Source organism: Narcine bancroftii, chromosome 4, assembly GCF_036971445.1.
Source record: "Narcine bancroftii isolate sNarBan1 chromosome 4, sNarBan1.hap1, whole genome shotgun sequence".
In the NCBI taxonomy this organism is placed as follows: Eukaryota; Metazoa; Chordata; class Chondrichthyes; order Torpediniformes; family Narcinidae; genus Narcine; species Narcine bancroftii.
This window is the reverse complement of record NC_091472.1, coordinates 115,000,345-115,072,433: the sequence shown is the minus strand read 5'-3', so window position 1 is coordinate 115,072,433 and position 72,089 is coordinate 115,000,345. Positions and strand designations below refer to the sequence as shown.

At 41.2% G+C, this 72,089-nt stretch overlaps 1 protein-coding gene across 2 annotated transcripts; it reads right to left on the bottom strand.

The window, feature by feature from the left end:
• Positions 1 to 18,499: 18,499 nt before the first annotated feature.
• Positions 18,500 to 69,317, bottom strand: iyd (iodotyrosine deiodinase). Of its 2 annotated transcripts, none has more exons than XM_069932488.1 (5): positions 69,110 to 69,317; positions 40,608 to 40,796; positions 34,094 to 34,253; positions 28,776 to 28,929; positions 18,500 to 23,290 (listed from the first exon to the last, which is right to left on the bottom strand). In XM_069932488.1, the coding sequence occupies exons 1-5, from the start codon at positions 69,276 to 69,278 to the stop codon at positions 23,252 to 23,254; spliced, it is 711 nt and encodes a 236-aa protein (XP_069788589.1). In that variant the 5' UTR covers positions 69,279 to 69,317; the 3' UTR covers positions 18,500 to 23,251. The 2 variants fall into 2 exon arrangements, with proteins under 2 accessions (XP_069788589.1, XP_069788588.1); XM_069932487.1 differs by lacking the exon at positions 18,500 to 23,290 and adding an exon at positions 27,914 to 28,227.
• Positions 69,318 to 72,089: the final 2,772 nt, after the last annotated feature.

Here is a 72,089-nt window from a genome sequence, read left to right as displayed (position 1 = left end):
TCAGTAATCAAAACAGTAAAACTAAGTTTATCAAGTTTCTGTAATCATGTCCATTGAGAGTATAAAACCTGTACCAAAATCATGTTCAGGAGATCAGCTTTGACTGGTCTACTGATGTGTGCATCCATTTTAATACATTTCCCATTATTTCAAACATCAACACATGGTATTTCTATTTGCTCCTACACCTACCTTCACAGTAAACACTCTGCTCCAACACTCACCATCACTACGCAAAATCTCACAGACATCTACCTTCACCGCTGGTGCTCCATTACTATACATAAACTCTGACACTCACCTTTTCTATCTGCTCAAAAGGAGAGAAGGCCTTCTAGCTGGATGGTCAAACCTAGAGTAGAATCCTGGACCAATGTTTCTGTGATCACCAGAGTGCAGCTCCCTCTGGTGGTTTAGATGCAGCCACAGATAATCCAGTTTATTTTCTAAAGTTCTCAGGTTGCCAGTAAAGTCATCAGGAGTGCAGATCTTGAGTCCAAACCAAATGCTGACATGCTTACCACACTTCTGCTTCCTCACACAGCATTTCTGACAACCTCCCGTCTATTTCCAGCGACCTCCTTCCCCGGTTCACGTGGCTGGCTGCAACCTGGTCTTAGGACACCTACAGTACTTTATTGTAAACTCTCACTGTTACTACACAGAAACTCAGATGCTCACCTTCATGGTAAACACTCCCCTCCAATTCTCACCACCACAGTTCAGAAACTCAGATTCTCTCTTTTTCGTAAACATTCTGTTCTAACTCTCACCCCTACCTACAGAAACTCGCAGACACCTGCCTTCACTTGAAACCCACCACTCTAATCCTCACTGCTACCAGTTCGTTTATTGACATCTGATACATATACAACCCGACAAAACAGCACATCTCCAGACCACAGTGCACACACGACCAGACACAAAGTACACCATTCACACAAAGGCCATATACATCATGATCCAAAATATATATATAAAAATAATTTCAGTGTTTCCAGATTTGTTCAACAGTCTTGGCGCTTGCGGGAAGAATCTGCAGTCACAGATTTTATGCTTCTGTACCCTTTCCTTGAAGGAGATATCTGAAAGATACTGCGGGCTGGATGCTAAGGGTCCACGATGATTCTCTGTACCCACTCCAAGCACCGCTCCATATTGATATCATCAATAGAGGGAATGGAGGCTTCAGTGATTTTCTCAGCAATTTTAATCACCCTCTTTACTGATCTTAGATCTGATGCTTTGCAGCTATCATACCACATCATGATGCAGTGAGCCAGGATACTCTCTACTGTGTTCCTGTAGAACATAGTTCAGATGATGACTAGTGGCTTTGCTCTCCTCAACCTCCTTAGGAAGCGTAGGCACTGCTGGGCCTTCCAAATGAGGAAGTGTTGTGGGACCAAGATAGGTTGTCCTTTTAATGGACGCCAAGGAACTTTGTACTCCCCACTCTCTCTACGACGCAACCATTGATATGAGATGGGGAGTGGTCTTTCGTCCTCAATCATCTCCTTTGTCTTGTCCACTTTGAGGCTCAGATTGTTGCTCTTGTATTGCTGTTCTAGTCCATCAAACTCCTCTCTGTAAGCCAATTCATCATTGTTACTAATGAGGCCAACTACCGTTCCGGATCATCCGCAAATGTAATGATTCGGTTGGAACTGAACTTGGCAGTACAGTTGTGAGTTAGCTGCATGGACAGTAGCCAGAAGCAGAGGCATCAGTGCTCAGTGTGATGGGGTTTGAGATTTTGCTGCCAACCTGGACAGACTGTGAACTTTCAATCAAGACACCCAAGATCTAGTTGCAGAGAGGGGTACTGAGTCCTAGCAAGGACAGTTTATCCACCAGCCTCAGGGGTATAGTTGTGTTGAATGGTCAATGTACAACAACCAGGCATTGTTCTTTACTAGGATCAGGACAGAGTGGAGGATCAGGGCTATTGAATCATCCGTAGATCGGTTTAGCTGATCAGCAAACTGGAATGGGTCCATTGTCGGTAGTAGGTGTGCTTTAATGCACTCCATTACCTGTTACTCAAAGCACTTCATGATCATGGAGGTCAGAACCATTGGACGGTGGTCATTTAGTCCAGCAACTGTCATACTCTTGAGGATGATGGTGGCTACCTTGAATTTTGCAGGAACAATGGAGTGCTGAAGTTAGATATTGAAGATGTCCATTAGGACCTCAGACAGCTGGTCCACACAGTCCCTCAGACCCGATCAGGTATGTTTTCTAGTCCTACTACTTTGTATGGGTTCACCATGGATAGGATCCTCCTCACCACAGCTGCAGCAATGTAGAGTGCCTGCTTCTCAGATGGGGGGGGGGGGGGGCACAGGGCTTTCTTTGGTGACGTATTTTCCCACATCAAACCGTGCATAGAAGGTGTTCCACAGGTCAGGAAGGCAGACGTGGTTATCACTGACCCGCAAGGCTGACTTGTGATCCGTTATGGTTTTAATACCTTGCCGCATATACCTTGTGTTGCCAGTGTCACACATTTGTCTGTGGACCTTCCATGTGCACCCCTGCTTTGTCTTCCTGATTGCTCAGGAGAGTTCAGCCGTGCTGTTCTTAGTGCCATCTTATCGTCTGAACTGAAAGCAGCATCCCGAGCTCTGATTAATGCACGGATCTCCACATCTAGGTTTCTGGTTTGCCCTGGCTGTGTAGTATTTGGTCACTGTGACATCCTGTACACATTCCCTTACGTAGCTGGTCACTGTGCTTGTATACTCATTAATGTTCAGGTTGCCTCCCTGAATTTCCTCCAGTCCGCAGTTCCAAAGCACTCCTGTAGCTCTGCTGCGGCTTTCTCTGACCAAGTATTGAACTCCCTGCAAATTGGTTTGACTCATCTCACTCGTCTGTATGCAGGGGCTAGCAGAATGGAAATGCGGTCTAAGATTCCAAGAAGGGGGCCAGAAACACCCTTGTATGTTCCAGGAATGTTTTGTACACCCTTTCTCAGGTGCTATCTCCTCTGGTTGGAAAGTTGATATGCTTTTGGATCTTTGTCAGGATTGTTTCAGGACAGTATAGTTGAAGTTACCAGCAACAATCATATCACTATCTGGGTGCATTGCTTGGGCTTCACAGATGGCCCGTTAAGCTCTTTCCTGCTTTCCTATCGTTCGTAGAAGGAAGAACATAAACTGCTGTGATCACGGTGGCAGTGAATTCCCTGGGTAGGTAGAAAGTCCTGCACCTCACCATTAAGAGCTCTTTTCCTGGTGAGCAATGGGCTTTTACTGGGGAGTTATTAGTACACAAGGCCTTATTTATGTAGATGCACAGCCCCACTCCAGGGGTCGTGCCAGAAGCAGATGTATTTCTGCCTGTGTGAAAGGAGACAAGGCCTTCTAGCTGGATGGTCAAATCCAGAGTGGAATCCCAAAGCCATATTTCTGAGATCACCAGAGTGCAGCAGCTCCTCGGTTCTAATGCAGCCGCAGATAATCCAGTTTATTTTCTGAAGATTGGAAGTTGGGAGCAAAATTGTCAGGAGTGCGGTTTTGCCTTGAGTCTGACCCAAAATGCTTCCCGTGGTTCTGCTTCCTTACACAGCATTTCTGATGACCATTAGTGTTACTCGGGATGATGTCACCCAATGCGGTAACTCATAGTGTCACCCCACCCCCTCCCCACCAAGGACTTCCTCCTGTACCAGACCATACAGAATACTTAGTCATAATTTCTTGTACTAATTTTTCTCATAAATCGTAATCCCATACATCACTGAATGTAATGGCAATAGTAGGAAGATAAACAACTAGTAAAACACCAGAAAATTTGACAAAAGCAGGGACTATAAAACACCAGTAGCAACGAAAACAACAGCATGTCCTTGAAGTGTGTGCAGGTAAAACCATGCGAGTCGAAGTGTAATTGTTCTTTTCTTTTCTTTGGCTTGGCTTCGTGGACGAAGATTAATGGAGGGGTAATGTCCACGTCAGCTGCAGGCTCGTTTGTGGCTGACAAGTCCGATGCGGGACAGGCAGACACGGTTGCAGCGGTTGCAAGGGAAAATTGGTTGGTTGGGGTTGGGTGTTGGGTTTTTCCTCCTTTGTCTTTTGACAGTGAGGTGGGCTTTGCGGTCTTCTTCAAAGGAGGTTGCTGCTCGCCGAACTGTGGGGTGCCAAGATGCACGGTTTGAGGCGATATCAGCCCACTGGCGGTGGTCAATGTGGCAGGCACCAAGAGATTTCTTTAGGCAGTCCTTGTACCTCTTCTTTGGTGCATCTCTGTCTCAGTGGCCAGTGGAGAGCTCGCCATATAACACGATCTTGGGAAGGCGATGGTCCTCCATTCTGGAGACGTGACCCACCCAGCGCAGTTTGATCTTCAGCAGCGTGGATTCGTAATTGTAATTGTAATTGTAATTGGGTAATAAATGACATCTTTTACCAGAGTGCATTCATAAAGTAAATAGCATAGAGTTTTAGCTTTGTAGGTATATACCTTGTGTTGCCATATAAGCTGGGCTTACAAAAAATGTTTTTGTTGTTATAACCAACTATAACGCAAGGATATTTTTATAGAAATAAAAACTTACTGCTGAAGCATTGCACAAAAATTTTATAGACAGTCATTTTCATGTCACCCGTTGTGATGGTGTTACCCAGTGCGGTCTGCACCCCCTCACTCCCCCTAGTGACACCAGTGCCCATGACCTCCTTCCTGGGGTTCTTTGGTCATCTGCAGCCTGGTCTCGGGGCTTATGGAGGTTTGGTGTGTCATTGGAAACCTTGACGAACTTCTACAGCTATGCAGTGGAAAGTGTGCTAACCGGCTGCATCATGGGGGGCACTAACACCTCACACTTGCCAGAATTACATTTCATTTGCCACTCCTTGGCCCACCTGCTCAACTGATTTAGATTCTGTTGTAAACTTGGATACCATTCCTCACTGTCCACAGATTGTCATGTTTTTATGCTGTTTGGTTCAAGGCTATCCAGAAGGAGTATGGGATGGTTTACAGTTTACAAGAATGTGTGCAAATGGTGAAGGGAATTAAAGTAGGTCACAAGCAGGAGTTCTGCCTTGGGGCCCAGACAGAGCATAGGTGCTCAAAGTGTTTGTTCTCTCAGGGCAGAGTGTACTCATGCTGGAGGTTAGGTTAGACAATATGCAAGTAAAACTCCACCTTACCTGCAAGGTCTCTTTTCTGGCACTGGATGGAGGCAAAGGAGAAATGTTGGGACAACCTTTCCACCAGATGGAAAGATTAGTATGGAGGAAAGGAAGGACCAAGGAGTCTGAGATTTGGGTGTGGAGGATATGGCTGGTGGTGGGATTACATTGAAGGGTCAGAGGATAATGTGCTGGATGCAAAGACTGGTGGGAAGGGAAGTGAGGACCAAGGATCTCTCTTTGTTCTGCCTGGTGACAAGTGGGGCAAGGGGAGAAGTATGTCCAATGGAGAAGTGGATGAGGATTTTATCAATGACAGGAGGGGGAAACCACATTTTCTGAAGAGGAAATTGTGCAATGTCCTGAAGTGAAAGGTGAAGGAATTGGGAGAAAGGGATTATGTCCTTACAAGGGACCAAGGGGGTAGTGGGGAGAAAGTGTAGTCCAGGTAATGAATCAATGGGTTTGTAACATATGTCCATTGATAATTTGTCTCCTCTGCTTGAGAAAGAGGAACAGAAAGGGGAGAGGCGCTGGAAACCGTCCAAGGAAATGTGATGGTGGGGTTGAACTCAGCAGTGAAGTCTATAAAATTGACAACTGATATGTTCAGGCATATCTGGAGCCTATGTATGTGACAATCTGCATCCTGGATATGACATCTTCCTTGGAGATGAGAAGGCAGTTTTCATACACTTCTTCCATCCTTAGACCAGGACCATATGAAAAGAAAGTTTCCCACCTTTAAAAAATGTCTGGGGTTTGTAGGTTAATTGGAGTATGGGCAGCATGGGTTCGTAGGTCAGAAGGACCTGTTATTGTGCTGTATGTCTAAATTTTAAAAATTAAATTAAAAAAAAATTATTCCTTCTACTGAAGCACATGATCATGCACTTCTCTACACTGTACTCCATTTTCCATTTCCTTACCTAATCTCATCTGTTTAAGCTCTTCTGTAGACTCAGTGCTTCCTCAACACTACCTGCTCCTCCTCTTTGTATTATCCCCAAACCTGCCACAAAGTCATCAATTCCATCATCCAAATCATTGATATACAACGTAAAAAGAATAGGTTATAGCATTGAGCCCCATGGAACACCATTGGTCACCGGCAGCCAACCAGAAAAGACCACTTTTATCCCCACTTTCTGCTTCCTGCTCGTCGGCCAATCTTCTATTTATGCTAATATCTTTCCTGTAATAAAATGGGCTCTTATCTTGCTCAGCAGTCTCATGTAGCACCTTGTCAAAGGCCATCTGAAAATTCAAGTCAACAATACACACTAACTCTCTGAAGTAAAACTCAAAAGTCTGCAGAAACCATGATTGAAGTAAAAACACAATGCTGGAGAAACTCAGTAGGTCAAATAGTGTACTTCATATAGCAAAGATTAAGATACATAACCAACGTTTTGGGCTTAAGCCCATCATCAAGGGTATGAACAAAATGTAGATAGGTGCCCAAACAAAATGGTGGGGGGGGTGGAGCACAGGCCCATAGACTGCAGGTAATGGATAAGGGAGGGAGGGCACACAAGCAAACAAGGGGAGGGGGATGGCTCTATGAATAGAGAGGGAAAGGGGTGGCGAGTAGGCTAGCAAAAACCAGAAAAGTCGATGTTAATGTCATCCGATTGGAGAATGTTTAGACGGAAAATTAGGTGTTGCTCCTCCAATTTACACGTGGTCTTGATTTGACAGTACACGAGGCCATGGATAGACATGTCAGTGCAGGAGTGGAATTGAAATGGTTGGCCACCGGGAAATCTTTGTCACTGACGCGGGCAGAGCAAAAATGCTCCGCAAAACAATCTCCCAGACCGCGTCCCGTCTCTCCGATGTAGAGAACACAGAACCATCTCCCCTCCCCTTATTTGCTGGCATGCCTTCCCTCCCTTACCCACTTATTACCTCCTGACTGTTGGACTATGCTCCTTCATCTGCCCTTCCACTCATCAGTTTGTTCGGCACCTGCCTACATTTTGATGAACAGCTCAAGCCAGAATCTTTACTATACTGTTTGACCTGCTGAGTTTCTCCAGCCAGGGATTGTACTAGGGGTCAAGGCCATCAATCCCCGGTGTGAGATTATATCATCTGACACCAGCTTTGAGCTGATTTTGCTTTCACACAAGACATTTTAAAGGCCGATTGGCTGTTAATTCCTGGGATCATTTGAAAGTGTGAAAGGGGCTTAAGTCTCCTCTCTCCAAGGATTTGATTTCATTTTTTACGTATTCTGTAGCGGCAGCTACACTGCTAACTGAAGGATCACACAACCAGATGGGTTGAGTTCAGTGAGCAAAAACTGATTTATTGCAGGCTGCCTAGCTGGTCTTATACTCCCAGCCCAGACCTGGCTGAGAACTGTAATGGGAAGGCCCCAACGTCACTGGGGCGTCACGTGGGTCCCCAAGCGCAGGCTTCTGAGCCTGGAGCCAAGGTCGGGAGGAAACCCCTGACGGTGCCATTTTGGCCGGTTGCCCTGCTGCATGTGTGACAAGCAGGGCCAGTTCGCCTGCATACCGCCACACAGCACCCCCCCCCAGAACCAACGCCAATGTACTTTTTTTGCCAGGCGGCCTCGCTTCTTGGGTTGGGCCACAACTACTGGTTCGGTGGGGTCGAGGTGGGCTGGCTTTAACTTGTCCACCATAAACAGTGGATCCTGAAAGCTGGACGACTTTGTACGGCCCTTCGTATGGACTTTGTAGAGGTGCTGTGGTCGGGCCCCACCTGATAAAAACGTACTCTACGGAGAACAGCTCGCTGGGGATGTAAGAGACCCGTGTGCCATGTCTGGGCGGCGGTGGGGGTGTGAAGGAGTCCAACTGGGCCCGGAGGCGGGGAAGTAGACCGTGCGGTAATTGCTGGGGGTTGTGAGGTGCGTTGATGAACTCACCGGGTAGGGCGAGTGATGCACCGTAGACCAGCTCGGCTGATGACGCCTGAAGGTCTTCTTTGGGTGTTGAGCGGATCCCCAGGAGCACCCACGGCAGCTCGTCCACCCAGTTGGGGCCAGTGAGGCGGGCCATAAGTGCTGACTTAAGGTGGTGGTGCAATCGCTCGACTAGCCCATTGGTTGATAGGCCTTGATGTGATGAAGCTCGATCCCCAGCCTGTTGGCGAGCTGTATCCAGAGTGCAGAGGTGAACTGGGCACCCCAATCACTGGTGAGGTGGTTCGGAGCGCCGAACTGGGCCACCCAACCATTCAAAAGCGCTCGGGAGCAGGAGTCCATGGAGGCATCGGGATTGCCTCAGGTCAACGAGTGGTGTGGTCTACCTCAGGAAATGGGTAAGAGTCCAACAATGTCCACATGTATGTGGCTGAACTGTTCCCGGACATGTTTGAAATCTTGTTCGGACGGTCTGGTGTGCCTGTGTACCTTGGAAAGCTGGCAATGGGTGCAGGTTCTGGCCCAGTCTGCAATCTGTTTCCGAAACCCGTGCCAGACGAAACATTCTGCCACCGTACGGACTGTAGACCTGATGGAAGGGTGGGAAAGGTCATGGATATGGTGGAAGACTTGCCTACGCCACTGCTGGGGAACCACTGGTCACGGGAACCACTGGTCACGGGGTACCCATGGAGACATCGCACAGGATGGTGCCCTCACCGTGAGGAGTCAGGAGGTCCTCGAACCGCAGGTCCGTGATGGCAGTCCTGAAGGCCCATGTCTTCTCATCGGACTTTTGGTCCCGGGCGAGCTGGTCGAAGTCTAGGCCAGGTGTCAGCGCGCAAATGGCCAGTCGTGAGAGTGTGTCGGCGACCACTTTGTCTTTCCCCGCCTTATGCCAAATGTCGGTGGTGAACTCCAACATGAAGGAGAGGTGACACTGTTGGCGGGCCGACCAGGGATCTCTTGCCATAGCGAGCGCCTGAGTGAGGGGTTTGTGGTCAGCAAAAATGGTGAAAGGCCTCCCCTCCAAGAAATAGCGGAAATGACGCATCGCCAGGTACATGCCCAGCAACTCACGATCAAAAGTGCTATACATGTGCTCTGGCGGGTGAAGAAGTTGGCTAAAGAATGCCAGTGGTTTCCACTGTCCATTCACCTGCTGCTCCAGGATGGCACCGACGGCTGTGGCAGAGGCATCGACGGCGAGCAACATATGCAGGTCGATGTGTGGGTGGACGAGCAGGGTAGCCTTCACGAGGGCATCTTTCGTGGCTTCGAATGCCCTGCTGGCCTCTGGAGTCCAGGTGAGTGTCTTGTCTTTGGCTGTGATGAGGGCGAAGAGCGGCTGCAAGATGCTCGCAGCGCCTGGAATGAAGCAGTTATAGAAATTGACCATACCCGTTAACTTCTGTAGCCCCTTGAGGTTGTCCGGGCATGGGAACTCCCTGATTGCAGTGACCTTCGTAGCGGCAGGTGTGGTTCCTTCTGCCTTGATGGTATGGCCCAGGAACTGCATGGACTCTTTCCCGAACTGGCAGTTGACCAGATTGATCGTTAGGCCAAAATAGGCCAGTCGGGAGAAGAGGAGGTGCAGATGAGACTTGTGTTGTGCCCGGACTCTGTTGGCGACAAGGATGTCGTCCAGGTAAATGAATACGAAATTCAAATCCCTGCCCACTGTGTCCATAAGGCATTGGAAGGTCTGGGCGGCGTTCTTGAGCCCAAATGGCATGCATAGGAACTCGAACAAGCCGAAGGGGGTGATGATGGCCGTTTTGGGTATATCCTCAGGGTGCACTGGGATTTGGTGATACCCGCGCACCAGGTTGACCTTGGAGAATACCCTCGCACCATGCAGGTTGGCCGTAAAGTCCTGGATGTGAGGGATTAGGTAACGGTCAGGTACTGTCGTGTCGTTAAGCCATCGATAATCTCCACAGGGGTGCCAGCTGCTGGAGGATTTCGGGACTAGGTGGAGTGGTGAAGCCCAGGGACTGTCAGAGCATCAAATGATCCCCAGATCCTGCAGATGTGAGAACTCTTCCTTCGCTATCTGGAGCTTAACCAGCGGGAGCCATCGTGCCTTGGCGTGGACCGGCGGGCCTTGGGTGGGGATGTAATGAAACACCCCGTGGCGTGGTGAGGTGGCAGAGAACTGTGGTTTGAGGAGGGACAGGAACACGTCCAGGATACGCTGAAACTCGTCCTTGGGTGTGCTGACCGTGGCCATCTGCAGCTGCTCTGTGCGGGAGGCGTTGAGGCAAACAGATTGGAAGGTACTGGCATCTACCAGTCACCTACCTCGAATGTCGACCAGGAGTCCGTGGGCGAGGAGGAAGTCTACACTCAGGATGGCGGTTTGAAGGGACAAAATGGTGAACTTCCACGAGAACTTCCGCTGGCCAATCTGGAAGTGGACGGTCTTGTCTCCATACATTCGGATCTCCGTTGAATTGGCTGCACGTAGGGGAGAGCCTTGAGGCTGGTTCTGGGACTCGATGGCTGTGGCCGGGATGACGCTGATCTGGGCCCCGGTGTCGATAAGGAAGCGTTAGCCACTGACTGAATCCCGCAGGTAGAGAAAGCTGTGTTCTAAGCCAGCCGCCGCAGCCATAAGCTGTGGCCGGCCTGCTCATTTCCCTGGAACAAGCAGGGCTGATGACACGTCCGCTTAGCTCCCCAGCCCTGGTGGAAGAAGCAGAAGCCTGAAGTGAATGACTTACTTCTGACTATGCAGGGGCCAGATGTTCCACTGCAGCGCTAGAGGAAGGCTTGGCGTGGTCATGTCCATGACTCGTAACCTGCTGGACTGCTGAGCCCTCTGGGAATCGTTCGAGCCATAGCTCCTGAGCCTTTTGAGCGACCTTCCTAGGGTCAACGAAACTCTCCTGGGACAGTAATGGCCGGATGACTTCAGGCAGATGGTCAAGGAAGATGCGCTCGAAGAGTGGGCAGTTGGTGTGATCCCCCATGAGCGCGAGCATCTCGTCCGTCAACTCAATTGGAGTTCTGTTCCCCAAGGCGTCGAGGCGCAGCATCCGAGCGGCACGCTGGCACCTGGAGAGGCCGAGGGAGGCGGTGAGCACCCGCTTGATAGTCCCGTACTTATCTTCCGCGGGTGGGTGTTGAACAAGGTGCAGCACTCATTTGGTAGTGGTCTGGTCCAGGGCAGTGACCACTTGGTAAAACTTGGTTGAATCCGATGAAATCTGCCAGAGGTGAAACTGAGCCTCTGCGTGGCTGAACCAGGTCTCCGGCTCCTGAACCCAGAAGTGAGGAAGCTAGATGGCTATAGCATTTATCGAAGGATTGTTCATGTTGGGTTCAAAGACTTTTGAACCTGTCAGGGTCACCAATTGTAGCGGCGGCTACACTGCTAACTGAAGGATCGCACAACCAGATGGATTGAGTTCAGCGAGCAAAAACTGATTTATTGCAGGCTGCCTGGCTGGTCTTATACTCCCAGCCCGGACCTGGCTGAGAGCCATGTCACTGGGGCGTCACGTGGGTCCCCAAGCACGGGCTTCTGAGCCCGGTGCTGAGGTCGGGTGGAAACCCCTGATGGCGCCATTTTGGCCGGCTGCCCCGCTGTGTGTGTGACAAGCGGGGCCGGTTTGCCTGCCTAATGGCGTACCACCACAATTCAATAAAAGGTAAGTGTATGAAAGAGAGCAATGTAAACAAAGAAAAAACTGCAAACAAACTGACTGTGCAATACAGAAAATAGTTTTCCAAGAATAAATAATGTGCAAAGTAAGAGTCCTTAAATGAATTTCTAATTGAGTCTGTTATTTAGGAGTCTGATGGTGGAGGGGAAGCAACTGTTCCTGACCTGGTGGTATGGTTCTTGTGGCACATAGACCTGATGGCAGCAATGAGAACAGAACATGACCTGGGTGGTGTGGAACCTTGATGGTTGCAGGTTCCCTTCAACAGCAGTGCTCCACATAAATGTTCTCAAAGGTGGGGAAAGTTTTGCCTGTGATGTACTGGGCTGGGTCCTATCAAACTCTGCCTTAAATACACCCAATAGCTTGGCCTCCACATCTCCCTGTGGCAACAAATTCCATAGATTCACCATTCTCTGGCTAAAAAAATTCCTCCACCTCTCTGTTCTAAGCAGGCACCCTTCAATCCTGAAGTTGTGCCCTCTTGGGAAACAGCCATTCTACATTTACTCTGCCCATGCCTTTCGACAATCGAAATGTTTCAATGAGATCCTCCTTTATTCTCATAAACTCCAACGTACGGCCAAGGGCAGTCAAACATTCCTCATATGATAACCTTTTCATTCCCAGAATCATTGATGTGAATTTCCTAAAGTCAGCACATCTTTCCTTAAATGAGGAGCCCAAAACTGTTCTTAATACTCCAAGTGTGAACTCGCCAGTGCCTTATAAAGCCTCAACATCACATCTCTGCTCTTATATTAAATTCCTCAAAATTTAATATATCCACCAACTCAACCTGCAAGTTTACCTTCAAGGTATTCTGCACAATTCATCAAATAAAATGCTTTCTGATTTTATTAAATATTCTCCTGTATTGCATCTGTTAAGATCTCACCTTGGGTAGTCTACCATACAGAATCCTATCCAATGACTTGCTGAAATTCATGTATACAATGTCTACAGATCTGTGAGAGACTTAGTGGTTGAAGGATACCAGCGGCTGAGGGACCCACAGGCTGCAGGTGACATGCGATGGGGGACCCACATGGGCTGCAGACTGCTAGAGACTGGCTCATGGGACCCAGGCATCAGTGCCAGGATTCAAGAGGGTGCTGAGGACTAAAAGGGTTTCTTAAAGACCTCTGGTGCTGAAGGCTTCCTGACTGTATTAAAATTTTGGACCTGGAGCTCAAGATGCCAATGAATCGAGCAGAAGTTTGTGCAGCTGCAGAAGCTGTGGGAGCACTGAAGAGAATTCATACACACTCAGTGACTCAGAAAGGTCTCTTCTTCGCTTCTCTTCCCCTTGTACTGCAAAGGATAGGGGGTGACACAAATGGCGATACTTTGCCTTAAGGCAGGGAGAATGCGATTTGGTGTAATATTACATATTATGTACCATTATATGACTCAATTAGACTCACAAGGCTCTACCTACATCTTACAAAGCCGTGCTGATTATTCCTGAGATGTCTTTGCTTCTCTTCTTCTTTGGCTTGGCTTCGCGGACGAAGATTTATGGAGGGGTAATGTCCACGTCAGCTGCAGGCTTCTTTGTGGCTGACAAGTCCGATGCGGGATAGGTAGACACGGTTGCAGCGGTTGCAAGGGAAAATTGGTTGCTTGGGGTTGGGTGTTGGGTTTTTCCTCCTTTGTCTTTTGTCAGTGAGGTGGGCTCTGCGGTCTTCTTCAAAGGAGGTTGCTGCCCGCCGAACTGTGAGGCGCCAAGATGCATGGTTTGAGGCGATATCAGCCCACTGGCGGTGGTCAATGTGGCAGGCACCGAGCTTTCTTTAGGCAGTCCTTGTACCTCTTCTTTGGTGCATCTCTGTCTCAGTGGCCAGTGGAGAGCTCGCCATATAACACGATCTTGGGAAGGCGATGGTCCTCCATTCTGGAGACGTGACCTATCTCCTTCCTTTTTTTATTATTAGTAGTGAGCTGTTTGTGTTAGTCAGTAGCCTCCGAAGGGAGGGGATTGAATTGGATATTTAGTGTTTTTATTTTATCTTGCTTTTTAAGGTATGTTAGGTTTCAGTACTATTTGTATTACTATACGAGATTTGTTAATACTTTATTTTATTGTTATGTACCTATGGGACATTTATTTAATAAACCAGTAAAAATATTGAAAAGGAAAGAATCTTCTCCAATTGAGTTAAACAGGAAAGTCTTTTGACGCTGACTGAAGAAAAATGCTGAGGTGATTTGGGGAGTGGGTAGCTCTCTGAATGAACAGGTGCCTGGACCGAGGATATCTCAGATCAAGTTCATGAGATTCTGAGGGAGGGTAACCAGACAGATGTCATGCTCCATATAGGAAGCAACGGAGAGAATAAGAAGGGTAATGAGGTCCTGAAAAGAGAGTTCAGGGAGTTAGGTGTGAAGTTGAAGGACATGACCTCCAAGGTTGTGATCTCAGAACTGCTACCCATGCCACGTGCTAGTGAGGTTAATGCAGTTTAATACATCACTAAGGAGATGGTGCAAGAGGGAGGGCTTCATATTTCTGGATCATTGGGCTCTCTTCCAGGGAAGGTGAGACCTGTAACACTGGGACAGTTTGCATCTGAACTGGATGGGGACTAGTATCCTTGTGGAGGAGGGTTTGCTCAAGCTGCGTTGGAGATTTAAACTAGATTTGCAGGGGGATGGGAACCAGAGTGCCGGAGTAGACAGTGGAGTGGAAGAGGACAAAGTTGATGATAAGAGTACATACAAAGACAGAAATCAAAGGGTTTTCATGATGGAAATAATGTTCTCAGGTGCATCTATTTCAATGCAAGGAGAATGATAGGAAAGGCAGATGATCTTAGAGCATGGATTGGCATGTGGAATTATGACTTTGTGGTCATTACTGAAACTTGGTTGCAGGAGGGGCAGGACTAGATTTGGCACTAGGTTCAAAGTTCTGGGCTTCAGATACAATAGAGCGGGAAGGATGAAATAGGGAGGAGTGGCTTTGCTCATCAAGGAAAAGATCACAGCTGTGCTCAGGCAGAGCAGACCAGAGGGCTTGTCTTCTGAATCTATATGGGTGGAGCTAAAGAAAGGGAAAAGAATGACCATTTTAATGGAGTTGTATTGTAGTCAGTGAGAATTGGAGGAGCATACCTGCAGGGAGATAGCAAACAGATGCATGAAACAAAGTTGTGATAGTAGGTGATATTAACTTTCCACATCTTGACTGGGACTCCCGTACTGTACAACAGCTGGATGGCTTAGAGTTTGTCAAATGTGTTCAGGAAAGATTTCTAAATCAATATGGCAAGGTACCAATTACAAAGAGTGCAATACTGGATCTCCTATTAGGAAGCGAGACAGGACAGATGACAGAAATATGTGCAGGGAACATTTTAGGTCCAGTGATCATAATGTCAATAGTTTGAAGATAGTGTTAGCCCCTTTCACATTGGTAACCCACTAAATAGGTGAGTAAATGTCCCATGTTACAGTACCGGGTGAGCTGTTCACATTGGACCATGAATTCCCTGGTTCATATGGATATCATGGATCTAAGGGGGGGGACCAAACCTCCAGTGGCGATGCTCCAAGTGACATATGTGCACAATGTGTAAAAGACTGTGAGAAAATCTACTGCAGTGGGCTTCAAACTGTTCAAACTTCGGACAAACCCACAGACCAACTCCCTCACAATCTGGCAGACCTCATGCCAAATCTAGGTTCCTGAGCCTACAGGTGACCCTCTCATATAACTGGCCATCCTTCACAGTCCTACACAAACTCCCCAGGTTGTATCAAAGCCCAGTTGATTTTTAGCCCCCACGGCTGGTTACGGAAACATTCACTCAATACCCACTAAATTGCCTGGTTCAACCCACGTTCAGATCAAGATAGATCTGGTCCTCGACAATTTTGGGGAAATGAGAAAAGATCTAGAAAGCTTTGATTGGGATAGGTTGTTTTCTGGCAAGGATGTGCTTGATAAGTGGAAGGCCATCAAAAGTGGAATTCCGAGCATTCCAAGTTTCTATAAGGATTAAAGGCGAGGTTAATAGGCAAAAGGATCCTTGATTTTCGAGGGATATTGGGGATATGGTTAAGAAGAAGAGAGGTGAATAGTAATTAGAGGCAACAAATAAAGTATTTGAGGACCATAAAAAATGCATGAAGAAACTTAAGGAGGAAATCAGAAAGGCTAAAAGAAGATATGAGGTGAAGGAAAATCCTAAGGGGTTTTACAGGTATATTAAGAGCAAAAGTGTAGTAAGGGGCAAAATTGGTCCCCTTGAAGATCAGAGTGATCATCTATGTATGGAGCTACAGGAGATGCGGCTATCTTAAATGGGTTTTCTGCATCTTGTAATTACTCAGGAAACTGAAATAGAGTCTGGGGAATTGAGGTAAACAAGTAGTGAGATAATGGAACCTATACAAATTAAAGAGGAGGAGGTGTTTGCCGTCTTAAAGTGAATAAAGATGGATAAATCCCTAGGACCTGACAAGGAATTCCCTCAGACCTTGAGGGCGACTAATGCAGGGGCCCTGGAAGATATATTTTATATGCCCTTAGGTCCAGGTGAGATGCCAGGGGATTGGAAGGTAGTTGTTCTGTTGTTTAAAAAAGGCTCCTAAATAATTCAGGAAATTATAGGCCAGTGTGCATGATATCAGTAGCATGCAAGTTACTGGAAGGTGTTCTATAAGATTTGGATAGTCAGACACTGATTAGGGATAGTCAATATGGTTTTATGTGTGGCAGATCATGTTTAACCAATCTAATAGAGTTTTTTTTTTGAGGAGATTGCCATGAAAATTGATGAAGGAAAGGCTGAGGATGTTGTCTTCATGGACTTGAGCGAGGCATTTGACAAGATCCCACATGTGAGTTAGTCAGGAAGGTTCAGCCACTCATTATTCATGCTGAATTAGATTCGACATTGGCTTTATAGAAGAAATCAATGAGTGGCAGTGGATGATTGCCTCTCTGACTGTGATTGTTGGTGTGCCTCAAGGATTGTTGCTAAGTTTATTGTTAAAAATACATTACTGGGGGTGTACGTTAAATCAGGGTAAATTGGGTGGCACAGACTCGTAGGCCGAAATGGCCTATTACTGTGCTGTATAACTAAATTTTAAAATTTTAATTTATTTGTCATCTATATCTAATATCTAGATGATAATGTGGTAAATTAGATCAGCAAGTTTGCAGATGACACAAAGATTGTATGTGCAGTAGACAGCAAGGAAGGCTTTCAAAGCTTGTAGAGGGATCTGGGCCAGCTGGAAAAAATTTGTTGCAAAATGGCAGATGGAATTTAATGCAGACAAATGTTCCAGTTTGGAAGGTCAAACCAAGGTACATACATACACGTTGAACAGTAGGATACTGAGGAGTGCAATAGAACAGAGGAATATGGGGATACAGATACTTAATTCCCTGAAAGTGGCATCACAGGTTGATAGGGTCATAGAGAGCTTTGGTGCACTAGCCTTCATTGATCAAAGTTTTGAGTACAGGAGTTGGGTTGTTATGGTCAAGTTGTATAAGACATTGGTGAAGCCAAATTTGGAGTGTTTTGTGCAGTGTTGGTCACCTAACTATAGGAAAGGTATCCATAAAATTGAAAGAGTGCAGAAAAGATTTACTAGGATGTTGCCAGAACTTGGGGAATTAAGTAAAAGGGAAAAGTTAAACAGGGTAGGACTTTATTGGCTGGAGTGTGGAAGATTGAGGGAGATTTGATAGAGGTGTACAAAGTTATGATGGCTATAGATAAATATCAATCGGTTTTTACCACTGGGGTTCGTTAAGATATAAACCAGATGACATGGATTAAGATTCAAGATGATCTTATTGTCATGCAATAAAATAGAAGATGTGATATCACACAAAATTTCCTTTAGTCTACCGTAAGGCAAAGATTCGCTATCACCAGAAATTGTCCAGCACCCCTTACATTCAGAGAAAGAGAAGCAAAAGAGTCCCCCCAAAGTCATTGAGTCTCAATGGATTCGCCTCCAGCATTCCTACAGTCTCCGCAGCCATCAGTCCAAACCATTAGCAACCAAAGCTCCAGACATGATCAGGAAATCTCTGACATGATCAGGAAATCTCCAGCACCCATGGAACATTCCCATATCCTGGTTATGATACCTGGTAACCCTTCAGCCTGATTTGAGCCAGTCTCTAGCAGTCCGCAGCCTGGTTGAGTCCCTTGAGCACAGCCCGCAGCCTGCATGGGTTGCTTACCTCAGGATACCAACAATCCGCTGCCTGTGTGTTCTTCAGCCTTATAGCCCCTCTCTGGTGCACTGCCATGGGCACCATCTCATGGGTCATGTCCTCAGCTTCAACCTCTCAAACAGGAGGGAGGGGTTGGGGTGATCTAATTTTCTAGTGCCCTGCACCAGTCCTCTGCTACCCTGGAGTTTGCAACCCCTCATGGCTGTTGCTTATCATTGGCACCTCCATCTTGGTCCCAGATCCCACGGTCACAGAAATTTAAAATAAACCATCGTTGGCTCCTTTAACTGGCTTGTTAAAGCCTGTACAGAGCTGATGGCAGTCAGACTGGGTTTTGGACCCTGTGGGAGAACTACTGTATCTCTGCTCCCAGCAGGTCTGCACAAGCAGCAGTGTTGCTATTAGAGCATCTCTGGCAGCACCGCCAATTTTTTTTGAAAGTGGAGAAGCTTGGGGGAACTTCTTTACACTCAGAGTGATGAGAGTCTGGAATGAGCTGCCAGCTGAAGTTGTGAATGCAGGCTCAATTTTAACATTTCATTTCTTTTAAAAATACTTTTATTGATTTGGTAGTGAGAAATATTATGTTATATATTGTCTACATATGAGTTACATATCTTTTATATAATGCAATACAGAATATGAATCATAAGTGATTTATACATTGTCTTGCACACAATGCTCGAATAAAATGGAAATTCCCTTATGAAAACTTCACCTCATATTCTAATATTACAACATATTAATTGTTGGTTATCTATTTAGACTAATCTCTTCTACTTATAAATGAAAATAGAGAAAAAAGAAAAAAAAACCCACATTCTAATCTACCCCTCCCACTAAACACAGTAATCAGTGAATAATATGTAAAGAAATGGGTCCCATATCTTGTCAAATTCAATCTTGATCTCTTTAATGTTTTATATAGTTTTCTGTAAACTCAATGAAGATATAATGCATTTGACAGCATATAAGAACCCCCCCCCTTTCCCCACCCCCCAAAATAAAAATTGCTTCAAAAACACCTTGGGTCCAATATCCGAAGGTAACATTTTGGTGCAAGATGGCAACAGGAGGAAAGAGCTCAAACTACTCACTCATGCTTTCCGGAGTCACCATTTCTACTCACTTCCCCCAGTAAGAAGGGTCACTCTCTCCCTCCTTCCTGCCCGCCAGCTCTCTGTCTCTCTCTCCCTCCCATCGCTCACTCCCTTGCTCGCTCCCTCCTGTCAGGCCTCGATGATCAGGTTTAGTTAGAGGAGCCTGATAATCAAGGCTCAGCGATCCCCTTAAAGCAATGAGGGAGACAGCAAGTGAGGGAAGGAGGGAGGGAGCGATGGGACCCCTGGGCAAATTAAATGAGGTAAATAAATTAAAACAATTTTTTTCCTGAAATGTCATGCTAAAAATGGGTGGGGGGGGTTCTATATGCCAGTGGCTCCTATATCCAGTCAAATATGGTAATATCCTGTACCCATTATATATGAATTGGTGCTAAGTCATCCTTCCATTTCATCAAAATTGCTTGTCTGGCTATCAATGAAGTAAAAGATACTATTCTTTTATCATTTAAGAAAAATCTGGGCAGGTATGTGTGGACTGGGTGCAGGTCAGTGGGGCAAGGCAGAATAATAGTTCAGCACACACTAGAAGGGCCTGTTTTCTGTGTTGTAATGTTCTGTTCTAATGTCCTCTGGAAGTGGGTGGGGAGCTCTCCTTTCCTTTTCTTTGTTCTCCATTTGGTGAGCTACCCCCTCTGCCTATCATAGCTTTTTTCTTCTGTCTTCCCACCTATAACCTGTTGACTTGTGCTCCTTCCCCTGCCCTTCTTCTCCTCCCCTCAACCTTTTTAATCAGGTACCTGCTCTTTGTTCAGACCCAAATTATTAGTTACTCTTTATTTTCTATAAATGCTGCATGACCTGCTATGTTTCTCCAGCACTTTCATGTATTGGGTGGGGGGGGGGGGGGGTGGACCGTAACACAGTTAGCGTAGTGGTTAGCTCAGGACTTTTACAGCACCAGCGACCTTGGTTCAAATCCCGTGCTCTCTGTAAGGGGCTTGTATGTTCTCCTCATGTCTGTCTGCGTTTCCACTGGGTGCTCCAGTTTCCTCCCATCCTTCAAAATGCACGGGGGTTGTTGGAGTTGTAGGCTAATTGGTGTATTTGGGGGCCATGGGTTTGTAGGCCAGAAGGGTCTGTTACCGTGTTGAATCTAAAATTAAAAAAAATTGCTTTCCTCTCCAAATTCCACCCCACTTACGTAAGACTCACTTGTCTATGATTCCCACGATTCTTCCTCTTAACTTACTTAAATGAAGGGATTACATTTGCCATTCTCCAATCCTCCAGTACCTCTTGGTGGCCAGGGAGGAAGCAAAGATCATGGCCAATGCACCAGCAATCTCTTCCCTTGGTTCCTGTAAAAACCTGGAATCATTGCATCCAGACCCGTGGACCTATCTAAACCCTTTGGACTATGAGCATTTTTGACCTTTCATAATATATACTCCAGACTGGGTCCATGGGTAAATTATAGTATGAACACCAGTATGAACCAGCTGGTGGTTGGGTACAAAACCAGTCCTGGAAAACAGGGACACAGAGTATATGCACTTGTTGGTAGTCCCTGAAAACAGAGACATGGAGTCCAAAGGGTTAAGAAGATCCAACACTTCCTCTTTCTTAATCTAAACAAGCTCCAGCTCCAGCTCATTAACATGTTCTACTCTGACTTCACATTCACGAAGGTCGCTCTTCCTCCTGACCACTGAAGCCAAGTATTTATATACTGTAAGGCCTCCAACACTTGCTCTCCCTCCAGGCACACATCACATTCTTTATCCCTCATAATACTTCCCTCACTCTTGTCATTCTTTTGCTATTCACTCTGTGAATAACGTATCAGGGTTTTCCTTAATCTTGCTTGCCAAGGTCTCCTCATGTCCTCTCCCAAGTCCATTTTCACACTCCTTGCTGACGACCCATATAATTCACATGAGAACTTCCTTACTTTTGTTTCCTAAAACTTATGAATGCTTCCTTCATCCTCCTGACTAGCTGCCACAGCTTTCTTGTCAACGTGGCGCCTTAACATTACCATCTGTTCCCTGTTGCATTGAGACAAACTACCGGCATCACCTACGGCTCCTAGAACGCTTCCATCAGTGCTGTCTCCGCTCCATCCTCAACATTCATTGGAGTGACTTCATCACCAACATCGAAGTACTCGAGCTGGCAGAGTCCGCAAGCATCGAATCCACGCTGCTGAAGACACAACTGCGCTGGGTGGGTCATGTCTCCAGAATGGAGAACCGTCGCCTTCCCAAAATCATGTTATATGGCGAGCTCTCCACTGGCCACCAAGACAGAGGTGCACCAAAGAAGAGGTACAAGGACTGCTTAAAGAAATCTCTTGGTGCCTGCCACATTGACCACCGTCAGTGGACTGATATCGCCTCCAACCGTGCATCTTGGTGCCTCACAGTTTGGCGGGCAGCAACCTCCTTTGAAGAAGACCACAGAGCCCACCTCACTGACAAAAGACAAAGGAGGAAAAACCCAACACCCAACCCCAACCCACCAATTTTCCCTTGCAACCGCTGCAACCGTGCCTGCCTGTCCCACATCAGACTTGTCAGTCACCAACGAGCCTGCAGCAGACATGGACATACCCCTCCATAAATCTTCGTCTGTGAAGCCAAGCCAAAGAAAAGAATATAAATGCTCAAGGGAAAAATGAATTAAAAGATGTACTGATTGGATGAGAAGATGTAAAAAGGGAAGAGGCATTATTGAAGCAAAATCCTATTGTGGTAAAGGCTCTGTATTTTCTAAGCAATTAATTTGGATGTTGCTCTTTGCTTTCTAGTTAACTTTCTGCCAATTGTCATTTTTTTTAAACGAGGAGGCTGTTGTCTATTCAAAAGGATCAGTCTTTATCTGGTGGGAATGACAATGACAGATTATAATATATATTATGACAGACTATTGTATTCTTGGTTATTGTTTACCATTTTAATTTCTGGATTACACTTCCATTACCAATGTCAGTGAGGTGATTGACTACATACCTATCCATTGCGCTGCCTAGTTGATTGTAGCTTTCACTTTCAATCACTCTTTCAATCTTTGCTGTCAAAATATCAGAGAGAAGTGCTGCAGGGATAAAATGGCAGCTGTGGTTATAGCAAGCATGTGTATTTTACCTTGCTTCAAAATATTCCCTTGTATTTTGCCTTTGATCGTACCTTCATAATTATATAGATTGGGGTGCTAACTTCAAACTAACCTTTTATCCCTCACCGACATGGATCTTGTTTCTCATGTTTAAAGATGACCAGAAATATTCAAACTGTAGATTGGAAAGAACACTAAATAGGCAATCTTCTGTTCCTTTAACTGTTAACCTATTGGCTTGGCTATTTTAATTCAATATCTTTTTGGATTCACTGACTGATTGTCTGAATTGGCTGGAGATATTTAGCATCAAGTTCTGAGTCTTCATCATTATTGTTTTAAACAATGGAAATTTAAGTTGTTCATAGCTCTGCTGACTGGCTTGTCCAATTTATTCTGCAAATCGAGGTGTGTTGAAGTTCTCAACAGTGAGAGTTTGATATGGTTCGTCAAATACAGTTTACATTTCTCTCTTTGGTATATATATCTTTTTTCTTGAGTACAGTTTAGTTATCAAGAATTAGAAATCTTGCCTGTTCCACAGGAAAAAGAACCTCAGGATTATACGTGATGTCATTATGTACTCTGACAATTGAAATTTGAACCGAGACACCACTGCACATGAGCGTAAAGCCCTGCAAAAGGTAGTGGACACTATGAAAAGTTTGGGAAAATAATTAGTGTAACTCACTAATTATGCACCGGGTACTGCTCTTTTTCCTGCATGTTGATGTTTGTCACATTATTTCTAGTATGGTGAGAAAGGTTCTTTTGCAAGCAGTCTCATGGGTTAGGTCTAACAAAAATAATCTGCTGGAGGAACTTAACAAGTCAACCAGTACCAGTGGGAGAAAAAGAACTGTCAATGTTTCAGGCTGGAGCTCTTCATCAAGATTCTTGTTATTTGTTCCAGAATGTAGTATCTGCAGTCTCTTGTGTGTCACCAGGTTAGCTCTAACATTCATAAGGCCAGATTAAGTGGAAGAACAAGAAGTAAAACACGAAAGTCTGCAGACACCATGGTTGAAGTAAAAACACAAAGCTGGAGAAACTCAGCAGGTCAAGCAGTGTCCTTTATATAGCAAAGATATGTTTCAGGCTTGAACACTTGATACTCTCTCTCTGCTTCTTCTCTTCTTTCTTTAGATAGCCTCTCTACTCTTCATATTTAGCTTCATTCTCTGCAAAATTATGACATTTACATTTGCTGTGAACCTTTTTGTTTGGCTTAATTTTAACCTTATCTTTAGTCTTTGAGAGAGCTCCTGATTTGGATGCCCTTCCAACCAGGAATGCACCCAAGAACTGAGAGCTCTCTATTGTTCAATTAAGTTTTTAGTCAACCAATTTTTAATTTTAATTGATGCCAAATCCCTTTGAGCTATTACCACGCTGAATCTCTAAATTAAAAATTAACATTAAATTACACTCAATGAAGTTAACCCTCTTTCAATTATGTAATTTTACACTCAAGTATCCTTGAGCCTTTTCAACAACCTTTCTAATCCTGATGAAATTAGAATCACTGTTAGCCAAATGGTCTGAAGCATGCTTCAGTTTCTGCACTTCATCCCCCAGAATCAGAATTTATTGTCTATAGACCATAGAACACTACAGCACAGAAAACAGGCTATTTGGCTCTTCTAGTCTGTGCCGAAAACATCATACCACTAGTCGCACTGACCTGCACCCATTCCCTAACCCTACAGACCTCACTGAACCATGTGTCTATCCAGTTTATTTTTTAAACTTAAATGTGAACCCACATTTACCATGTCAGATAGCAACTTGTTCCACACTCCCACCACTCGCTGAGTGAAAAGATCCCCTTAAACCTTTCCCCTTTTACCTTGAAGCCATGTCCTCTTGTATTTATCTCTCCTATTCTAAGTGGAAAGAGCCTACTTGCATTTACTCTGTCTATACCTCTCATAATTTTGTAAACCTCTATCAAATTTCACTTCATTCTTCTATACTCCAAGGAATAAAGTTCTAAGCTGTTTAATCTTTCCCTGTAACTCAATTCCTGAAGACTCAGCAACATCCAAGTAAATCTTCTCTGCACTCTTTTGATCTTACTGATATCCTTACTGGAGTTTGGCCACCAGAACTACACACAATACTCCAAATTTGACTTCACAAATATCTTATACAACCTCATCATAATATCCCCATTCCTGTACTCAATACTTTGATTTATGAAGGCCAAGATGCCAAAACCTCTCTTTATAACCCTATCCAACTGTGATACCACTTTGAGGGAATTATGGATCTGAATTCCCAGATCCCTTTGTTCCTCCACACTTCTCCATGCCCTACCATTTATTGTGTATGTTCTACCTTGGTTTGTCCTTCCAAAATGCAACACCTCACACTTTTCTGCATTAAATTCCATCTGCCATTTTTCTGTCCCATTTTTCCAGATGGTCCAGATCCCTCTGTAAGTTTTGAAATCCTTCCTTGCTGTCCACAATGCCTTCAACCTTAGTGTCATCAGCAAACTTGCTGATCTAATTTACCACATTATCATCCAGATTATTGATATAGACAACAAACAACAATGGCCCCAGCACCAATCCCAGAGGCACACCATTAATCACAGGCCTCCAGACTGATACCACCACTCCCTGTCTTCTCCCATTCAGCCAATTTCAAATACAGTTTACAACCTCTCCATGGATGCCTAGTGTCTAAAGCTTCTGTACTAGCCTCTCGTGTGGGACCTTGTCAAAGACCTTACTAGGTCCATGTAGACAACATTAATAGCCTTTCCTCACCTACTTTCTTGGTAGCTGCTGCAAACTCTATAAGATTCGTGAAACATGACCTACCACGCACAAACCCAAGCTAACTATCCTCAATCAGTCCTTGGCTGTCCAAATACTTGTACACTCGATCTCTCAGAATACCCTCCAATAATTTACCTATTATTGATGTAAGACTCACTAGCCTGTAATGTCCTGGTTTACTTTTGGAGCCTTTTTTAAACAACAGAACAACATGAGCTACCCTCTAATCTTCCGGCACTTCACCAGTGGATAAGGAAGTTTTCAATAATCTTGAACATGTCACAAAATTTGTTGTTTTGCCGCAGCATCACAGTGCCAAATTTATATAAACCACCTTATAAAATAAATAAAAATAATGCAAGAAAAAGTAAAAGGCAAAGTAAGGTAATTTCTATGGTTCATTGTTCATTCAGGAATCTGATGGCATAGGGGAAGAAGGTGTCCTTGTGGTGCTGAGTGCTTATTTTCAGGCTCCTGTACCTTTTTCCTCAATGGTAGCAGAATGAAGAGAGTATGATCTGGGTTTTGGGGATAATTGAGGATTAAAACGCACCCTCATGTAGATGTTCTTGATGAAGACTAGTGCCCATGATGTCACAGGCCGAGTTAACAACCCTCTGGAATTTATTCTTTCCTGAGTGTTGGCACCTCCATACCAGACAGTGATGCAACCAGCCAGAATGCTCTCCATGGTACACCTGTAGAAATTTTCAAGTCTTTAGTGACATCCTGAATCTCCTCAAAGTCCTCACAAAGTATAGCCACTGGTGAGCCTTCTTTATGCTTGAATTGACGTTGAATTGACCCAGAAATTTGAAGTCCTTGACTGAACCTTCGATCAGGATTGGTTCATGTTCTCCTGATTTCTTCCTCAAGTCCACAATCATATCCTTGGTTTTGCAAGTTTGTTGTGACACCACTCGACTAGCTTATTTATCTCCCTCCTGTACACTTCTTCATTGCCGTCTGTGATTCTTCCGACAATTGTGGTGTCTTCGGCAAATTTATAGACATCATTTGACTTATGCCTAGCCATACATTCATAGGTGTATGTGAGGTAGAGCAGTGGGCTAAGCATACATCATTGAGATGTGCCTGCATTGATCTTCAGTGAAGAGGAGACATGCTTCCAATTCGTACTGACTCTGGTCTTCTGATGAGGAAGTCCAGGATTCAGTTGCAGAGGGTGGTGCAGAAGCCCAGGGATTGGAACTCATTAACCAGCACTGAGGGAATAATGGTATTGAAGACTGAGCTGTAGTCGATGAAATGCTGCTGTTGACGAGGTGAACCAGAGCTGAGTGGAGAGGCAATGATATTGTATCTGCTGTGGAGTAATTGTGACTAGCCCCATCACTTTCATCTTCATTGGGCTTGAAGTACAATGATTAAGAAACCACTCAATGCATACATTCAGGCATTGTTCCCCATTTTTACCCTTTATTTGTTCCAATTTCTGTCAATAATGGTGATCATATATCTCATTATCAATACTCTTGAAGGTCTTTATCCAATTGCCGTACAAATTGTTCTTCTTTTACCTTCCCACGATTTGCAATCTTTGATTTATATTAGGTAATAAACTTTAAGATCTTTGATTCTAACCAGTTTATTGTGCGATTGAATATTACAGTGCTGTTGCAGGTTCCAGCTGTTTTCCATCTTTCTTGAATCTCTTGTAGCCAATAATATTGTTCCCTTCTTTAAGTCAAGTCTCTATTATTACATTTGTAGCCAGCAGCTAGGATATTTATTTACCATGCCTTGCAGATTGAGGCATCACCCACTTTGGACTCTTATTTTTAAACTATTTTTCATTTAAGGTATTTAGCTCTCCTGATCTAAAATGCATCTTGATTTTTATTTTCCATAGTTCATTGTGCCACTTATTTCCTTCCCAGATTAGTGCAGCCTCTCCTCTACAGCATGAGTTCACAAATTACAGCATTGTTGTTGTGCAATTCTTCTATCCTGATCAAGACTTCTGCTCCAGAACAGAACTTCAGAAACTTTGTCTCCTGAACCAATTCCACAGTAATATCTGAACCAATTTTACCGACTTGTCCAATGGTCAGTGATGTATGGCATTTGTAATGCAGAGGTTACAACCATTGGGAGTCCACTCTTTGACTTTCTATGCACCTGTGACTTCAGGGAATCAACCCTATGTCATCTGTTTCCCCCAAGGCCACAACTTCTGGCTATTCTCATTGCACCCCTTAAAATATTCTGCATTCTCTTTAGGATGTTCTTTATATCTCTACTCGGGAAGTAACATAAATGTCCATCTCTTCCTCTGATTGTTGAATTCATGGATCACAGTAGTTATATGCAATGCTGGGCTTCTTGTTTAGTCCTTTGCTACATTGTAATGGATGTATTCTAGATCATTGTTTCCAAGGGTACATTGTTTCCCTTGCCTATATTCAATACTAAGTGTGCCACACAGGGAATATTCCTGACAATGTGTGTTGTAGAATGGATTGTCCACTCACCGTTCTCCAGGATTTCCTGTAGTACCAATGTGACCTTCTCCAATATATACATTCCATGAAATTCTCAGTCTGCTGCATGCCCTGCTGAGTTTGAGTCTGAGAAACTGGAGGAAGTTTTTGTATTGAGAGTAATTCTGGAGACCTGAATGTCCTGCAATTCTCTAGCATGACAGAAGTAGTGGCCAATGACTCCAAGCTATCCTGGCATCCTTCTTTAAAGTTTAACTGCTATGATGGTAGCCTCTGCTTTGTCAACTGGAATTCATAACCTTTAATCTAATTAATACTGATTAAAGAATGACTGTTTTGAGAATTGTGCTCTAATGTGCTATATTTCCAATAGTGGAATTGTGGGACTCGATTAATCTTTAGGCAGTCCAAATTGAGAAAGTGAGATGTGTATCAGATTTCCAATGATTGAATTTTGAACTAGGTGGCACGATTTCTGAACACTTGGATTTTGGACATTGATTCCGGTTCCCTACTCTGTGAGGTTGCCCAAGCTGCGCCAGAAGACCAATTGGGTAAAGTGGGTTTTGTTCCCATTGTGATTTATTGGAGAATTTGGGTGGGATAATGCAGTCATGAATGTACTACAAGCTGTAGATTTAGACAAGCATCCATCTACCGACATTGAGTTATTTCAATAAGTTACACAAAGACCATAATTTCTTCCAATGGCTTGCGTTTTAAGTCTGGCACAGTGGCATCTTTTGCCGGGTACCCAACCGGCAGCAGCAACAGCAGCTTTTCATTCACTGGGCGTCCAAGGATTTCACGCACCCGAGGGCCACAGTTCAGAGGAGTCGAGGTTACTGTTGCTAGGCCAGCATTCTGGATAGGGAGGCAACAAAATAAATGCATCATGAAAATTTTTACCAACAAGCTTTTTCACTTTCAGCTCAGAGCCCAAGATCAATTTTGTATTTCATTTCAGTCACATCCTATACAACAACGGGCTTGAATTATTTATTGATTGCTTCTCTGCGAAACATTACTGTTTGAGTGGTTTCCCACTGTGATTCATTGACGTGATACCTTAACTTTTGAGAAAGTACCACTCTTAAATGTTGATGTAGGTCATGTTTTCAGTATTGTTTTGAAGGTACTGTGCTGTAAATCTGCTGAATTCAGATGCAAATTTAAACTGAAGCCTTTTCTCAGATCAATAGCATTTGAAGTCAGTGACCTGACCATGACTTCAATGCCATTTGTAGATTCGGTGAATGTGATGACGACTCTTTCCTAATGCTGAAAGAATGTTAGTAGGACACAGAGATCTCTGAACAGGTTCAGATAATTTTCATCAACTGTATAGCCCATGGATTAATAGCAGGTCTAATAAAGTTAATGAATGATTGTAGTTTACAATTTCAGATTACCTGCAGTGCTGCCAAAAGAATTCCACAGGAAATTGAAACACTAATCTCATTGTAATAATGGGTCCTCTTGCCGGTGGATAGAATTCCATAAGTTTGCTTAAATATCAAGATAAGATAAGGTGCAGTATCCAGGTACTCTTTAATCCAGTTTGTCCTACAAACAACAAAAGAACAATAATTATGTGGTTTAAATAATTTCCTGGTATCGTTTGGAGTATTGAGGACATGATGAACTAAAGCAGTGGCTTAAGGCTTAAATTTGTATTTATTGATAAGGGGAGGATCCTCCAAATAGGAACAACAAATGACTTTCCGCTCAAGGTCACACTGATAAACACAGGTGGATGCATTCTTGCATTACAACATCATGTGGAACCAAACAACTTCCTGATCAATGCCCTTTCTAAGGTACACAATATACAGCACCTAAACAACAGATGAGTTGTGATTGCATTTTGTTTGATTTACAGAATGCATTGTAGTACAGCACACACCAGGGCTATTCCAAATTATAATTATTATCATTATCATCCTCTGTCAGGATGGGCTTAGACTCCTGGGGCATTGGGACCATATAACCATTTACGGAGCGGAAACAGGCCATATCAGCCTTTCGAGTCTGCACCGGTTCACTAGAACAACTCCACTAGCTCAAACCTCCCACTCACTGCCAATAACCCTCCAAACCCCTCATCTCCATGTAAATTTCATCTTCCACCTATCTATTTAGCCATCCAGTACCTTCATAGAAACTAATAACATCCAGACGTTTCAAATTTTTATCCTGCACATCTGATGTGCAATGACAAACTCTAGCAAGGTTAAGATGGCAGGAGGAGGGATCCCAATAAATTAGCATTCTTAAAGATGGAAGAACAGATGTATCCCACAGAGTAAAGATAGTTTTGAGAAAAATGTGATCCACACAAGCTGGATGGTTTGCAGTCTAGAGAAGTGAGCCTGATAACCTTGAGGAGGTGCTTGTTTGTTCTATAGGGGATTGGATGCCTGAGCAGGGAATTAGAGAATGGAAAAAGGAGAAAAACAAAATGACAAAATATAGAAAGCAAAAGTGAAGGGAAAGACAGATAAGAAACAAATGGAATTACAACAGAACGAAACAATGATTAATGCAAGGGAAGGTAGAAAAATCAGGATCTCTATCCAAATGCACATTGCTTCTGAATCCAAATCAATTAACTTACAACACTGAGACAAACAGGCTTGATCTGATCATTGTAAAGGAGACCTGATTACAAGTTCCTAAAGCTGGGACTCAAAACTTAAGAGACATTTGATTTTGAAGGTCAGGAGGTGAAGAAAACATAGAATGTTACAGGCCCTTCAGCCCATGATGTCACACTGACCTATGGAAACCTACTCTACAAAAATCTAAATTTTCCCTACCTCACACTCATAACCTATTTTTCTTACATTTATGAGTGAATACTCCCTTTCTATTTCTGACTTCCAATGACTCAGTGGACAATCTGTCTACTAAGGTCTCCCTTTCTGAAGCTGTTATGCTATCCCGAATTAGTAAGTCCACCCCTCCCCTTATATTCCTCCCTCCTTATCCCTTTTGAAACATATAAATCCCAGAATTTGCATCAGTCAATCCTGTCCTTGTGTCATCCATCTGTGTAATGGCACAACATTGTAATTCCATGTACTGATCCATGGTCTACGTTTATCACCCTTATTCTTTTTTTTTTTAAATTTTTTTATTTTTCACACCATAAATCACATTAGCCATGATATACACTATTTCTTTTTCACACATATACAGTGACTTTTTCTCCCCCCCCCTTTCCTCCCAAACCACCCCCCCACCCCCCCCTCTCATCCATTTTAGGTATACAATCTAGGTTGCATTAAGCCAGTCAGACAATGTTGTCATTCAACAAAATTACACCAGAAATTCTACTTAGTCCATTCTTTTCTTTCCTTCTCCTTCCATCAACTTAGGTAATGTTTGTCCCTGGTAGGTTTTCGCTATTGTATTTAATGTAAGGCTCCTATACTTGTTCGAATATTTCAATATTATTTCTTAACCAATATGTTATTTTTTCTAATGGAATACATTTATTCATTTAAATTTGGTAGTTTCTTCCTTTTAATTTGGTTATGTATTCCATTAATATTTAAAGACATATAGTTCAGCGTAGCCCTTTTATATTTTGTTTATCTTCTCTTTCCGTTTTTCCATCATTACCTTTCCTCCTTTTCCATTTCTGTTTTCTTATTTTCAACTCTTTATAAGACAACATTCCTGCAACATCTAACATTTTCCTTATTCTCCTATTTCTATCTTATTTATCCCCAATCTCCCCTTCACCTCCTGAGTTGTCCTTTATCCCTTGTCGGACAACCACATCTCCCCTCTCCATTTGGATTTGCGAATCCACTCGCAAGCGTCAACTGATTTTGCAGTGACCGCTATTTCCCCCCACCCCGCCTCCACCAGAAAAGATTTCACTTTTCATATGTCACACAGGTCCTTCTTTTAATTCCCTCCTTATTCTCTCTATTCCATTACCTTCCCTTATTAATTCTTGTCTATACTATCTATATTTTCCTCTAAGTACAGATACATTCATGTATGCTCATTGTCTCTATTCACTCTTATACCTCTTTACCTGCATACATATCAATCGTGATCATTTTTACTCTCATTACCCGTCTTCATCCCTCAGTCTATTTTTGTCTTTACCCACATACATATCAGTCGTGATCATTTTAACTCTCATTACCCGTCTTCCTCCCTCAGTCTATTTTTGTAATTGTTCTGCAAATTTTCGTGCTTCTTCTGGATCCGAGAATAGTCTGTTTTGTTGTCCTGGAATAAATATTTTCAATACCGCTGGATGCTTTAGTATAAATTTATACCCTTTCTTCCATAAAATCACCTTTGCTGTATTGAACTCTTTTCTCTTCTTTAGGAGTTCAAAACTTATATCTGGATAAATGAAGATTTTTTGCCCTTTATACTCCAGTGGTTTGTTGCCCTCTCTTACTTTTTCCATTGTCTTCTCCAGTACCTTTTCTCTTGTAGTATATCTTAGGAATTTTACTACAATAGATCTTGGTTTTTGTTGTGGTTGTGGTTTAGAGGCCAATACTCTATGTGCCCTTTCTATTTCCATTTCATGCTGTAGTTCTGGACATCCTAGGGTCTTAGGGATCCACTCTTTTATAAACTCCCTCATATTCTTGCCTTCTTCATCTTCCTTAAGGCCCACTATCTTTATGTTATTTCTTCTGTTATGGTTTTCCATTGTATCTATTTTTTGAGCTAGTAGTTCTTGTGTCTCTTTAGTTTTTTTATTAGATTTCTCCAATTTCTTTTTTAAGTCTTCTACCTCCATTTCTGCTGCTACTGCCCGCTCTTCCATCTTGTCCATTTTTTTTCCCATTTCTGTTAAGGTCATCTCCATTTTAATTATTTTCTCTTCTGTGTTGTTTATTCTTTTTCTTAAATCCTTAAATTCCTGTGTTTGCCATTCTTTAAATGACTCCATGTATCCTTTAATAAGAGCAAGTATATCCTTTACCTTGCCTATCTTTTCTTCTTCTATTTCACCATACTCTTCCTCTTCTTCTTCCTCTGGGTTGACCATCTGTTGTTTCTTTGTTGCCCTTTCCTCCTCTTCTTTCTTGTTTCTATTGTCTTCTGTGGTCTCTTCTTGCTGCAGGTGTTCTGCAGCTGTCGTTGCCGGCTGTGGAGATCGACTCCCCAGCTGGTCCCCCCTCCCGTCGGTGTGTTTTTTTTCATTCGCATCGCGCATGCGCGAAACTTCGCGCATGCGCGGTTGCGCACTTTTGCTCGGCTCTGCGAGCCATTTTTGTAGTCCATTATTTACCGACCTGAGGGAGCGGGTTTCTCTCTCCGCAGCGGGCCTCTTCGGACAGGTAAGGCCTTCACCTTTTTCCTCCTTTGTCTTCTCTTCCTCTCTTCTTACCGTTGCTTTCGACTTTTCTTTTTTTGTCGCCATCTTCTTTCCACCTTTATACTCACTTTTCTGTAACTTTTATTTCTGTGCCTTTGTGTTTTCTCTTGTTTTTCCCGACTTTTCTGGAGAGGGCTGGAGTTCACCGTCCGGCCACTACTCCATCGCGTGACTCCTCTATCACCCTTATTCTTAATACTCAATGGTCTTACTCTCACTCTAACCCTCACCGCTGCTATAAAGAAACTAACAAGCACCAACTTTCACCAGTGCTTTTCAATTCCCCAACTCTCACTCTCAGTGCTGCTGTAAAGGTGGTGGGGCAAAGAGATGAAATTAGTAGTTGTAAGATGATCTCGGCTTGGAAGATGCAGAGTGCATTTGGGTGGAAATTTTAAAAAAGGCAAGAGAAAGAAAACATTTGCATCTCTCTAAACATTAGTCAAACTGCAGGGGAGTATATAAATGAATTAACATGGACAGAAGATTAGATAATTACAAGGAAAGAGTGAGTAGAAATGAAGGAATAATTTTCAGATTAGGGTGCCACTGACATCAGTATTGGGAATCCAGCCACTTACATTTTTAACAAATGATTTAGAGGAAGGAATGAAATATAATGTAAAATTTGTGGATAATATTAAAGAGGATGGCAAGGGTAGTATTAAGGAGGAATCAAACAGCGATAATAGATTAATTCCATGAATGGGCAAAAGGTCGGCAAATAGGATGTTTTAATTTGGACGGAAGCATGCTAAAATGGAACATTACCCCAATGGAGAAAGACTGCAGAAAACTATACACAAAGAGATGTGAGCGTCCTCACATATGAAATACTAAAAGCAGATCATGAAAAGTGTTATACAAATGCAAGTGATTTCCTCTCCTTTAACTGGCACTTTAAAATCAGCCATCAGTTAAGATCTGATTCCACTGTTTCCATTATTTTTATCTGCTCCTGCACTTTTCTTTCTCACTTTATCTCCTTTCCCAGTTGTTTCTCCCTCTACCCGCCTCAGCCTCTCGACCCCACACCTTCTGTCCTGATTCCATCACCCTCTGGGCCTCCTTCCCCCTTTATGTAATTTGTAATTTCACCTTTTTTAAAATCTTAATCTAGATAAAGGACTCAAACCCAGAATGTTGACTGACTATTTTGTCTGTCCTGCTGAGTCCCTCTGGCAATTCTTTGTCGGGTAAAGATCAAGACATCAGAATTTTGACATCATTCCTTAACTCATCATTTTGACTTTAAACTTTCTCCACAGATGTTTTCTGACAATGAAGATCTCCAGCATTTCCTTTTCTATTTCAGGTGTCTGGCATCTGCAATATTTTGCTTCCAACTCATCCTCTGATTGAATTTACCTCAATTTCTTTATGTCAGAGACCCAGCTGTTCCCCATTCTTTTCAGGTAATTCATTTTTTCCTCTTCCTCAATTATTTTTCGAATTTGGTGCTTCATTCCTTTATCTTGTATGATGACAAAGGTCCAGGGTTCCGTGTGTGCTCCACTTGGAGCAGTCCCTTTAAGAAAGGTGGGAAAATAAGTCTGATAATGCAAGGCTATCATTTTTAAAAAAATTATTTATTCAATCATGGTGCATATGTTGAAATATACAATTAATGAATAAAACTTGAAGAACAATACACAAAATACATACAGGATATTTTAAAACTAATCCCCTACAACTCCCACCCCCTCTAACCTACCCCAAAAGAAAAAGAAGGAAAAGGCGGAGATCACCTATAACATCAGAATTCATCAATTACCATGGTTTGGAGTAACACCACTACTGTGCAGAAAAGAGATTTAACAATTCAACCCCTATAATCCAAATACGGACTCTGTTTTACAATAAAAAAGATAATTATCACATAAATTATATGTTATCTATTCCAATGGAATACAAGACCTCAACTCCATATTCCATCTCTGAATACTCAAATCAGTCTCATTTTTCCAAATAATTACCAAACATTTTCTAGTCACAGCTAATGCCAATCTCAAAAAAAGCAATTTGAAATCTATTTAATTTTAATTTTAAACTTATCCTCTTAATATTACCCAACAAAAATACTAAGGAATCTAATGAAAATTTCACTTTCAAAATAACTTCTAAAAATTCCTTAAGTTTATTCCAAAAAGGTTTCACTGTTTCACATGACCAAGTAGAATGTAAAAAAAAACCTACATCCATATGACACCTAAAACATAAATCCAAAGAAATAAAATTATATTTCCTTAATTTTTGGAGTTAAATATAATTGATGAATAAAATTATAATGAACTAATCGATACCTTACATTTACAATTCTAGTCATACTATCCCTACATAAATTCATCCAATCATCCTGAAGTAAGTATACCAAACTTTTTCTCCCATTTCAATCTAGATTTATGTATATCATCTTAAGCATTTTATTCTGTAATAAAGCATATATCTCAGATATAAATATTCCTTCTTACCACCCTAAGTAAAATTTCAAACTTAGACCATCTAGGTAACCGCAAAGTATGCCCAAAATTATCCAATAATAAAGCTTTAATTTGATAATAAGAAAAAAGAAATAAAATACTCTACTTCATAACAACCTTGCACCAATTTAATACCCTTTTGATCCCATAACTTCAAAAGTTGATTATGAAGTGTAAAGGGGAAAAGCTTATTTTGATACAATGGAGTTTTGCCCGAAATCTTGCCTTGAGTACCTATGGTTTCATTTAAAAAAAATACCATAAATCCATTAAATGTTTCAAAGTATTTTTGCCATTCCTTCTTCCTTATTACTGCTGAATCCACTTTAACTGCTCTTTCAGCCAATGCACACATCACAATAACTCACTGTAGAAAAGTCTCCCATTCTTTTACGCCTCTGTTCTATAGTTTCTGACGTTTGAGCTCATGAAGATTTGGAGTCAAATGTTAATTGATAATGTCTCTCTGAAGTGCCAGAAGTGTTTCTAATTCGTGAGAGAAATACAAGTTGTGATTATTGGAAAGAGTTTCCCTCACATTACATCCTTGGTATCTCAGTGGCATAGCTTGAGGTGGTGGGCGGGGGGAGCTGCAGTTTCTCCACAGATGCTATTGATGCCTTTCCATAACTCTTAAGCTGACTCCCTGGGGGTCCTTTTCTCTCTACCAGCCCCTGGAAACCCCTTGGTTTAAAATTGGTTTCTTTTAGATTTCTTTCAGTCTACAGCTCTAGTCACTATTACGAGCTCCTGTTTCAGTAAAATGGGATTATTGAAGCGGCACTATAGACAGACTACAACTCCCAGAAGTCTAGCAAACTGGCACAGGATGTCAAAACGTCATGACGTGGTGCACGTGGTTCAGTGTTTTAAAAGAATATGTGTGTGACTCGAGTAAACAAGTTCTGATTTACCTACAACTGTGTGTGTCATTATTTCGTGTTCATCAGCCACCACTGCATTTTCAGTGGCTACAATTGGTGACCCCGACGGGTCCAAAACAAGCTTTTGGACCATATGGTTACTGCAGCTGTTGCTGTTAAGCTATCACCCTTCTGGATGGCAGAACCAAAGCTGTGGTTTCAACAGGCTAAGGCACAATTTTACCTCACGAAGATTGAGGTGGACGCAACTCGCTATTATCACCTCATCAGTGCCTTGGACCAATTCTGGTATAGATAGACTACAACTCCCAGAGGTCTAGTGAACAGGTACAGGACATCATAACATCATGATGTGGCACGTGTGGTCCAGTGTTTTAAAAGAACACGCGCACGACTCAAGTAAATGGATTCTGATTTATCTGCCACTGTGTGTGTTGCTATTTCGTGTTCATCAGCCACCATTGCATTTCAGTGGCTACATTATCACTGTAAGGGATAGTATAGACTGGAGGGACTGAATGGTCGCAGTTAATATTTAACATTTCACACAGCATGACATAAGTCACAGCCCAGTGATAATTTGATACATTGAAAGAATTGAGGGATGGTTTGTCACATTCAGTTCCAGAATTCGATAAATTTGCAAAGACCTTGTGATTTTGCAAGGGAGAACCATTTTAACTGCTGAAGAGTAAGCAGATTTTTGAAGCAGCTCTGGTGGCCAGCCATTTTTGTGGAATTCAGAGTAAATGGCCAGGCCTTTTTGGTGGATTGACCTATGCCGGGGGGTGTTTTGAGAAACAAAGTGCTTCATTTTGATTGTGACTAACAGTGAAAGTCACTTGGAGAGACTGCTTCATTTTAGGTGTGACTTGGAGTGAAGTTACTTGGAGAGACCAGTGCCATGGTCTTGGAAGCTTTGTGGAGGCTGCCCAGTTCGAGTCTTGCCTAAAAAAGGACCAGGAGTGTTGTGAGCACAGCTTGTATGGATGGACATTTCTTCAAAGGCAACGCAAGAAGAATTCGTGAGTCTGTAGCTGCCACAACTCCAGTCTTCCCATCAGTTGTTAATTGTGGGCATCAACTTTAAAAGGCCAATGCCTCAACACTGAATATCAAAGACTGAACTTCGTAGATTCTCGCCTGTAAACACACACACACACACACACACACACACACACACACACACACACACACACACACACACACACACACACACACACACAGGGCTATTTTTTGAAGTGCTCTGAATTCAGGGGTTCCACAGTCTCGAAGCAATTAAGTCAAGAGGCTCCTTGCCACTTAAAAATCTTTTCCAAATGCCACTTTCTGTTCTACTATTCTAAGGAGCCTGTTTGGGAGCACTCAACTATTCAAGTGATTGAACAGGGCTCTGAATCATTCTGAGAAGTGTGTGTTTGTCCTGCTTCTTGTTTTTAAATGCTTGGTTTGATCTGAAGTTGGATTAATAATTGAAGTATCTTGACATCTGTGCAAACAGGACAGAACCGATTTTGTTTTTTGCCTTCAATAAATTTGTCCCTTCAGATTAATCCCCAAATGACCCATTCTACTCTTGACAGAGAACCGTCCATCCAATTCCTGGTTGACGTTGCAACCTTGGGGAATTGGGGAGGATGGATGTGAAGCATGAAGGTGACCTGGAGTCCAGCTGAATCAGTGTTGCCTGGTAATTTGGGAGACCCCTTAGCATTATTTTATCAGGAGTTCAGTTTAAATATTTGTTTTGCATTTCTTACAGCTGTAAAAAAGTTCAATCTTTAATATTAATCAAAATTGGACCTTGAGTTACAGTACTGCATTAGGAGAGATGACCAAAAGCTTCATGCAATAACTTTAAGAAGGTGGCATCCAGATTTGGGAAGCAAATCCCAGTAGTCATGGTTTTGACAGGTGAAGGCAAATCCATTAATCTTGGAAAGATCACAAATGGAAATACATAAGAGGCTGGAATTGGAAGAGAGCAGAGACCCTGAATATCTTTGGTGGGACAGCATGTTGCAGGTAGGCAGGGTAAAAACTAATAGAAGCATGAAAATAAGAATGATCGGTTTAAAATTAAACATGCTTAATCCAGAGTTGGTGCAAGTCAATAAACACGGGGATGGTGCAGACACACCAAACACTACAGATACTGGGGCAAATCACAATCTGATAGAAGTTAAGCAGCATCAGTGGAGAAAAAAGAATGCTCAACGTTTTGGGTCATGACCCTTCATCAGGACTCTCCTTGAGCTAGCTCATCAATGGCAAATGTGAAGAAGGCACATCAATGCTTCTACTTCCTAAGAAGTCTGAAGAGATTTGGCCTGTTGAGGAATATACAGGTACTCTATACTGTGAAAAATAGTACTGACTGGTTGGATAATGGCCTGGTTTGAAAAGTTGAGTGCCCAGGAATGCAAAAAGCAGTAGAAACTGAAACCTATCTTTTCAACCATTTCCCCCTCTTTTTCTCAATTCTTGGTTCTAATATAAGATCTTTGCTGAGAGCATTAATTTTATTTCTCTCTCCTTTGAGGTGTCCAGGCTTGTTGTGTATTCTTGCTATTTTCACCTGCTTTGGGTTTTTATCACCTTCCTGTTGTAATTTATACTCTTTTACCCCCACCCCATTTCTGACCTTTCCTTCTATCTCTTTTCCATTCTATATTTCTCTGCATTCTTAAAAAGTTTTCCCATGTTTTCTCAGTTCCATTGAAAGGTATTTTTTAAAACATTGATTCTATTTCTTTTTCCATTGATTTGGCCTTGCTTCTGTGTATTTTTGGCATTTTCTGTTTAAGAGAGAGTGAGAATGCAGAAAGCTTCATCACAATTCAGTCAGGTTTCCACTGAAGATAGCATTGTAATAATTCAGAATACAATGTTCCAAGAACACAAGTGCACTGTCTGGAAGGAAAAGGCAAACAAATCAGTGATAGATACTCTAGTCACAAGACACAGAATTTGAAAACACACAGGGAAAATGTGAGGTGATGCACTTTGGGAAAACAACATGGAACTTGCACAAAAAATAAATGGTAGGGCATTGAGAAGAGTAGCTGAACAAAAGAATCTGGGAATAGATACATGCTTCCTTGAAAGTGGCATCACAGGTAGATACCATAGGTTTGTAAAAAGAGCTTTTTTTGGAATATTGGCCTTCATAAACTAAAATATTAAGTACAGGAGTTGGGATGGTGAAGTTGCCCAAGTCATTGTTGAAGCCATACTTAAGAGTATTGAGTACCTCCACAACATATGTCAGTAAGAATGAAAGAATGCAGAGAAAATTTACAAGAATATTCTGGGACTTGAGGAGCTGAGTTATAGGGGAAAGACAGATAGATAAATAAATAAATAGATAGATAGATAGATTTTGATTGTTTTATGAATTTGGGAGTCTCGGGTGGTTATAGTGTGCACTCTCACAGCTCATGGGAAGAAGCTGTCCCTCAGCCTGGAGGTGCTTGCTCTGATATTCCTGCATCTCTTTCCTGATGAGAGTAGCTGAAAGATGGTGTACAGGGTGGGAGGGGTCCTCAATGATTGTCCTCAGACAATGATCCTGGTAGATTATGTCAATGGGGGCAGGGATACTCCTCTCGGCCACTCTTATAGTTCTAGATTGAATTCTGAAGCAAACATACCACACTCTGATGCAGCCAGCCAGGACACACTCGATAGAGCTTCTGTAGAAGGTTGACATAATGGTGGCTGGTGGTCTTGCCCACTTCAGTCTTCTCAGGAAGTGCAGTCGCTGTTGCACTTTCCTGATAAGTGAGGAGATGTTGTATGTCCACAACTGGGTTAAATATGCCATGATTGAATTATGGAGGAATAGACAGAAGAGAAAAGCAACCCTAGAGCTAAACTCAGAGGATCAGTGGTTAGAGAAAGAAAGTTGAGAACAAGAATGGAGGAGAAAAAAGAGATGGTAGGAGGAAATAATGGATATATTGAAAAGAAAGAAAGATATAAGGAAGGAAGAAGTGATAAACAGGAAGGAAAGAATCAGAAAAATATGAAGGGAAGAGGAGGGAGAGGATAAAGGAGCAGAGAAGGCAGGAGAAAGAAACAAAAGTTTAAGGATAGTTTCTTTAAGCAGGGGAGAAAAGTAATGGGATGAGGAAGATTGTAACACGCTGAGGTAGATAGGCAGAAGTGGGAATATTAGTGATAAGGATAAAAAAGGAGTTGAGGATGAAGCAAAGGAGGAAAGGGGAGGAAAAGGAATGGGAGATAAGTGGTAGGAAAAGAATGAGAATGGAGGAAATACATGGAGAGTGGAAGGATGATAAGGAAGAAAAGAAAAAGAAAATGACAGATGAAGGTTGTATCAATGAAAAAGAGGAAGGGAAAGAAGAAGAAAAAAAGAAAGGGAGAGTGGAGTGAGCGAGGAAAGAGAGAGAGAGAGATAAAAACTGACCAAAGACTTCTTATCAATTCTGCTCAAACATTCTGCTGATTTTCCTCTTCATATCAGACATGAGGGTGAAATGGCCTGGCTCCTACCTGCTGTTCTGATGATGCTCTCAATCACCTCCCTTGGTACCACTTTCTTGCTGAAGCAGCGGACACTCCTCCTCTCATTCATCATTTGGTAAAACTCATTGGCTCTGTGAATCATCTCTTCTTCTGGATAATGCTTCATAGAATATGGAATATGTTGTATTTCAACATCTGTCTCAAGACATTCTTTAACTGCAAAGAACAAGAACAAAGGATTTTTATAGCAATTCATATTGAATTTGTTTTGAATATAACACATACAAAAGTGTAATGAAAACAATTAGAGCATTAAACATCAATTAAATTTTGGACAAAGGGACATCTGCTTCAGAATCACTGGTCACTCAATATGGGGACTAAATATGATAATCAACTCCCTTTCAAAACAATTCAAACAAACTGAAGATCAACCACATATCTGTTAAGCTAACTGCTCTCTGTGTTCATGTGCATAATTCCATCTCTTCTATTAACTGCTCTCCATCCTCTGGAAAACATCTGCAGTAATGCAGCTTTGAAAGTTAGGACTGAATTTGAAGTTGCAGGAACACATGGCTTGGAAGAAATTGGAAAGATAAATGAGGAGAAAGCAGTAACTGCCAGCAAATTTAGAGTCCATATTTCAGAAGACCATTCCCTGGAGCTACTACATCAAGACAACTGTGAAGATGGCACACCAACGCCTCTACTTCATAGAGTCTAAGGAGATTCAGCATGTCATCAGATATTCTATCAAACTTATACGAGCGCATTATGTAAAGTATACTGACTGACTACATCACACCCTTGTTTGGGAATTCTTTTTAAAATATTTTTTATTGTTTTTTCAATAATATGAAAATCGAAAGTACATATAATCTTAATTAAAAGCATGGCATAAATCATATCATGTACCTATATACAACATAAGTTTAAAAAATCAGAAAAGTGTAAGTAAAGTTAAACATTAATATTAAGTTGAACATATAAAGTAGAACAAAATGAAGTTATAAAAACCCAGAAAAAAAACAACCTAAGTAGGAATCTTATTCTGTAATAATTAAAGAAAAAAACATCAATATTAATCCCCATTGATTAGATGTCCCAATTAATTTAAAAAACAGAGAAAAAGAAAAAACTCTACTAATAATCTAATTAATCTACCCGCCACCTCTAAACAAGGTGATCCTGTCTAATTAATGAGCACATGAGTCGAATCGTGACCCTGAGGTGCTGGACGGGAAACCCCAGTGGTTTAAATTGTGATTGTAATCCATGAAAGGGCTCAATTTCTTACCAAATTCAAACAGCTTTAATATCTGGGATTAGCAGTGATTAGGAATGAGATTTGAATAGATAATTTTCAGATAAAGATTGGGACACCATTCTTTACTTGATTAATAACTCTTCATTTTGTGCACATTGTTTGTTACAATTTAAGATGGTGCAAAGAATACACATGTCTAAAGTCAAACTATCTCATTTCTGTTCTGATATTGATCCATTATGTGATATATGTAAAATTTTTGAAGCTTCATTGATTTATATGTTTTGGGAGTGCCCAAATTTAGAAAGATTTTAGAAAAATGTTTTCCAAACTTTATCAGTAATTCTTAAGATTAAATTAGAACCATGTCCTTTAATTGCCTTAATTGGTTACTCTCTTGAAGAGGTTATATTTTTGACCTTAATCCAAAAGTGAATCCAGCATTTTCCTCATTAATAGCTAGACAAGCAATTTTTATGAAATGAAAGGATAACTCTGAATCTACACATATTCAATGGTTACATGACATTATGTCTCTTTTAAGTTTGTTAAAATTTAGATAGAACATTAAAGATAGAAGGCTGGTTTGGGAATTCAAATGCCCAAGAACACAGAAGGCTCAAGAAGTTACCAAACATAGATAGATCTAGCATAAGCTCTGACCTCCCACCATTGCAGATATCTATGTGCGGAGCTGCCTCAAAGAAGGCACCCAACATTATAAATGTCCCCATGACCCTGGCCACCTCTTCTCATTGCTACCTTCAGGCAGAAGTCCAGAAGCCTGAAGACCACCACCTCTCGGTTCAAGAACACTTTCTTTCCAACAGCTATCAGCCTCACTGCATCAATGCTTGTTTGCTTCACTTCTATAGACTCTGTGCCAGTTTCCTGAATAAATACAAATGCAAAAAAAAAAATTAAGATATCCCCCATCTCTTTTAGCTCCAAACATAGCTAACCATTCTGATCTTCCTGAGGTACAATTTGACCTTTACTGTCCACTTGCTCTTAATATACCTGTAGGAGCCCTTAGGATTTTTCCTTACCTTGTCTGTCATAACAACCTCATGTTTTCTTTTACCCCTCCTAGTTTCTTTCTTAAGTTTTTTCTTGCATTTTTTATACTCCTCAAATACCTCTTTTGCTCCCTGTTGCCAATATCTGCTTTGCATCTCCTTCTGAACCAGATTCCTCGAAAACCAATGTTCTCTATGCCTGTTAACTTTATCTTAATCCAGACAGGGAACATATAAACCCTGTATTCTCAAAATTTTATCCTTGAGGACCTCCCACTTACCAAGCACATCCTTGCTACTTGCCCGAAAACAAAAGTCTCAATCCACACTTACAAAATCCTTTCCTCATTTCTTCAAAATTGGCCTTTCTCTAATCTAGAATATCCACACAAGGATCAGACCGAACTTTATCCATAATTATCTTGAAACTAATAGCATTATGATCACTGAACTCAAAGTGTTCCCCTACACATAGCTATGTAATTTGCCCTGTCTCTTTCCCCAGTAGGAAATCCAGTATTGTACTCTCTCTAGTTCGCATCTCTATATATTGATTTAGAAAACTTTCCTGAATACATTTGACAAACTCTAACCCATCCAGCCCTTTTACAGTATGGAAGTTCCAGACAATATGTGGAAAATTAAAATACTTGCGATCACAATTTTTTTCCTGCAGCTCATCTGCTGTCTCTACAGATTTGCTCCTCAAATTCGCTATAATACAACCTCATTAATGTGGTCATATCTTTCTCGATCCTCAGTACTACCCATATAGCCTGAGTAGACGAGCCTTCTAGTCTGTTCTCTCTGAGGTCTGTTGTGACATTTTCCCTGACTAGCAATGCCACCCCATCCCCTTTCTGGTCTCTGAAACAGCAGAACCCCGGAACACAGAGCTACGAGTCTTGCCCCTCCTGCAACAGTTTCACTAATGGCCACAATGTCATAATTCCATGTGCCAATCCACATTCTAAGCTTGTCTGCCTTTCCTACAACACTCCTTGCGTGGAAATAGATACACCTCAGAACACTATATCACCATTCACAACCTTTTGAATCAGACTTGTATGTAGTCTTTACATCATCTTTTTCCACCCCCACTTCACTATATGCTCTGGCACTCTGGTTCCCAAACCCAACTCACACCCTCCCCCCCCCCCCCCCCCCATCCCACAACACCCCATAGCAAATCTTCCCACAAGGATATTAGTTCATCTTCAGTTCAGATGCAAACCATCCCACCAGTACAAGAGCAAGAGAGTCCAATAATCTAGAAATCTGAAGCCCTCCCTCCTACATAATCAGTATTAAACTGCGGTTACCTCCCATTTCTAACATCACTAGCACATGGCAAGGGTAGCAATCCTGAGATCACAACCTTGTAGGTCCTGTTCTTAAACTTCGCGCCTAACTCCCTGAACTCTCCTTGCAGGACCTCATCACCTTTCTTAACCACGTCATTGGTCCCAATGTGGACCACAACATCTGGCTGCTCACATTCCCTCTCCAGAATGCTGTAAATTCAGTCTGAGATATCCTCGACCCTGTCACCTGGGAGACAACATAGCATCCAGGATTCTCTATTTCTTACACAGTATCTCATCTATTTTCCTATTGTATCTCCTATTACTTCAGCTCACCTCTTCTCCTCCTCTCCCCTTTCAGCCACAAGACAAGACTCTGTGCCTGAGTCTTCACCTCCATGTCTTGTCCATGGTAAGTCATCTCCCTCCACATCTTCAAAAATGGTTTGCATGTCATTGAAAGTAATGGCCACAAGGGTAACCTACACTAATTGCCTTTTCCCTCTCACTCTCCTGACTGTCACCCAGCTACTTTCCTCCAGCTTTCTCGATGTGACTGCCTTCCTGTCTATCATCCCCTATGGAAAATAAACCACATGATCTATGTACTTGCTATTATCCATTCAATAATCCATTACTATGATACAATTTACACACACTATGTTACAAAAGTAATAAATCATTATGTATTTACAACACAAGGCCACAGTAATGAACAGAAGATAATGGTGGCAGGATATGATGAATTATGTGGTTCCAAACATGATTAGATTAATGGGTGGAAAATAATTGGGTTGAAATGGATAAAGGTATTGCTGTTAACTTTATTTGAAATGCTTATAAACCCGCAAGGCAGTACAGGGCTAAAATCCTAAGATTGACGTGTAGTTATTTTAGATTTACATGTGTTAATTAACAAAATTATCAGCTATGTACAGCAACTAACCAGTCCACACTCATGGGTGCAGGAGACGCAGAGACATTTTGAGGAACCCATTGGTGACAAGTAGAGGCCCCTCCTCAAGCCCAGTGACGAAGTGCTTTGAAGTAAAACAATGTTTGATAATCATTGAATATGCAACATAACTACTTAAAAACTCCAATTTTCTTTAAGATGAGGACTCTAAGCTCAATCATAGACAAACCTAGTGTTCCTGCAAACCAACAAAAGTAATGCAATCAATAAGTGGTTTTATTGAAAATTAATAAGATCATATGATTTCTGAATGTATTGAAATGCAGCAACTCAGCACAGAGACAAGATAACAAAACAAAATATGCAAACAGCAAGGTCTGCAGAAAAATACTTGGTTATAAGATTATGCCGGCCAATCAAAACAGGTGTACAATACTTGATATCTTTGTTGCTTGATTATATGCACAATGATACTCACATTAAAAAAATTATTTAAAGACAATTCTGCCTTGACTTAGTTAAGATTTTGTTTTTACTGATTTGACTATTAGTTTAAAATTTTGTTAAGTGAAATAATTTCCTGCTATGGTCTGCCTGATACACTGAGTTCAAACAATGGTTCTCACTTTGTAACCAAGATAAATGAAGAATTGTATAAGGAATTGGGGATTACTTTCTTCTTTTCTTTGGCTTGGCTTCGTGGATGAAGATTTATGGAGGGGGTAAAAGTCCACGTCATCTGCAGGCTCGTTTGTGGCTGACAAGTCCGATGCGGGACAGGCAGACACGGTTGCAGCGGTTGCAGGGGAAAATTGGTTGGTTGGGGTTGGGTGTTGGGTTTTTCCTCCTTTGTCTTTTGTCAGTAAGGTGAGCTCTGCGGTCTTCTTCAAAGGAGATTTCTGCCCGCCGAACTATGAGGCGCCAAGATGCACAGTTTGAGGCGATATCAGCCCACTGGCGGTGGTCAATGTGGCAGGCACCAAGAGATTTCTTTAGGCAGTCCTTGTACCTTTTCTTTGGTGCACCTCTGTCATGGTGGCCAGTGGAGAGCTCGCCATATAACACGATCTTGGGAAGGCAATGGTCCTCCATTCTGGGGACGTGACCTACCCAGCGCAGGTGGATCTTCAGCAGCGTGGATTCGATGCTGTCGGCCTCTGCCATCTCGAGTACTTCGATGTTGGTGATGAAGTCGCTCCAATGAATGTTGAGGATGGAGCGGAGACAACGCTGGTGGAAGAGTTCTAGGAGCCGTAGGTGATGCTGGAACCCATGATTCGGAGCCGAACAGGAATGTGGGTATGACAACGGCTCTGTAAACGCTAATCTTTGTGAGGTTTTTCAGTTGGTTGTTTTTCCAGACTCTTTTGTGTAGTCTTCCAAAGGCGCTATTTGCCTTGGCGAGTCTGTTGTCTATCTCTTTGTCGATCCTTGCATCAGATGAAATGGTGCAGCCGAGGTAGGTAAACTGGTTGACCATTTTGAGTTTTGTGTGCCCAATGCAGATGAGGGGGGGGGGCTGGTAGTTCCACTACTCCCATTAACCCCAGGCAGCAGGAATAGTGGAAAGTGCAAATGAAACATTGAAAAAAAGTAAACTGGCCAAATTGACCAAGGAAACAGGGCTAAAATTGGCTAAAACGTGCTACCCCTAGGATTGTTTTAAATGTGGATGACACTGCGGACAAAGTCAAGGCTATCTGCTACAGAGATGGTCCACGGACAGCCAATGTGGACATCTTGGGAAGCAAAGCGCAAAGCCCGCACTGCCAGTAGGGATGGATTTATTATCATTAAGTGATGACATGCAAATATTTGAGTAATCTAACTAAAACTTTTTTGGAGAGGTGCGTTCACAGGTTCAACAAAAACACCTAAAGGAGAGTGATCCAACAGATCAAGTAGTGAATATCCTTTTTTTTAAAAAAATTTTTATTTTTCACACGATAAACCACATTGACCATGATACATACATTTTCCTTTTCAAATATATACAGTGTCATTTTCTCCCCCCTCCCTCCTCCCATCTCACCCTCCCTACCTCCCCCCCATCCATTTAAAGTACAAAATCTAAGATATTTTAAACCAGTCAAACAATGTTTTCTTTCAATAAAAGTAAACAAGAAATTCCACTGATTCAATTCTTTTCATTTGCTTCTCCTTTCGATAATTTAGGTAGTGAATGTCCTTGGTAGGTTTTCTCTATTGTGTTTCATGTATGGCTCCCATATTTGTTCAAATATTTCAATATTATTTCTTAAACTATATGTTATTTTTTCTAATGGAATACATTTATTCATTATTCATTTCTATATACCATTGTTGTATTTTCAAATTATCTTCCAATTTCCAGGTTGACATAATACATTTTTTTGCTATGGCTAGAGCTATCTTAACAAATCTTTTTTTGTGCACCATCCAAATCAATTCCAAATTCTTTGTTTTTTATGTTACTTAGGAGGAAGATCTCTGGGTTTTTTGGTATATTGTTTTCTGTAATCTTACTTAATATCTGGTTTAGATCTTCCCAAAATTTTTCTACTTTCTCACATGTCCAGATTGCATGAATTGTTGTTCCCATTTCTTTTTTACAACGAAAACATCTGTCAGATACTGTTGGGTCCCATTTATTTAACTTTTGAGGTGTAATGTATAGCCTGTGTATCAAGTTATATTGTATCATACGTAACCTCGTATTTATTGTATTTCTCATCGTTCCAGAACATAACTTCTCCCATGTTTCCTTTTTTATCTTTATATTTAAATCTTGTTCCCATTTTTGCTTAGTTTTACCATTTGATTCCTCATTCTCCTTTTCTTGCAGTTTAATATACATATTTGTTATAAATCTTTTGATTATCATTGTATCTGTAATCACATATTCAAAGTTACTTCCCTCTGGTAACCTCAGACTGCTTCCTAATTTGTCCTTCAAGTAGAATCTCAATTGGTAATATGCCAGCACTGTATCTTGAGTTATATTGTATTTATCTTTCATTTGTTCAAAGGATAATAATCTATTTCCTGAAAAACAATTTTCTATTCTTTTAATCCCTTTTTTCTCCCATTCTCTAAAGGAAAGGTTATCTATTGTAAAAGGGAGTAACCGATTTTGCATCAATATTAGTTTAGGTAATTGGTAATTTGTTTTATTCCTTTCTACATGAATCTTCTTCCAAATATTGAGCAGATGATGTAATACTGGAGAACTCCTACGTTGTACCAATTTTTCATCCCATTTATATAATATGTGTTCAGGTATCTTTTCCCCTATTTTATCTAGTTCTAATCTAGTCCAATCTGGCTTTTCCCTTGTTTGGTAAAAATCTGATAGGTATCTTAATTGTGCGGCTCTATAATAATTTTTAAAGTTTGGCAGTTGTATGCCTCCTTGTTTATACCATTCTGTTAATTTATCTAGTGCTATCCTCGGTTTCCCCCCTTTCCATAAAAATTTCCTTATTATTTTCTTTAACTCCTTGAAGAATTTCTCTGTCAAGTGTATTGGCAATGCCTGAAATAGGTATAATATCCTTGGGAAAATGTTCATTTTAATACAGTTTATCCTTCGATTAGTGTTAATGGTAAATCTTTCCAATGCTCTAAATCGCCCTGTAATTTTTTCATTAGTGGATAATAATTGAGTTTATATAGATGGCCGAGATTTTTATTTATTTGTATACCTAGGTATCTTATTGCTTGCATTTGCCATCTGAATGGTGATTCCTTCTTAAATTTTGAGAAATCCGCATTATTCATTGGCATTGCTTAACTTTTATTTACGTTAATCTTGTAACCCGACACTTCTCCATATTCCTTCAATTTCTTATATAATTCTTTTATTGATAGTTCTGGTTCTGTTAAGTATACTATAACATCATCCGCAAATAAACTGATTTTATATTTCTTGTCTTTTATTTTTATCCCTTTTATATTATTTTCTGTTCTTATCAATTCTGCTAGTGGTTCTATAGCTAACGCGAACAATAAGGGTGATAGTGGGCATCCCTGCCTTGTTGATCTGCTTAAGTTAAATTGCTTTGATATATATCCATTTACTGTCACTTTCGCCAATGGTCCCTTATATAATGATTTAATCCAATTAATATACTTCTCTGGTAAACTGAATTTTTGCAAAATTTTGAATAAATAATTCCATTCTACTCTGTCAAAGGCCTTCTCTGTGTCTAAAGCAACTGCTACTGTTGGCGCTTTACTCCCTTCTACTGCATGAATTAAGTTAATAAATTTACAAACATTGTCTGTTGTGCGTCTTTTTTTAATAAATCCAGTTTGGTCTAGATTTACCATTTTAGGTACATACTGTGCTAATCTGTTTGCTAATAGTTTAGCTATTATCTTATAATCTGTGTTAAGTAATGATATTGGTCTATATGACGCTGGTGCGAGTGGATCTTTCCCTTGCTTTAGTATTACTGTAATTATTGCTGTTTTACATGAATCTGGTAAGCTTTGTGTTTTGTCAATCTGGTTGATTACTTCCAGGAGGGGAGGAATTAATAAATCTTTAAATGTTTTATACAGCGTCTTCATTGTTGGGGTCTTTCATGGCTTGGTTCAGCATCATGCTGAAGAAGATTGAAAAGAGGGTTGGTGCGAGAACACAGCCTTGCTTCACGCCATTGTTAATGGAGAAGGGTTCAGAGAGCTCATTGCTGTATCTGACCCGACCTTGTTGGTTTTCGTGCAGTTGGATAATCATGTTGAGGAACTTTGGGATGGCAGTCTCTTCAATCTGAGGCGCCTGCAAGCTCACACCAAGACACAAGAGAAACTTGTCCGTGAACTACTCTTTGCAGATGATGCCGCTTTAGTTGCCCATTCAGAGCCAGCTCTTCAGCGCTTGACGTCCTGCTTTGCGGAAACTGCCAAAATGTTTGGCCTGGAAGTCAGCCTGAAGAAAACTGAGGTCCTCCATCAGCCAGCTCCCCACCATGACTACCAGCCCCCCCACATCTCCATCGGGCACACAAAACTCAAAACGGTCAACCAGTTTACCTATCTCGGCTGCACCATTTCATCAGATGCAAGGATCGACAATGAGATAGACAACAGACTCGCCAAGGCAAATAGCGCCTTTGGAAGACTACACAAAAGAGTCTGGAAAAACAACCAACTGAAAAACCTCACAAAGATAAGCGTATACAGAGCCGTTGTCATACCCACACTCCTGTTCGGCTCCGAATCATGGGTCCTCTACCGGCACCACCTACGGCTCCTAGAACGCTTCCACCAGCGTTGTCTCCGCTCCATCCTCAACATCCATTGGAGCGCTCACACCCCTAACGTCGAGGTACTCGAGATGGCAGAGGTCGACAGCATCGAGTCCACGCTGCTGAAGATCCAGCTGAGCTGGATGGGTCACGTCTCCAGAATGGAGGACCATCGCCTTCCCAAGATCGTATTATATGGCGAGCTCTCCACTGGCCACCGTGACAGAGGTGCACCAAAGAAAAGGTACAAGGACTGCCTAAAGAAATCTCTTGGTGCCTGCCACATTGACCACCGCCAGTGGGCTGATAACGCCTCAAACCGTGCATCTTGGCGCCTCACAGTTTGGCGGGCAGCAGCCTCCTTTGAAGAAGACCGCAGAGCCCACCTCACTGACAAAAGGCAAAGGAGGAAAAACCCAACACCCAACCCCAACCAACCAATTTTCCCTTGCAACCGCTGCAATCGTGTCTGCCTGTCCCGCATCGGACTGGTCAGCCACAAACGAGCCTGCAGCTGACGTGGACTTTTTACCCCCTCCATAAATCTTCGTCCGCGAAGCCAAGCCAAAAGAAAAAATGTTTTATAGAATTCTATTGGGAATCCATCCTCTCCTGGTGTTTTATTATTTGGTAATTTTTTTATTATCTCTTGTATTTCTACTATTTCAAATGGTTCTGTTAATTTATTTTGTTCCTCTATTTGTAATTTTGGTAGTTCAATTTTAGTTAAAAATTTATCTATTTTGCCTTCTTTCCCTTCGTTTTCAGATTGGTATAATTATTCATAGAATTCTCTAAAGTTTTCATTGATCTCCGTTGGATTATATGTGATTTGTTTGTCTTTTTTCCTTGATGCCAATACCATTTTCTTAGCTTGTTCTGTCTTAAGCTGCCATGCTAGAATTTTGTGCGTTTTTTCCTCTAGTTCATAATATTTCTGTTTTGTCTTCATTATGTTCTTCTCCACCTTATATGTTTGTAGTGTTTCATATTTTATTTTTTTATCTGCCAATTCTCTTCTTTTATTTGTATCTTCCTTTATTGCTAATTCTTTTTCTATATTTACTATTTCCCTTTCCAACTGCTCTGTTTCCTGATTATAGTCCTTCTTCATCTTGGTTACATAACTTATTATTTGCCCTCTAATGAATGCTTTCATTGCATCCCATAGTATAAACTTATCTTTCACTGATTCTGTATTTATTTCAAAATACATTTTAATTTGTCTTTCAATTAATTCTCTAAAATCCTGCCTTTTAAGTAGCATGGAGTTTAATCTCCATCTATACATTCTTGGAGGGATGTCCTCTAACTCTACTGTCAATATAAAGGGTGAATGGTCCGATAATATTCTCGCTTTATATTCTGTTTTTCTTACTCTATCTTGCATACGAGCTGATAACAAAAATAGGTCTATTCTTGAGTATGTTTTATGTCTACCCGAATAATATGAATATTCCTTTTCCTTTGGGTGTTGTTGCCTCCATATATCCAAAAGTTGCATTTCTTCCATCGATTTAATTATAAATTTGGTTACTTTGTTCTTTCTGTTAATTTTTTTTCCCAGTTTTGTCCATATTTGAATCCAAATTCAGGTTGAAATCCCCTCCTATTAATATGTTCCCTTGCGTATCTGCTATCTTCAAAAAAAATCTTGCAAAAAACTTTTGATCTTCGTTAGGTGAATATACATTGAGTAGATTCCAAAACTCCGAATATATCTGACATTTTATCATTACATATCTCCCTGCTGGATCTATTATTTCCTCTTCTATTTTAATTGGCACATTTTTACTAATTAATATAGCTACTCCTCTTGCTTTTGAATTATACGATGCTGCTGTTACATGTCCTACCCAATCTCTCTTTAATTTCTTGTGCTCCAATTCAGTTAAATGTGTTTCTTGCACAAATGCTATATCAATTTTTTTCTTTTTTCAGTAAATTTAGCAGTTTCTTCCTTTTTATTTGGTTATGTATTCTGTTAATATTTAAAGTCATATAGTTCAGCGTAGCCATTTCATACTTTGTTTATCTTCCCTTTCCATTTCTCCATCATTACCTTTCCTTCTTATCCATTTCTGCTTTCTTGTTTTGAAAACTTTATAAGACAACATTTCTAAAACATCAAACATTTTCCTTATTCTCCTATTTAAAACTTCTTTAACCCCATTCTCCCCTCCCCCTCCTGAGTTGCCCTTTATCCCTTGTCGGGCAACCACATCTCCCCTCTCAATTTGGATTTGCGAATTCATTCGCAAACGTCAACTGATTTTGCAGTGACCGTAACTCCTCCCCACCCAGCCCCCCCCGAAAAGATTTCAATTTTCATATGTAACAAAGGTCACTCTTTTAATTCCCTCCTTATTCCCTCTATTCCCTTTCCCTCCCTTGTTAATTCTTATCTATACTCTATATATTTTCCTCTAAATACGGATACATTCATGTATACACACACATACATACACATCTATATATATATATATATATATATATACACACACACATATACCCATATACACACATACATATAGTTCGTGGTCATTTTTACTCTCATTACATGTCTTCATCTCTCTGCTTGTTTTGTAGTTGTTCTGCAAATTTTCGTGCTTCCTCTGGATCCGAGAATAGTCTGTTTTGTTGCCCTGGAATAACTATTTTAAGTACCGCTGGGTACTTTAACATAAATTTATATCCTTTTTTCCATAAGATCGTTTTTGCTGTATTGAACTCCTTCCTCTTCTTTAGGAGTTCAAAACTTATGTCTGGATAGAAAAAAATTTTTTGACCTTTGTATTCCAGTGGCTTTTTGTCTTCTCTTATTTTCTTCATTGCTTTCTCCAATATATTTTCTCGTTGTATATCTTAAGAATTTTACTAAAATGGATCTTGGTTTTAGCTGTGGTTGTGGTTTCGGGGCTAATGTTCTATGTGCCCTCTCTATTTCCATTTCTTCCTGTAATTCTGGTCTTCCTAGGACCCTGGGGATCCAATCTTTTATAAATTCTCTCATATTCTTGCCTTCTTCATCTTCCTTAAGGCCCACTATCTTTATATTATTTCTTCTATTATAGTTTTTCATTATATCTATCTTCTGAGCTAACAGCTCATGTGCCTCTTTAACTTTTTTATTAGATTCTTCTAATTTCTCTTTTAAGTCCTCTACTTCCATTTCTACAATTATTTCTCGTTCTTCCATATTTTCCACTCTTTTTCCTATCTCTGATATGACCATTTCTATTTTATTCATTTTTTTTTCTGCATTCTTAATTCTTCTTTTTATCTCATTAAATTCTTGTAATTGCCATTCTTTCACTGATTCCATATATTCTTTAAAAAAAGATATATCCATTGTCTTGCCTTTCTCTTCTTCTTCCATTTCTTTCTGTTCTTCTTCTTCCTCTGGGTTGACCATCTGTTGTTTCTTTGTTTTCTTTTTACCCTCTTCTTTCTTGTTGTCGTTATTTTCCATGTTCTGCACCTGCTGCTGTTGCAGGTGTCTCTCTCAGATGTGGAGATCGACTCCGCAGCTGTTCCCCCCCTCCCGTCAGTGTGTTTTTTTCATGCGCGGTTCCGAACTTTTACTCAGCTCTGTGAGCCATTTTTGTAGTCCCGAGCCCGGGACTTCCACTGACCTGAGAGAGCGGGCTTCTCTCTCCGCGGCGGGCCTCCTCGGACAGGTAAGGCCTTCACCTTCTTCTTCCGACGTTCTTTCTTCTTCTCTTCTTCCCGTTGTTTTCGACTTTTCTCTCTTCGCTGCCATTTTCTTCTCACCTTTATTTTTACTTTGTTTTAAATTTTAATCTTGTACCTTTGTGTTTTATGCGTTTTTTTTTAAACTTTTCGGGAGAGGGCTGGAATTCCCTGACCGGCCACTACTCCATCACGTGACTCCTGCAAGGTAGTAAATATCCTAAAGTCAAACCTGACAATTACATTCTGGTAATGAATTGGGATTGGAAGAAATTGGGAATTCACTGCAAAGGGGTAGTCCAGGTCCCGGTAAAAATACTGACTGCAGTAAACCTTGAAGAACAGGCTCCTCTAGATACACCAAACAGACTTAAGGAAAAAGGTGCAGCCAAGACATTATTATAACAGACAAAAAAAAAGAGGCCCACCTACAACATGAGAACTTTATTGTTATGCCTCGTCACCTTGACATTTGAACTGAATACCAGAATCGTGACTGAAAAGAGTAATTTTTGGTGATGGTATAATACCTTTTTAAATGCGACTTACTTATATGTTGATAAGATGGATGTTTATAGCTGTCAAATCTATTCCCATATTCTAACCAACTCACAGGAGGTATCCCCTCAGAAAATGATAAAATGGATTTTGAGACCAAATGAACTACAGACAAGAATATAAACATGTGGAGGACAGCAGGATATAACATGACATCTTTTATTAATGATACCTCCAGTCATATAGTCAAACTAAACCTGGAAGAAAGTTGTTGCAAGACTCAGTGTATACAATGAGACATTTATTTTGACATAAAGCATATCCGTGGCTCACTCCTAATTGGATGGGATCCTGTTAATTGGGATATGTGGTTCCCTCTACACATCATGTACAGAAGCTACACCAATCAGAAGTTTGGGCTATTGACTAAAGAATCAGCTAAATGGTTTCAAGCAGATAAAGGAAGGTGTATAGAAAGCCAGCCACACTTATTTGATCAGATAGATAATATGGCTAGAAGAGGTTGTCAGGATATTCGCTTTCATAATGCAATCACTTCTGAATTAGCACAGTCAGTATATTTCTTAAATAATAGTTATCCCATGTGTTTTGATAGTATGGGATGGGGATGTGGGATAGTAAAATTGAAAGATGATTTGCCTTGTATAGAAGAACACTGCTGGGGACACGATTGTGAGAGTAAGGAAGGACACTTCTCATGCACATGTTTAAAGAAGGAATGTTTGAATCTAACTCAAGGAACTCAGGACCATAACAATCCTGTTACCCTAAGATTTGACATTCGATGGGGAGTCCTCAGCTCCATATCCCTTGGAAGATCAGCTGGGCTGGTGATTGCCAAGAATCGCAGTCATCTCATCTGTGACTTAATGGCATTGGGCAATGAGACAGTGGCAGGGCTGTTAATTGAGAAATGGTAGAATTGAGGCTCTTCTCACAACCAACCAGATATGCGGTGGTTATCAGTTTGCTACCCAGTGTGGGGTAGACTTGATTGTAAGGAGATAAGTGCATTACAAAGGTTACAGATGAATCCTTCTATATCTCTAAGGCAATACAAGATATCCATAATCAGTTAGACAATTTTAGACAGGGACTGAGGGGCAGAATGGATAGTTTGCTTGGCTAACTTGGATATTTTGAGGGTCATGGGGGTCCTATATCTAAGGTGATATTAGCTGCAGGGTTAGTTGCTCTCAGTGCTGCAATTATTTGTGTCAATGTCGCTGGGAAACCTTACTATCATAATTATCTGTCTCTATCCCACTGTAATTATCACATGAACCTCCATACCTTTATTACTTGTCTAGAACCATTTCAACATTATAATTTAGTTATTATCAACCCATGATAAGAAAGAAGGAACTTACAATGTAAATTTATGTGATGAGATGGAAGAATTAATTAAAAATTACAAACCAAAAGACAAATCTAAGAAAAGGAATGTAGTGAATATTAAATTAATTTAGAAGATTTAAATTGAATTAAAACACAAAATGGAAGCCTGATGTCTAGATTGAGGAGAGGCTCCATAAATGATACAGATTGGTACAACATTCATAAGGCACCAACAGATGGCTTTGAAATGCAGACAGTACAGATAAGGAATGCGAAGTTTTCTGTTCAGATTTTCCATTCCTTGGGAGACTGGAGTTTGATTTTGGGGTGGGGGAAAGAGTGGGATAATCAGACAATCCCACTGGCAAATACTTGGTGGCTGTGCAGTAAGGAGGGAGGGCTACGGCCCAAAATTCCTTTCAAATGATGTACTGTTATAATTTGTACGTCATACAAGAATACTCAAAAAAAGAGTGACAGGGTTGAGAATAGTCTGTAAGAGTTTTGGAGTCTTTTTCCCTGTCGCAGACATTGAGGGGAAGGTTTTTGGTTAGAGGCCCAGGGTATAGGAGAGAGAACACTTTGAATCCTCAACATAGAAAATTGTAAATAACCCAATTTTGGCGACAATTACTGTGGTTTAATCTGACCTTTTGTATTGGCTCTTTATCTTCTTTCTCTATGTGAGACTGTTTAGGTCTCAAAGGGGGGAATATGTGGAAAATAAACCACATGAACTATGTAATAGCTATTATCCATTCAAAAATCCATTACTATATAACAATTTACACACACCATGTTACAAAAGGAATAATTCATTATATATTTACTACACAAGGCCACAGTAATGAATAGAAGATAACAGTGGCAGGATACTAAGAATAAGGTAGTAGGTCGCAGGATATGATGAAACATATGGTTCTAAACATGATTAGATTAATAGGTGGAAAATAATGAAAATAATTGTGGTGAGCCAAGAGATGAGATACTGCTAAGATATGTGGTTATGAATGATTGGGTGTAGAAATGTGATTAAGACAGGACTATAATATAAAAAAAAGGCTGAGTACTGTGTTCAGTGGGCAGTCAAGTGACTGGTTCTTTTGATTGCCTCAGCTTTTGTTTGCAAAACTAAAGGTTTAAACTTCTTGAAGAACTCTATTCATTGCCTGACTGTTTTTAGACTTCATCAACCTTGACACCCTTAGCTTCCCGAATCATCCAGCTCTCGTTCCCTAACAGGTTTTGTAAGAAGCTACAGCTGGATGCAATTCTCAGATGTGAAGTCACTAGGTATATTGTAGGCTGCCCTGACTATGGACATTCTTCTTTGGCTTGGCTTCGCGGACGAAGATTTATGGAGGGGGTAAAAAAGTCCACGTCAGCTGCAGGCTCGTTTGTGGCTGACCAGTCCGATGCGGGACAGGCAGACACGATTGCAGCGGTTGCAAGGGAAAATTGGTTGGTTGGGGTTGGGTGTTGGGTTTTTCCTCCTTTGCCTTTTGTCAGTGAGGTGGGCTCTGCGGTCTTCTTCAAAGGAGGCTGCTGCCCGCCAAACTGTGAGGCGCCAAGATGCACGGTTTGAGGCGTTATCAGCCCACTGGCGGTGGTCAATGTGGCAGGCACCAAGAGATTTCTTTAGGCAGTCCTTGTACCTTTTCTTTGGTGCACCTCTGTCACGGTGGCCAGTGGAGAGCTCGCCATATAATACGATCTTGGGAAGGCGATGGTCCTCCATTCTGGAGACGTGACCCATCCAGCGCAGCTGGATCTTCAGCAGCGTGGACTCGATGCTGTCGACCTCTGCCATCTCGAGTACCTCGACGTTAGGGGTGTGAGCGCTCCAATGGATGTTGAGGATGGAGCGGAGACAACGCTGGTGGAAGCGTTCTAGGAGCCGTAGGTGGTGCCGGTAGAGGACCCATGATTCGGAGCCGAACAGGAGTGTGGGTATGACAACGGCTCTGTATACGCTTATCTTTGTGAGGTTTTTCAGTTGGTTGTTTTTCCAGACTCTTTTGTGTAGTCTTCCAAAGGCGCTATTTGCCTTGGCGAGTCTGTTGTCTATCTCATTGTCGATCCTTGCATCTGATGAAATGGTGCAGCCGAGATAGGTAAACTGGTTGACCGTTTTGAGTTTTGTGTGCCCGATGGAGATGTGGGGGGGCTGGTAGTCATGGTGGGGAGCTGGCTGATGGAGGACCTCAGTTTTCTTCAGGCTGACTTCCAGGCCAAACATTTTGGCAGTTTCCGCAAAGCAGGACGTCAAGCGCTGAAGAGCTGGCTCTGAATGGGCTATGGACATACTGCAAGAGGATATACCTGTCCTCATTGCCATTTCCACTGTCTATGAAATACGAAAAATATAAGAAAACCTGCCCTTATCTGTGCCTTCTTACTAAATCCTTTTTTCCTCTGCAGGGATACCTCACCTCCAACTCCTGTACCTCTTCCTCAGCCTCTGCTCACTGAATCCTCACAAGCCAAAGCCTCGAAGTCTCACTCTTTTTTTTTTAAATTTTTTTATTTTTCACACCATAAATCACATTAACCATGATACACACTTTTTCCTTTTCACACATATACATTGCCATTTTCTCCCCCCACCCCCCTCTCTCCTCCCATCCCACCCTCCCTACCTCCCCCCTCCTGTCCATTTAAAGTACAAAATCTAGGATACATTAAACCAGTCAAACAATGTTGTCATTCAATAAAAATACACAAGAAATTCCACTGAGTCCATTCTTTTCATTTCCTTCTCCTTCCGTTAATTTAGGTAGTGAATGTCCCCGGTAGGTTTTCGCTATTGTGTTTCATGTAAGGCTCCCATATTTGTTCAAATATTTCAATATTATTTCTTAAACTATATGTTATTTTTTCTAATGGAATACATTTATTCATTATTCATTTCTATATACCATTGTTGTATTTTCAAATTATCTTCCAATTTACAGGTTGACATAATACATTTTTTTGCTACGGCTAGAGCTATCTTAACAAATCTTTTTTGTGCATCCTCCAAATCAATTCCAAATTCTTTGTTTTTTATGTTACTTAGGAGGAAGATCTCTGGATTCTTTGGTATATTGTTTTCTGTTATTTTATTTAATATCTGATTTAGATCTTCCCAAAATTTTTCTAGTTTCTCACATGTCCAGATTGCATGAATTGTTGTTCCCATTTCTTTTTTACATCAAAAACATCTATCAGATACTGTTGGGTCCCATTTATTTAACTTTTGAGGTGTAATGTATAGCCTGTGTATCAAGTTATATTGTATCATACGTAACCTCGTATTTATTGTATTTCTCATCGTTCCAGAACATAACTTCTCCCATGTTTCCTTTTTTATCTTTATATTTAAATCTTGTTCCCATTTTTGTTTAGTTTTACCATTTGTTTCCTCATTCTCCATTTCTTGCAGTTTAATATACATATTTGTTATAAATCTTTTGATTATCATTGTATCTGTAATCACATATTCAAAGTTACTTCCCTCTGGCAAACTCAGACTGCTTCCTAATTTATCCTTCAAGTAGGATCTCAAATGGTAATATGCCAGCGCTGTATCTTGAGTTATATTGTATTTATCTTTCATTTGTTCAAAGGATAATAATCTATATCCTAAAAAACAATTTTCTATTCTTTTAATCCCTTTTTTCTCCCATTCTCTAAAGGAAAGGTTATCTATTGTAAAAGGGAGTAACTTGTTTTGCGTCAATATTAGTTTTGGTAATTGATAATTTGTTTTATTCCTTTCTACATGAATCTTCTTCCAAATATTGAGTAGATGATGTAATACTGGAGAACTTCTATGTTGTACCAATTTTTCATCCCATTTATATAATATGTGTTCAGGTATCTTTTCCCCTATTTTATCTAATTCTAATCTGGTCCAATCTGGCTTTTCCCTTGTTTGATAAAAATCTGATAGGTATCTTAATTGTGCGGCTCTATAATAATTTTTAAAGTTTGCAGTTGTAAGCCTCCTTGTTTATACCATTCTGTTAATTTATCTAGTGCTATCCTCGGTTTCCCCCCTTTCCATAAAAATTTCCTTATTATTTTCTTTAACTCCTTGAAGAATTTCTCTGTCAGTTGTATTGGCAATGCCTGAAATAGGTATAATATCCTTGGAAAAATGTTCATTTTAATACAGTTTATCCTTCCTATTAGTGTTAGTGGTAAATCTTTCCAATGCTCTAAATCGTCCTGTAATTTTTTCATTAGTGGATAATAATTGAGTTTATATAGTTGGCCGAGATTTTTATTTATTTGTACACCTAGGTATCTTATTGCTTGCATTTGCCATCTAAATGGGGATTCCTTCTTAAATTTTGAGAAATCCGCATTATTCATAGGCATTGCTTCACTTTTATTTACGTTAATCTTGTAACCCGAGACTTCTCCATATTCCTTCAATTTCTTACATAATTCTTTTATTGATAGTTCTGGTTCTGTTAAGTATACGATAACATCATCCGCAAATAAACTGATTTTATATTCCTTGTCTTTTATTTTTATCCCTTTTATATTATTTTCTGTTCTTATCAATTCTGCTAGTGGTTCTATAGCTAACGCGAACAATAAGGGTGATAGTGGGCATCCCTGCCTTGTTGACCTGCTTAAATTAAATTGCTTTGATACATGTCCATTTACTGTCACTTTCGCCAATGGTCCCTTATATAATGCTTTAATCCAATAAATATACTTCTCCGGTAAACTGATTTTTTGCAATACTTTGAACAAATAATTCCATTCTACTCTGTCAAAGGCCTTGTCTGCGTCTAAAGCAACTGCTACTGTAGGCGCTTTATTCCCTTCTACTGCATGAATTAAGTTAATAAATTTACAAACATTGTCTGTTGTGCGTCTTTTTTTGATAAATCCAGTTTGGTCTAGATTTACCATTTTCGGTACATACTCTGCTAATCTGTTTGCTAATAGTTTAGCTATTATCTTATAATCTGTGTTAAGTAAAGATATTGGTCTATATGACGCTGGTGTGAGTGGATCTTTCCCTTGCTTTAGTATTACTGTAATTATTGCTGTTTTAAATGAATCTGGTAAGCTTTGTGTTTTATCAATCTGGTTGATTACTTCCAGGAGGGGCAGAATTAATAAATCTTTAAATGTTTTATAGAATTCTATTGGGAATCCATCCTCTCCTGGTGTCTTATTATTTGGTAATTTTTTTATTATCTCTTGTATTTCTACTATTCCAAATGGCTCTGTTAATTTATTTTGTTCCTCTATTTGTAGTTTTGATAGTTCAATTTTAGTTAGAAATTCATCTATTTTCCCTTCTTTCCCTTCGTTTTCAGTTCGGTATAATTGTTCATAGAATTCTCTAAAGTTTTCCTTGATCTTTTTTGGATTATATGTAATTTGTTTGTCTTTTTTCCTTGATGCCAATACCATTTTCTTAGCTTGTTCTGTCTTAAGCTGCCATGCTAGAATTTTGTGCGTTTTTTCACCTAGTTCATAATATTTCTGTTTTGTCTTCATTATATTCTTCTCCACCTGATATGTTTGTAGTGTTTCATATTTTATTTTTTTATCTGCCAATTCTCTTCTTTTAGTTGTATCTTCCTTCATTGCTAATTCTTTTTCTATATTTACTATTTCCCTTTCCAACTGCTCTGTTTCCTGATTATAGTCCTTTTTCATCTTGGTTACATAACTTATTATTTGCCCTCTAATGAATGCTTTCATTGCATCCCATAGTATAAACTTATCTTTCACTAATTTCGTATTTATTTCAAAATACATTTTAATTTGTCTTTCAATAAATTCTCTAAAATCCTGCCTTTTAAGTAACATGGGGTTTAATCTCCATCGATACATTCTTGGAGGGATGTCCTCTAACTTTATTGTCAATATTAAGGGTGAATGGTTCGATAGTATTCTAGCTTTATATTCTGTTTTTCTTACTCTATCTTGCATACGAGCTGATAACAAAAATTGGTCTATTCTTGAGTATGTTTTATGTCTAGCCGAGTAATATGAATATTCCTTTTCCTTTGGGTGTTGTTTCCTCCATATATCCAAAAGTTGCATTTCTTCCATCGATTTAATTATAAATTTGGTTACTTTGTTCTTTCTGTTAATTTTTTTCCCAGTTTTGTCCATATTTGAATCCAAATTCAGGTTGAAATCCCCTCCTATTAATATGTTCCCTTGCGTATCTGCTATCTTCAAAAAGATATCTTGCATAAACTTTTGATCTTTTTCGTTAGGTGAATATACATCAAGTCCACGCTGCTGAAGATCCAGCTGCGCTGGGTGGGTCCCGTCTCCAGAATGGAGGACCATCGCCTTCCCAAGATCGTGTTATATGGCGAGCTCTCCACTGGCCACCGTGACAGAGGTGCACCAAAGAAAAGGTACAAGGACTGCCTAAAGAAATCTCTTGGTGCCTGCCACATTGACCACCGCCAGTGGGCTGATATCGCCTCAAACCGTGCATCTTGGCGCCTCACAGTTTGGCGGGCAGCAACCTCCTTTGAAGAAGACCGCAGAGCCCACCTCACTGACAAAAGGCAAAGGAGGAAAAACCCAACACCCAACCCCAACCAACCAATTTTCCCCTGCAACCGCTGCAACCGTGTCTGCCTGTCCCGCATCGGACTTGTCAGCCACAAACGAGCCTGCAGCTGACGTGGACATTTACCCCCTCCATAAATCTTCGTCCGCGAAGCCAATCCAAAGAAAAAAGAAGATTCCAAAACTCCGAATATATCTGACATTTTATCATTACATATCTCCCTGCTGGATCTATTATTTCCTCTTCTAATTTAAATGGCACATTTTTACTAATTAATATAGCTACTCCTCTTGCTTTTGAATTATACGATGCTGCTGTTACGTGTCCTACCCAATCTCTCTTTAATTTCTTGTGCTCCAATTCAGTTAAATGTGTTTCTTGCACAAATGCTATATCAATTTTTTCTTTTTTCAGTAAATTTAGCAGTTTCTTCCTTTTAATTTTGTATCTATTCCATTAATATTTAAAGTCATATAGTTCAACGTAGCCATTTTATACTTTGTTTATCTTCCCTTTCCGTTTCTCCATCATTACCTTTCCTTCTTATCCATTTCTGTTTTCTTGTTTTGAACACTTTATAAGACAACATACCTAAAACATCAAAGATTTCCTTATTCTCCTATTTAAAACTTCTTTAGCCCCAATCTCCCCTCCCCCTCCTGAGTTGTCCTTTATCCCTTGTCGGACAACCACATCTCCCCTCTCCATTTGGATTTGCGAATTCACTCGCAAGCGTCAGCTGATTTTGCAGTGACCGTAACTCCTCCCCACCCAGCCCCCCCAGAAAAGATTTCAATTTTCATATGTAACAAAGGTCACTCTTTTAATTCCCTCCTTATTCCCTCTATTCCATTTCCTTCCCTTATTAATTCTTGTCTATACTCTATATATTTTCCTCTAAATACGAATACATGCATGTCTCTCTTTGGCTTGGCTTCGCGGACGAAGATTTATGGAGGGGGTAAAAAGTCCACGTCAGCTGCAGGCTCGTTTGTGGCTGACAAGTCCGATGCGGGACAGGCAGACACGATTGCAGCGGTTGCAGGGGAAAATTGGTTGGTTGGGGTTGGGTGTTGGGTTTTTCCTCCTTTGCCTTTTGTCAGTGAGGTGGGCTCTGCGGTCTTCTTCAAAGGAGGTTGCTGCCCGCCAAACTGTGAGGCGCCAAGATGCCAAACTGTGAGGCGCCAAGATGCACGGTTTGAGGCGTTATCAGCCCACTGGCGGTGGTCAATGTGGCAGGCACCAAGAGATTTCTTTAGGCAGTCCTTGTACCTTTTCTTTGGTGCACCTCTGTCACGGTGGCCAGTGGAGAGCTCGCCATATAACACGATCTTGGGAAGGCGATGGTCCTCCATTCTGGAGACGTGACCCATCCAGCGCAGCTGGATCTTCAGCAGCGTGGACTCGATGCTGTCGACCTCTGCCATCTAGTGTGCATACATTCATGTATGCACACTATATATATACACACATATACCTCTTTACCCACATACATATAGATCGTGGTCATTTTTACTCTTATTACATGTCTTCATCTCTCTGCTTGTTTTGTAGTTGTTCTGCAAATTTCCTTGCTTCCTCTGGATCCAAGAATAGTCTTTTTCCATAAGATCGTTTTCGCTGTATTGAACTCCTTCCTCTTCTTCAGGAGTTCAAAACTTATGTGTCTTTTTAGTTCGCAGTCTTTTGTACTCTCGTTACACGTCTTCATCTCTCAGTCTATTTTGTAATTGTTCTGCAAATTTTCGTGCTTCCTCTGGATCCGAGAATAGTCTGTTTTGCTGTCCTGGAATAAATATTTTCAATACCGCTGGATGCTTTAGTATAAATTTATACCCTTTCTTCCATAAAATCGCTTTTGCTGTATTGAACTCCTTTCTCTTCTTCAGGAGTTCAAAACTTATATCTGGATAAATAAAGATTTTTCGCCCTTTGTACTCCAGTGGCTTGTTGTCTTCTCTTACTTTCTCCATTGTTTTCTCCAGTACCTTTTCTCTTGTAGTATATCTTAGGAATTTTACTAAAATAGATCTTGGCTTTTGTTGTGGTTGTGGTTTAAAGGCCAATGCTCTATGTGCCCTTTCTATTTCCATTTCTTGCTGTAGTTCTGGACATCCTAAGATCCTGGGGAACCAATCTTTTATAAACTCTCTCATATTCTTGCCTTCTTCATCTTCCTTAAGGCCCACTATCTTTATGTTATTTCTTCTGTTATAATTTTCCATTATATCTATTTTCTGAGCTAACAGCTCTTGTGTCACTTTAACTTTTTTATTAGATTCCTCTAATTTCTTTTTTAAGTCCTCTACCTCCATTTCTACTGCTGCTTCTCGTTCTTCCACCTTGTCCATTCTTTTTCCCATTTCTGATAAGGTCATATCTATTTTATTCACTTTCTCTTCTGTACTGTTTATTCTTCTTCTTAAATCACTAAATTCTTGTGCTTGCCATTCTTTAAATGAATCCATGTATTCTTTAATAAGAGAAAGTATATCCTTTGTCTTGCCTTTCCCTTCTTCTTCCATTTCACTGTACTCTTCCTCTTCCTCTTCTTCTTCCTCTGGGTTGGCCATCTGTTGTTTCTTTGTTGTCCTTTTCTTCTCTTCTTTCTTGTTTTCGTTGTCTTCTATATTCTCCTCTTGCTGCAGCTGTTCTGCAGCTGTCATTGCCGGCTGTGGAGATCGACTCACCAGCTGGTCGCCCCTCCCGTCGGTGTGTTTTTTTGCACGCGCGGTTGCGCACTTTTACTCGGCTCAGCGAGCCATTTTTGTAGTCCATTTTCTACCGACCTGAGGGAGTGGGTTTCTCTCTCCACCGCGGGCCTCTTCGAACAGGTAAGGCCTTCTCCTTCTTCTTCCGTTGTCTTCTCTTCCTCTCTTCTTACCGTTGGTTTCGATTTTTCTTTTTTCGTCGCCATCTTCTTTCCACCTTTATACTCACTTTACTTTAATTTTTATTTTTGTGCCTTTGTGTTTTCCTTTATTTTTTTCGACTTTTCTGGAGAGGGCTGGAGTTCACCGTCCGGCCACTACTCCATCACGTGACTCCTCGAAGTCTCACTCTTAGGGTGGTCGCTGCATTATAATTTATTAGCTCCAGCTAATTAACAAGCATCCACCTTCCCCCGTTCTTTTTCAACACTCCTGCTCTCATTCAAAACCTCACTCTCACAGACCCTGTTAGGAAATTAGCAACACTTATCTTTCCCATTGCTTTTTAAACACTCCTGCATTTGAAGGAAATTAGATGCTTTAAAAGATGTTATTAAGGGAGAAACTAATTTCTGGCAGGCAGATGGGAAGGTTGGCAGAGGGAAGCAGGTCAGCATGTTGTCCCAGGTAGAAGCAAAGGGTTTTGAGACCTTCCTGATGGGAGATGGAGGTGTACACAGACTGGATACCCATAGTGACCAGGGATTTAGAAGTTGTCAAAGTGGTGAATGGGAGGTAATCTGGATGCAGATGGGAAAGGATTGGACAAGGAGAGAGAGAGAAGATGGAGTCATGATATGATGAGTTAGGTTTGGTGAGGCAAGAACATATGAAAACAAAGGGTCTCCTAAGGCAGTCCTCTTTATGTATCTTGGGTAAGAGACAGAAATGAGAAATGCAGGGTTGGGGCACTATCAGTTTGGAACATGTAGAGGGGTGATCACCTGATATGATGATTGCTCAGCTCTTCAGAAGTTAAGTGACCATCCTAATAATTTGGGACAATGGCTGGGCAAACAAAGTGCATTCCACATTGAACAATGGCATGAGTTTTCAAGTATATGAAAAAATAAACTTTGAGAAACCATGCAGTGAGTTCTTCAAAGGGAACTTCAGCAGAAAGAAACTATTGAAAGAAGCAAAGCACAATTTAAAATTTGTAAAACTTGAACCTTTGACAAAGTGGTTAAATGTCAAACTACAAATCACATTAACCAGTTGAGGTGAATAACATAGAGAACGTAGAGTGAGAAAGGATATGCTGATGGAATTAGATGAAGGGAATAAGCAAATATTAACTGGTAGCCACTAGATGGGCAGAATGGTTTCCTTCTTTGTTCCAAATTCAACATAAATGGCTTTCTGCAATCATCACTACCCAATGGAAAGGTAGAAGACTATTGGAACAACACCTTGTATTCCACCTTGACAGTCTTCAATCAGATGGCATCAATTTCAACCTCCAATATCCGACAACCCAGTAAACTCAGTTTTCACTCACTTCCCCCTCGCTTTCCCTGATATCTCTGAATCCCTTCCTTCCCCTCTCACCAACCTTACCTGCCCTTCAACCTCACTTTCCTTTTGGCTCCCCACCCTTTTCCTCCTTCCTTCTATTAGTGTGAACCTTTCTCAGCTCTCTGCCTCTTCCCCTTATAATGTATTAGCTCCTTTCTTTTCTTCTCTCTTACCTATATTCACCTATCACCTGACTCCCTGTGCTCCTCCCCACTCCTTCCCCTATGATTTTGTTCGGGATACTGCACGATTCTTTGTACTCTCAATGAAAGGTTCCACACCAAATTGTTGACTGTTTATTTCTTTTCAGGGATACTGCCTGACCTGCTGAATTGCTCCAACACTTGGTGTATTGTTCCAGTTTTCTAACATGTGCCAACTTCTTGTTTACATTGGTTAGAATACACTCACAACTATGACAAAGGCCATCCAAACCACCAGGTTCATGTTAGCTCCCAGAAGAGCAATCGTGTCAACCCATATCCCCTATTTTAAAAAATATTTTCTTATCATCCTGCAACTTACATGCCCATCAACTCTACAATGATCCATTTACCACCTGCCTGCACAAAGGGTAATTTATAGTACACGTCCTTGAGAGAAGGAAGAAAATTTGAGCATCAATGCAGTCAGAGGAAGAAATACCAAACTCAGCACAGATAGCACCAAAGATTAGGATCAAAGCCATATCCCTGAAGGTTTGAGGCCACAGTTCTAATTGTTGTGTCACCTTGTGATATCAACTCCAACACTAATATGAAGAAAAATAATGCCTCTTTTGGAAATCTGAAATAAAAATAGAAAATGCAGTAAATTTTTAGCAGGTCAGGCAGTACAATAATAGAAAGGGAGATGAAGTTTCAAGGTAACACTCTGAAATTGCAATTATAGTGTTATGGGCCAAGAGGACCCCAAAACCCAGCAGCAATAGAAATTCACCAAGACAAATGGTTACTTAAACAAAAGTTGCATTTAATTATCTTTAAACATGAAAACAGGATTAAACTTTAACTTATTACTATTAACTTAACCTAACTTAACCCCCTTCTAGTTCTAAGCACATGTGCATGTAATGTGTGTATAAGTTCAGAAAAGTTATTTGATCCACAGTCCAATCTCACTTCTCACTGCTCCAAGTTCACTGGTATCAAACAATTCTTATACTATGCTCAGAATTTAACATTTATGAAGTTCACCAGGCTTTGGTGCTTGAAAGGTAAATGGTTACAGTTCAGGAAGATTCTTGTTGGTTTTCAGAGAGATTTGCTGTTCGATGGACACACACACAAATTGATTCCTTCCGATCAGCCACTTCAGTGTCTTGCCAAAGAAACTTTCCCCATCAGGGTTTTCCAGATGATAATTTCTTTCTTTCAGGTCACCACAGAGTTCCTTTTCTACTTCCCTTATCTCAGTCGAAACACCACACAGCTAGCCATTTCCTCTTGTATGAGGCTGAACTAAGAACTCACAATCTGTCTTCCAAAATGTTTTTTTCCACAAGCTTGCCAGCTTTTGGACTGTAGAACTGAAGAACTGAATTCTTTCAATTTCTCTCTCTCTCTCTCTCTCTCTGAGAAAACCACATGACCCTCTTAGAACAGCAAACTGCATTCAGACAGACTGCGGCACCAGACCCAATCTTCCGAGTCTGTTCATCTGTTGCTTTCCAAAACAATATTCCATTACTCCACAGCATGTCCAATAAACATCTACTTGTGAGGTCCTTATAGGGATTCTTAAAATTTTTTTGCAAAGGCACTCGGAGCCTGGACTGCCAGACTTGAGCAGAGCACTGACATTTTAAATGAGATATATTTTGAAGTGTTTGTAGTTGTTTGAGGCCTACACAAAAAAACCCACAATTTATCTCCTTTAAAACATATCTATATACAATATAAAATATAACATAATCTGTCACAATAGTAAGTACTTGCATTGATTACTTGCATATAGTTTCAGTGAATCTTTGGAATTTTGTACCCCAGTGAGAGGAAAGAATTGTATCACTGAAAGAATTATCATATTCTAGTGACCTATTGTCGCAACATCGCTTCTCTGCATTGGTTTGACTTCAATTTCAAATCCTTATTTCCAAATGTCGCTAGGTCCTCTTCTCCCTGTTTCTTTCCCCCCCACCTTCCAAACACAACTCACTTTGATCACTGTGCTTCTCTAATTCTGGTCTGTTAAACATCCTTAGTTTAATCACTCCACAACTGCTGGCCATCCTTCAGCTGCCAAAGTGCATCTCCAACTTTCACTTTTCCTTTGAAGTTACAAGTTTATTATTTTCTAACTCTACATATACAACAACAAGATGAAACAGTATTTCTTCAAACCACAGTGCACACATACAACACATTTCTCACCTAACCTCCTTCTTAACTATTTCTGCCCAGGTTTAGGGTTACTTGCCTTCAAGTGGTTCATTACATTTCAAAAATCCTTTTACCTTACCATTCTCTTCCTTGCTGATTTCTGTCCTTTCCTGCAGGTCTTCATCTGCCCACAGTCTGGAGCTAATTCTCTTGTCATCAGCAATGTTTCTTTCTCTCTTTATTTTTCCCTTACTTCTCCACAAAATAACAAAACAAATACAAACCACTGCAACAATGACAGGAGTCATGGGAGAAAAGAGAGAAATGGTGAACAACACGCTGGCAGAAACTCAACCAACCACTGAAATACTGACCTTCTCTGTTGCAACATGTTAAGTTGGTTCTGACACAGAACATATTATCAGCCAATGAGAAATGAGCTTATGGATCCAACAACCTACATATCTTAAATGGGCAAAGTGCATGAAGAGTATTTGGCCAACCTTTGTTCCCATGAAGCAGTGATGCTTAAAGCTCCTGCAGTTTTAAATTCACCGAATCACAAGATAGAATGGAAAGGACCATCCAAACAACTCATTATCTGCTATTTTCTAGGTACAGATAACATAGAAATCTACAATACCCCACAGGCCCTTCAGCCCATAATGTTGTGCTGACATAATAAACCACACTACCAAATGCCAAGAATTTCCCTACTGTATAACCCTCTATTTTTCTCTGTTCCATGCACCTAATATTTTTAAAAAATAAACTATTGTACTTGCCTCCACCACTATTGCTGGCAGCACATTCCATGCAACCTCCACTCTTACATCCCCTCTGCACTTACTCCCAAGCACCTTAAACTTATGCCCCCTGGTTAAAAGCCTCTGATCAATGCCTCTCATCATCTTGTACACCTTTATCAGGTCACCCTTTCATCTGCCGTTGCTCCAAGTTGAAAAGACCAAATGCACTCAACCTATCCTTGTTAGCCTTTCTCTCCAATCCAGGCAGCAATAAACCTCCTCTGCACCCTTTCTGTAGCACCCACATCCTTCCTGTAATGAGGTTACCAGAACTGAACACAATATTCCAAGTGGGGTCTAACAACTGTCTTGTATAGCAACAAGGCTGTCTCATCACCATTAAACTTGATCCCACAGTTAATGAATGACAAACACCATATGCTTTCTTAGCAACACTATCAACCTGTGAAGCAGCTTTCAGTGTCCTATGGACATGGAATCCAAGATCTCACAGTTCATCCACACTGTTCACAGTCCACCCAAGAAATACAATTTAGAAAATGATAAAGAAATATTTTGACAAAGGAAATTAAACATTCTGATATACGTTGACCACTGGTACTAGGTTAACTGAATCCCCCAGCCATAAACCCACAGGGTGAAATGTGATTTCAAGAAACTGATTTCACTGATTTCAAGAAACAGTAAGTAAATCACAAAATTCTGTACACATCATGGTTGAAGTCATGGTCATGAAAGTGGGCCCGGAGGTGGAGGCGGTGGAAGAAGAGTTCAGTATCATGGCATGCATGGAACTCATTGAAGTGTTGGTGGAAGGGTGCAAAGGTAAGGTCTCTACTGAAGTCCGAGTGCTCCATTTCAGAGGGGGGGAAGGTCAGAGGAGATATTAAAAACCAAGCAGAAGTTAGAGTGGGAATCAGTGTTGTAGAGGGTGTGGTCCAAGGGTGGAGGTGGAAAATGGGGAAGGTTGGAGGGAGGAGGAGAGGCGGTTTGAGGGGAAAGGGGGGTTGGGGAGCGGAGAGGAAGGTGGGGGTGAGGGAACTTGGGAGGAGAGTAGGGTAGGGAGTAGTCAGAGAGGGGGAGAAATGAGGTCTGAAGATTGGGGGTAGCGGAGAAGAGGGGACAGAGAGATGGAGGTGGAGTAGGGAGAGATGGAAGAGGATAGGGAAGGAGTAGTGAGGGGGATAAGTAAGTGGGGTCCAGCAGCAAGGTCAGGACTCTGGTAACAGTCTGTGTCAGGAGTCATGTGGTGAGAGTCAGTGAGGGAGACTCCAGCGTCTTCTCCTGCAAGTCCAGCACTGGAGTCGGCAGTCGAGGAATCAGGAGCTCCAGTGAGTAGGGGGTCAAGGTTTGGGTAGGAGTGGGCGTCCATGGCATCAGGACTACCGTCATGTCATCAGCTGGGGCCTGGGTGGGAGTGGGTGCCTGTGGAATTGGGAACTCTGGTGAGTTGGCGGCCAGGCCAGGGCTTGGGTCAGCGGCCGTGGCATTTAGAGGCCGGAGGGTAGGCGGCCAGGGCTGAAATGGGGATCCACGTGGAGGATTGTCGTGGCCGGATTCTCAAGGGAAGCGAGCTTATGATTCTTGATGGACACCAGGTGGGTGTAAAGACAGTGGCTGAATGCAGCAGATGTAGCATAGGAGGGGTCTGCTGCAGGCCATGGCCAGTAAGGTCCGGAGCTGTGGCAGCGAGAGAACGAGTAACTGCTGATACCTCTGCATCGAGGAGAGGGTGGTGCATAGGAGTCATCAGAAGAAGCAGAGAGAGCAGCAGTCGATGCTTGAGGTCCTTGAGAGGGCCAAACTGTGAGGTATGGAATCGAAGCTGGAAACAACAAGGCACAAGGTGGTGGCAGAGGCAAGTAGAGAGGAAGGCAACGTGGCTGTGTAATCAACTCTGGGTGAGTACATAGTCGTAGTGCTTGAGAGCATCTGGGGTTACAGATGGGAAGCAGTGTGAGAGAATCCCACAGAACTCCCTTCAGAGAGCAAAGGAGAATTTCTTCAGGGTAGGTATTGTTTCACAAGAAACAATAAATTAAGTTCCATACATTGGAACCAGGCAATAGAGATTGTAAAAGATATTTTGCACAATTGTAAGAGATAAAGGAGACCCAATGTCTCAAATGCAAAAACAAGATCAAAGGAGATTCCCGATTGACTATTTTTGTTCTATCAATGAATGCTTGGGGTGTTATTATATCCAGGCAGCCATCCATCACAATTCTGTGGTAAGAGGATGTTGTGCAAGTCTGGATTTTGTCTTTGTGAGTTTTTATAATAGTGAACTGAAATGACTGCCAACCTGTAGGTTTGACATCCTAATCACGAAGTGATTTGAGAGGATGG

Coding starts and splice junctions, on each gene's coding strand:
- iyd (XM_069932487.1), bottom strand. CDS start 69,278: ATGACTCCTGTCATTGTTGCAGTGGTTTGTATTTGTTTTGTTATTTTG. Junction 40,797..69,109: donor AATCAGCAAGGAAGAGAATG/GTAAGGTAAAAG, acceptor TGTTCTTTGCAG/TTAAAGAATGTCTTGAGACA. Junction 28,228..28,775: donor TTCTTTTGGCAGCACTGCAG/GTAATCTGAAAT, acceptor CTCCCTATCCAG/AATGCTGGCCTAGCAACAGT.